Here is a 68,540-nt window from a genome sequence, read left to right as displayed (position 1 = left end):
CAAATTTCGCTGGTAGTTTATTGCATGCTTGTTCAGTGTTTTAATTTATACAAGTGTTTTAAGAAGATTTAACAGCGAGTTTTCTGCAGTTTACTCATATTTTATTATCTTTTACATTATTAACTTTTAGAGAGTGAGTCAAGTCCTTGAAGAGGCCATTAGAGAGACAACTTTGAGGACAAGTCAAGGCAAACTAACTTTAGTAGTATGGGCAACTAAGTTGTTTTCTGCTTCATGACAATGATCTTGGACCTGTGTACGCACTTTACTTGGCTATAGCTTGGGAATAAAACTGCCCCTTAACCCATAAACGCATACCTCTGTTCTTTAGTGACCCAGGACATAATTCCACCCCCTGTACCTAAATAACCAATGGACCATTTTCACATTTCCCTGTTTGGAATGCAGAAGTCAGGGGCATAGATTCTAGGGGATGGAGGGAAGAAATCTGTGAAGTAATCTGATTATATTTTAAGAGAAGTAGTTAGTTATTTGTAGTGAATTAAAACATTTTTGCGATACCCCCATCAGGGCCATTTCCAGTAACCCTGTTTAATGGTGGGCTCTGTCATTTTGACCTTTGCCCATGATGAGCACATACTGTGCCCAGTGAACATAAAACAGTAACAGAGGAAACATTTATGGAGGTGAACGTAGATGCCCGAGACACCCAGGGAATCAAGGTGGCTTCCACTATGACAGTGTTGGTTGGATTATTTCAAGTAAACCTGCAAATATTTAATTATAGCAATATTCCATCCTTAAACTTCCAGCATATTGGAAGAAATAAAGTTTTATGTTGAAACTACTTCTTACACATCTTGAAATATTGGATTAATTTTTTAAGGCAGCCAGTTTGTTGTAAATCAAATGTTTTTGCTCCATCCCAGGTGGCCATGGGGCTGATGCAGGTGGGCTTTCTAGTCTGATATCTGTCAGATCCCCTAGTAGGGGGCTTCACAACTGCTGCTGCCTCCCATGATTTCATCTCCCAGATTAAAACCATCCTATCCGTTCCAACCCGCAACTTCAATCGATACTTCTCTTTTGCTCATCACTATCTTTACATCTAAGTGATATGATTATTCCCTGATAAATAAATCAAATACAATAAATGGTAACACTTTAGAATAATGGTCCGTAGTTAACAAGTAGCTATGCAGGAAGTAATAGGTTAGTACTGCATTAACACCGAACTTAATACTATTAACTAATATGGAAGCAATATTAACTAAGCAGTAAGTAATAGGTAATTTAGTACAAAGGTAGTTCCTTGGTAGGTATTTGATTATTACTAAATAAATATATCCTCATTGAGAACTACTTGTGAATAATGCAGTACTACCTATTACTTCCTGCATAGCTACTTGTTAACTACGGACCATTATTCTAAAGTGTTACCCAAGTTATTTAATTTTATATTTGACTCATACTGTACAGGTTCTGTGAGGCACTATAACAAACACTGTAATCTGGAAGATGTGGTTTTACGCTTATCGCAACATAAATGCAGCCAATTTCTTCATTAAAGATGCAAATTGTTTTTGACAAGAGAACATCAATGTTTATATTCATATCCTAAAGAGAAGTCCTCCTCAGGCAGCTACTGTAACATAAAGGTAGGTCTTTGGAGTCTGAGATATATTGAACTGACACTCAATAGAGCTCATGATAGTGAACTAATCCAATCATGAGAGTGTCAACATCACTTCCTAATTATTTAAGATTTAAAAAAAATATATCATTATTAGTATTATTCTATGTTTAAGTTTGAAATAAACAGAGAACATACGTCCATCCTTTGGCAAGAGTAGTAGTCACAATCTCAACCTGTAGCTAATGTATTTGGGGTGAGATAATATTCATAAACTGGTTCCCACAAAGAACCCAATTGAGGCACATGCTTCTGAAATGTTATGACCATGATGACCATACCCCCACAATTGTTCACTTTTAGACATGTTACTTTTGTGATTAGTAATTAATTGGTTATTATTTCTTAGTTCACAAGTAGTTCTCAATGAGGATATATTTCTTTAGTAATAATCAAATACCTACCAAGGAACTACCTTTGTACTAAATTACCTATTACTTACTGCTTAGTTAATATTGCTTCCATATTAGTTAATAGTATTAAGTTCGGTGTTAATGCAGTACTACCTATTACTTCCTGCATAGCTACTTGTTAACTACGGACCATTATTCTAAAGTGTTACCCAATAAACTGTGGCATTATGTTTGGGAAATTGATACAAGTCACCTACAGTTTATACTGTACATATATTTTCTTTTTCATTTCAAATGTAGACTCTCAGTGATACAGGGAGGAACATCAACCAAACGAATATTGCAGATTTGGTTGGTTACTAACAATCTTCATAGTTATGGCTGTGAAAGAAATGAACAAAAGTGCCATTCCCATAGAAGTGATTGTGGTATGTACTTAAGTTTTCCCAGAATTCTCCTATATACACAGCAAATATACATATAAATATTATCTATATATACAGCAAACTGTTTTGACATTCTCTTTAAAGTTAGGTTTTGATTAATTAAAAACATTCAATGATTGTTCAAAAAGTAATTGTACTTACCTTTCCCTCTTCTGTTCTGATAGACAGTGATAGCTTCTGCAATCTTTCATGTGATGGACCTGAACTCCCAGTACAGTACTAGCATTGTGCACAGCCTCCCAAGGGGGTAAGAGCACTTCCTGTGGCCTTTTTTGCTTCCAGACGAGGGCTGAGTGGACATGCAATACCTTTACATTGACTTAGTATCGTTATTGTCCCTGTAAAGTTATTCAACAGATGCCACTAAAGCTTGTTTAGAGTTAGAAAAGTAATCTGGGGGCATTATATAAAACAAAGGCCCACAATAAAACAAAGGACAACTCACAGAACCTGTGAATCTACAATTATTATGTTTCTGTGTTTGTGTCCCACAGGTTTGCTCAAGCCCAGTCACCAGATTTAGCACTTACTGGCAACATTCTGGGTTCCAGTTTTTCCACAGCTGTGATCGGTTATGCCGTAGCAGTCTCAGTAGCCAAAGTCTATGCAGCAAAACATGACTACACAGTAGATGGCAACCAGGTATATGTGAATGAATGTTTGACTGGGAGAGTGCATGTATGCTTTAGTCAGTACCTATAAAGAAATATGAGTGCAATTTTACGGGGAGGTAAATTAAAGGTGCTTGTGTGTGCGTGAAGTACTTTCTATAATAACGGCCATAATAAGGACCTCTCCTCCCACAGACAGATTGCTGTAATGTTAAGGAGAGACAGAAAGCACTAACTGACCTTCTAAGATCACTATCATTTTTATTATATATTATATTTGGGCTATGATTGCATACCATTAAAATGTTTTGCACTGTAACATTATTTTCATGACAATTAAGCACCCATAAAATTTTAATTTACATAACGTAAGTGCAACTTTTACTTTTCAGTTTTTTATTCTCATAATTCTTAATGTTGATATTCAATTGTCATTGCAGCACCACAATACAGTAATACAATAATATTTTTTTATTAATGGAAACGAATGGCACAACAACAAATTCCATCTATTTAAATAATACATTTCAGCATTACAGTAATGAGAATGAGGCTTTTTTTTTTTTTTTGCATTTTAGGGACGCAAAACATATAGCAAAGGAGCACAAAAGATTCACTTCTGAAAACAAATCTCCTTCCTGTATTTTAGGGGCTACGTAGGTGCTTAAAGTGACAGTTCAGGGAAAAAAAAAAAACATTCTCTCACCATTTACCCATCCTCATGCCATGCCAGATGTGTTTGACTTTCTTCTGCTGAACACAAACAAAGATTTATGGGAGAATATATCAGCTCTGCATACCCATACAATGCAAGTGAATGGTGGCCAGAACTTCTCCAGAGGTTAATCTAAATCTTCAGAAACAGATCTATATTTAAGTCCTTTTTCCACATTCACTTTCACAGTCTTCTTTTGTTTTTGGCAATTCACATTCTTTGTGCATAGAGGAGGAGAATTTAGAGTAAAAAGGACTTAAATCTTGCTTGTTTCTCACCCACACCTATCATATAACTTCTGAATATATGTATTAATCCACTGGAGTCATGTGGATGCATTTATGTGATTTTTGGACCTTCAATGGTCTGGCCATAACTTAGACGTTCAGCTTCTGTCACTCACTTGATGTTGTGTCGATTGTAGTGACACAAAGGGTCCCTATTCAATAGCGCCACCTACACTGAACCGTGTTACGTGATCTGCTGATGCTGGTGCAGCAAGCTGTAGTGTGCCAAAGGAGCATGGGCATCAGACTGCACGTAGCCTTCCCCAACGCCCCACTAAGACTTTGTATTGTTTTTATTAGGTTCCCGGCATCCGACCAAAGATTTCCCTTGAGGGGCAGGAACAAGCGACGTGACAAGCATGGGAGCAGGCCACACCAGGCGTTGTTAGATGCGGCTGTGGCCATCTAGCTATAACACACATCGGGAAGGCTTCTTTTCCAGTCCTCTTCTTTCAGGGGGAAAAGAAACTGTGGAGACCACATCCTGCCCAGGCTGGGGAGGTGAAAATGCAGCTAATACGTCACGTGGGCCTGTTACGCCACACATGGAAGTGGCACGGTGGTAGGTCCTGCCTAATGAGGGAGGAGCTCTACAAACACGGCGACCAGGGCAGAGGGACTTGACAGGAGGACTGTACCACTGAAAATGCAAGTGTCGCTGACAGAGAACGCTTGCAGGTCAGCAACCCTCTTGATGGAAGCAAGCGCAATCAGGAGAGCCGTCTTCTGGGAGAGGTCACTTAGCTCGACTGATTTTAGTGGCTCGAATGGGGTTAGGACCATGGAGAGATCTCACGAGGGAAACAGGCATGGCCTGGGAGGGTTCAACCTCCGGGCGCCTCTTAGACACCTGATGATCAAGTCGTGCTTCCCTATGGACTTAGACCCGACTGTGCAACATTGTGGGTCTTCAGATCGGGAAGAACACCAATTTGCGAACAGATGCCACTTTAGGATGTAAAGCTGCCTGGTAGAGGGAGCTCTGGCTTGGTTGATCTGTGCTTTGCCATAATGGTCCCAGATCAGCTGAACCACCTGGAGGTGGAGCCTCCACTCTCCGTTGAGTCCGCTGTTGTGTTGAGGCTGCCTGGGATATAAGTGGCATGCAGCGACCTCAGTCGTTGCTGACTCCAAAGGAGGAGATGGTGGGTGAGTTGTGACATATGCCAAGAGCACACGCCGCCTTGGCGATTTATGTGCGCTGCTGTCGCAGTGCTGTCTGAACGGATCAAGACGTGCTTGCCTCAGATCAGTGGGAGAAACCTCTGCAGGGCAAGAAATACAGCCAGCAACTCTAGGCAGTTGATGTGCCAACGTAAACCACGGGCCTGACCAGGAACCAGCAGCTGCGTGTCCATTGCACACAGCGCCCCAACCCTGTTTGGAAACATCTGTGGTGACCACGATGCATCTGGCAATCTAGAAACCCTTCTCCATCTCGGCTGGGGGGACAGGCTCTATCGCATCCTTTTGCAAAAGGGTAGCAATTTCTGCATGCAAGGTGCTGGCCCTTTCTCCGTGCACCAAAGTGGGGCAGATGCAGCTGATACGGGGTGGATGTCTGGCGAACTGATTTGCATAGCCAGAAAGTGTTGCGATGAGTAGGAAATTGTAAGCCACGTGTCCAAGCTCTGCGTGAGTGGCACTAAGGGGACGATCATTTTTGACATACCAGTTGGGGCTTCACAGTGGCAGGGAGCAGGTGGTGTTGCATCGGGAGGCAAAGTTGCATCCTGAGGCATGTGTGCTGAGAAAAAACTCAAGGCACTTACCTTGCTCCACGTACCTGGTAGGGGGCGGGTTAGTGACTGAGGAGGAGGTCCTAGTGAGGCGTCCTCTGGACTCGTCAGAACCAGCTGGCCGGGGTTGTGAACGCTGTACAGACGTGTCCCCCAACCACAGAGATCATTCCAGAGTCTCTGACTATGCCAGAGTCCGCTCCAGGCAATGTCACAGCCACGCCAGAGCCCGCTCCTGGCCATGTCACACCTCAGCCTGCTCCATGCCATGTTACAGCCACACCTCAGAAAGTTTACATGTCCAAGTGCCACTTTGCCTGTAAGGGTTTGATATCAGGGCACTGTGAGAACGGTGTTTGCGGGTATCGCAGGGGATGAGGAAATCACTCTTTTATTGAAAAAGCAAATGGAAATACAGAAACCAAGGATTCTCCTCCCATCCCTTTCACTGGGGGAAGGAGTGGTCTGGCTACCAGCTCCTGTGCTGAACATTTCGTCCCTTGGGTGGTCCATCTCAGGAATGCTTGTGAGTCTTCTGGGTCCTTAAGGAGGTTCGTGAGACGGGGGGCGTCCGCTTCCTGCAGGTTGCTCTACGATGGGACTGAGATCTGGGCCCTGGTTGAGGCGAAGCTACCTACTGGTTTCTTGCTGTCGCAGAGGGACGCCCTCGGTGAACAGATGGGGCTCGGCTGGATGTAGACCGGTGCCGAGGTAGGATGTGTTGGATGGCCTCCGTCTGCTTTTTCACCGCTGAAAACTGCTGTGCGAAGTCTTCAATGGTGTCGCCGAATAGACTGAGCTGGGAGATGGGGGCGTTGAGAAAGCGGGCTTTGTCAGTGTCCCGCATCTCGACCAAGTTCAGCCATAGATGACGTTCCTGGACCACAAGGTTGGCCATCGCCTGTCCGAGTGCCCGTGCTGTGACCTTCATGGCCCGGAGGGTGAGGTCGGTAGCTGAGCGCAATTCCTGCAGCACATCAGGATCAGGACTACCCATATGCAGATCTTTTAGTGCCTTGGTCTGGTGAGCTTGCAGGAGGGCCATGGAATGCAGGGCGGAGGCGGCCTGTCCAGAGGCCCTGTAGGTTGTCATAGGTCATCTTACAGGCCTTGGAGGGGAGTGCGGGGTGATCCCGCCAAGTTGGTGCACTTTGCAGTCACAGGTGCACTGCTACCGCTTTGTCCACCTGGTGGACCTCCATGTACTGTGGACCGTCCCGCCGTCGAGGGTAGTGAGAGTGCACGAGTAAGGAGGTCGGTTCCGGGCAGTAAAAGGTGCCCTCCATGACCTCGTTAACTCATCGTGGACCTCCGGGAAGGAAGGAAATGGGGGAGGGGGGGCATGGCTTCGAGCAGCGAACCAATCATCTAGCCGGGTAAACCCGAAGGTGGCAGCTCAGTTGAGTCCTCTGCGTCAGATGGCACGACACTCTCCGATGCAGCGGCGACGTCGTCATCCTGCTCCATGGTGCCAACAGAGACATCAGACTGGCCATGAGGCTAGCTGCTCTCCCATCCAGCCCGGATGGAAGCAATGGAGCGTGCTGGGGGGCGGGTGGTTCGTGGGGATTTACCAGGCGAAACCGCGCAAACTGAACCCGCCAAATCACCTCCATCGCCAGCTGGGTCATCCTCAATCCCGTGGGAAGAAGGAGCAATGTGGGGGGCGGCTGGAGTGGTGTTCCCCTTGAGAATGGAAAGCCGCGACCTCATAGATGCTATGGTCAAGTTCTCACAATGAGTACATGAGCCATCCACAAACGCTACCCAGACACCCAGACACACAAGGCAGTGCCTATGTGTTATGTTCCCGTGTTGTCTGCCCCGTGTTTTCTGTTTCACTCGTCACTGATCACATTACATGTCACGTTTTCCTTGTTGTCTGCCCCGTGTTTCACTTGTCTGTCTAAAAACTACAATTCCCTGATCTCATCACTGTCATCATTGCATCATTGTTCTCACCTGTGTCTCGTTTAGTCTTCATTGTGTCTGTGTATTTAAACCCTGTTGTTTTCCTTTTCCCTTGTCGTTCGTTGTATGGTTTTCATGTCGTGTTTATGCCCCTGTTTCCTGCCCTTCGTTTATGTTCTTCCAGCTGTTTGTTCTTATGTGTTAGAGTTAGTTATTTTTTCCCATCGTGGACTTTTCTTTGTGTTTATTTATTTGTTATTTATAATAAAAGCCGCATTTGGATCCAAACCACCCGTCTGCCTTCTCCTGCTTCCCACATACATTACAGAACGAACAACCAAACATGGATCCAGCGGTTCAGCGAGCTAACTTCCGGCTGCTCTGCTTGAAACAAGGGGAAGACCACAGACCGGTAGAAGACCACATCCGCGACTTCCTCGTTCTGGCGAGCGTCTCGGACTTCCCTGACTCTTCCCTTGTGGTCTTCTTCAGGGACAACCTGAACGACTGGCTAAAGGAGCAGTTGCCACCGGCAATGCACTACTGGAAGCTCAGCGACTTCATGGAGGCAACTCTATTGGTCTGTGGCTCACCGTTCACCGTGGGCATCGTTGAGGAGGACCCTACCTCTCCACCCACGGCGGTGACTCTCCAGTCGTCCCTAGCGCTCCCTGTCACGCCAGCCCCTCCGGTCAGTGAGCAAACCCCCACGCCTGTCGCTGTCAACGAGCCAGTACGGCCAACTTCGTCCGCTCGGAGGAGGAAGAGAAGGAGGGCTTCCGCCTCCCAGCCAACGTCTGCCACGGTCTGCGAGCCAGAGCCCACGCCTGCCCCGGTCTGCGAGCCAGAGCCCACGCCTGCCCCGGTCAGCGAGCCAGAGCCCACGCCTGCCCCGGTCAGCAAGCCTGGGCCCACGTCAGCCATGGTCAGCGAGCCTGAGCCCACGTCAGCCACGGTCAGCGAGCCTGACGCCACGCCAACCACGCACAGCATTCCAGCATCGCCAGTCTCATCCGTCCGGAGGAAGAGGAGAAGGGGAAAGTCCTCTGCTCTCCAGCCTCCGCCTCCCACAGCTCCGTCCCCAGAACCCCCCGTGGCTCTGCCCTCAGTGTCCAGCAGACCCAAGCTCACGCATACCACGGTTAACCAGCCAGAGCCTGAAGCCTCAAACGTCAGTGAGCCAGTGCCAGAAGCCTCAAACGTCAGTGAGCCAGCGCCTGTAGCCTTGACCGTCCCTGAGCCAGCGCCTGTAGCCTCGACCGTCCCTGAGCCAGCGCCTGTAGCCTCGACTGTCCCTAAGCCAGCGCCAGTAGCCATGACCGTCCAAGAGCCAGCGCCAGTAGCCATGACGTCCAAGAGCCAGCACAAGTAGCCATGACCGTCCAAGAGCCAGCGCCCCTCGAGCCTTCCAGGGCTCTGCCTCTCAAGTCTCTCGAGTCTTCCAGGGCTCCTCCTCCCAAGCCTCCCAGGGCTCCGTCTCTCAAGTCTCTCGAGCCTCCCAGGGCTCCTCCTCTCGAGCCTCCCGAGCCTCCCAGGGCTCCGCCTCTCAAGTCTCTCGAGCCACCCAGGGCTCTGCCTCTCAAGTCTCTCGAGCCACCCAGAGCTCCACCTCTCAAGTCTCTCGAGCCTTCCAGGGCTCCGCCCCTCAAGCTTTCCAGGGCTCCACCTCTCAGGTCTCTCGAGCCACCCAGGGCTCCGCCTCCTGAGATTTCCAGCTCCGCCCCCCCAAGCCTCCTAAGGCTCCACCTCCCGAGCCTCCTACGGCTCTGCCTCCGGAGCCTCCTACGGCTCCGCCACCCAAGTCTCCTAGGGCTCCACCTCCCAAGCATCCTGAGCCTCCCGAGCCTCCTACGGCTCCGCCTCCCGAGCCTCCCTCTGCTCTGCCTCCCGAGCCTCCCTCTGCTCTGCCTCCCGAGCCTCCCTCTTCTCTGCCTCCTGAGCCTCCCACGGCTCCGCCCCCTGAGCCTCCAGAGCTTTTTATGGTTCCGCCTCCCTCGGCTCCTCCTCCTGAGTCTCCCTCGGCTCAGCCTCCTGAGCCTCCCGAGCCTCCCACGGCTCCGTCAACCACGGCTCCGCCCCAGAGCCTCCCTTGGCCCTGCCTACAGAACCTTCTATGGTTCCGCCAACCACAACTCCGCCTACGAAGCCTCCCTCGGCACCGCCTTCAGAGCCTTCTTCGCCCTCGCCTCCTTCGGTTCCACCTCCCGAGCCTCCCTCGGCTCCGCCTCCAGTGGCTCCCTCGGCTTCTCTTACGCCTTCCACGGCGCCGCCTCCCAAGCCTTCTACGGCTCTGCCCACAGTGTACCCCACGGCTCTGCCTGCCTCTGCTCAGCCCCCAGGGTCTCCTGCGGCCCTACCTGCACCTCCTTCGGCGCCGCCACCCAAGTCTTCGACTTCTCCGCCTCAGAAGTCTTCCTTGGCTCCGCCTCACGTGGCTCCGCCTCACGCGGCTCCGCCAGCTCCCCCAGTGGCCACTCCTCCTCCCAGGCCCCCTGAACTGGGCCTTGCCTTGAGGCCACCTCCCTGGCCTCCTAAACCTGTCCCTACCCAGTGGACGCCCCCCAGGCCACCTGACCCTGGCCCCGTCTCACACCCCCATAGACTGCCTGCCTGCACCCTCGGCCTCCCTGGTCTACCTGTCTGCCCCTTGCGCCTCCGTGGACTGCCTGTCTGCCCTCTCGGCCTCCCTGGTCTGCCTGTCCACCACTTGTGCCTCCGTGGACTGCCAAATTTTCCCTTGTGCCCCCTTGGACTGTCTCAGTGTCCCTTGTGCCTCCATGGACTGCCTGATTGCCCCTTGTGCCTCCTTGTTCTGTCTCTGTGTCCCTTGTGCCCCCTTTGGTCTGTCTGTTTTCCCCCTTTTCTAGCCCCTCTCTCCTTGAAAATTTGTTTATTTTTGCTATTTTTTTGTTTCTTAGGACCGTCTGGAATCCGGTCCTTTTGAGGGGGGATTATGTTACGTTCCCGTGTTGTCTGCCCCGTGTTTTCTGTTTCACTCCTCACTGATCACATTACATGTCACGTTTTCCTTGTTGTCTGCCCCGTGTTTCACTTGTCTGTCTAAAAACTACAATTCCCTGATCTCATCACTGCCATCATTGCATCATTGTTCTCACCTGTGTCTCGTTTAGTCTTCATTGTGTCTGTGTATTTAAACCCTGTTGTTTTCCTTTTCCCTTGTCGTTCGTTGTATGGTATTCATGTCGTGCGTATGCCCCTGTTTCCTGCCCTTCGTTTATGTTCTTCCAGCTGTTTGTTCTTATGTGTTAGAGTTAGTTATTTTTTCCCATCGTGGACTTTTCTTTGTGTTTATTTATTTGTTATTTATAATAAAAGCCGCATTTGGATCCAAACCACCCGTCTGCCTTCTCCTGCTTCCCACATACATTACACTATGACTGTCAGAAGTGGAGAGATATCTGCCGCATCCAGGAACAATGCAAAGGCAGAAGGGCATCTTGACAAAGACGCATCTTTAAAAAGACATTCAAAACCAATGCGTTAACTCTTTTAGAGAAAATAACTCTTTTAGAGGAGTTGTTGCTCTTTTAGGAAGCTGGTGTGCAGAGGAGGGAGAAAGCAGCTGGCAATGCGCTGTAGTTCCAACAGCAAAGCTCTCTTAGAGGTGAGTGGAACAGTAGTGAGTTTTTCAGCTAACTGAACACACAACCGCTCGGCTCCAAAGAAAGAATCTGACTAAATAAGATGCACAATCCCCGCCTTTTATACACGTATGTCCGGGGGCGGGACATGCAAATTCTGTTCGCAATTTGGAATTGGAAGAAGCCCCTTGTGTCACTACAATCGACACAACTTCGAGTGAGTGACAGAAGGGGAACTACATATAAGCTTTTACCTTAGGTTGTCTTCTTTAAATTGAGCCATTTTCAACTTTTTTAAATATGTTTTCAAGTACTGATAACAAAATGTTATACTGTATATCTCAGTTTTACAATGACCCTTAGACTGAGCTTATAGTCCATTCAGCGGCCGAGATATATGACGAAACTGTGGGAATCATGCATTCGATTCAAAATTTTATGGATGTTTGTGGTGTGAGTGCTCAGCTGTGTTAGATCGCCTCCGACATTTCAGGTCTGTTTATTGTGAAGGAAGGTAATAGATGAAAAATTATTTATTTTTTTAAATACTTTTTGCAGGGAGAGTTCCAGAATTCCTTTAAGATTCAACTTTATTGTCATTGTGCAGGTACAGAGCCAATGAAATGCAGTTGTTTTCTCATATCCCAACTAAGCTGGGGTCAGAGCGCAGGGTCAGCCATGATACAGCGTCCCTGGAGCAGATAGGGTCAAGGGCCTTGCTCAAGGGCCAAACAGTGGTATCTTGAGAGTGCTGGGGCTTGAACCCCTGACCTTTCGGTCAGTAACCCAGAGCCTCAACTGCTGAGCCACCACTGGCCCAAATGCATGCTTATGAAACTAGGGAAAACTTGTTTTTGTTTGTCATAAGATTGTAAACATATACAATATTATTTATGAATGACTGAAATCTTTTCTCAAAATGTGGGGGGTTGTCTGTAAAAAGAGACTACTGTATGTGCGTATGGTGAGCTTGTAAATTTGGGAATGAATAACTGCTGGCGGCAGCCAAACAATGCATCCGATTTGAAGAGGTTAAGAACACAGTGATAAAGATTACAACTATAATTTCTAATGGTCCTGGCCTAATTGAATGATAACATGGTTTTATGCCACAGGGAGGTGATTAGAAAATGACTCATCAATTTATTGAGATGACCTGATAATCTGGGGGACTGGTCTAAATAATAATTTCTAAGAAATAATAAAGCTATAACAAAGGGAATTTTCAGCACGTATTGGCATTGTTTAATGGCAATGTTATAATGACAACAAAATCCCTCTATAAACACAAAAGCTATGGTACTCGTTAATGTTGCCAGTCATAACATGATGTAAGTTGCATACTACTTACTGTGCAGTATACAGGGTGAATTCTGGTTAATTTGCCACATTTAATTGTCAAAAAGTCAAAAAGTACAAAAATAAAATACAATTCTTAATTAACTGTATTGTGTATTGCCTACTCTTTCTAAAATAAAATGTGAATCCGAAAACATATACTGCTACTTTTCATATATTTATTAGTTCATCCGAGTATTCCATCCATACTGAAATGTTAAATGCTGTGAAGAATGTACATACTGAATATTTAGCAAAGTATGAAAGAAAATTTAGGTGGGGTTTACTTAAAAAACCTAGAAAGTGCATGCGGTAATTGCTAGTAGTCTGTTTCAAGTAAATTTTACTCTTTGTTTGTACATTTTACTTAAACAACGTTACACTGAATTAAGCCATGCGTTTAAAAGTGTACTAATATTTCAGTGCTTTTTTAACATACTTAATCATATAGCCAGGGACGGATTGGCCGATTTGGCCATTGCCCAGGTTCCTCTAAACCCAAAGGGCCCTGAGATCTTGTCATGTTTAGATGTGTGTTTATGTTTATTCTGTTGGTTCATGTTTTCATGTCTTTTATTTTGAAATGTCTAGTTCCTGGTTCTTGTCATGTGAGGACGTTTCCGACTTTCACGACCACGGAGGTCTTTTCCGAGTCTCAGTCCTTGCCCCCGACCACAGAGGTCATTCCAGAGTCTCTGTCTACGCCAGAGTCCACTCCAGGCCATGTCACATCCACACCAGAGTCCGCTCCAGGCCATGTCACAGCCACACCAGAGTCCGCTCCAGGCTATGTCACAGCCACACCAGAGTCTGCTCCAGGCCATGACACAGCCACACCAGAGTCCGCTCCAGGCTATGTCACAGCCACACCAGAGTCCGCTCCAGGCTATGTCACAGCCACACCAGAGTCCGCTCCAGGCCATGTCACAGCCACACCAGAGTCCGCTCCAGGCTATGTCACAGCCACACCAGAGTCAGCTCCAGGCTATGTCACAGCCACACCAGAGTCTGCTCCAGGCTATGTCACAGCCACACCAGAGTCCGCTCCAGGCTATGTCACAGCCACACCAGAGTCCGCTCCAGGCCATGTCACAGCCACACCAGAGTCCGCTCCAGGCTATGTCACAGCCACACCAGAGTCCGCTCCAGGCTATGTCACAGCCACACCAGAGTCTGCTCCAGGCCATGACACAGCCACACCAGAGTTCATGTTTATGTTTAGTTCATGTTTATAGTTAGGGTTTTGGATTTCACATTTTGTTTAAATAAACTGCACTTGAGTTCATCTTCACATCTTCGTCATCGTCTACATCATTGTCCAAGCCAGCATCGTTACAGCTCTAATCAATTATTTATTTATTTTGAGATACCTATTATAAATCCTCGTAAACGTCAGCCTTATGTGAAATACCATTTGTTCAGCCGAATGCGTGCTGGAGGATAGCAGTGCGAGCAAAGGCACTTGAAATTGTGTTCAGGGAATCTGTGTCTCACAGGTGCAGTGTGTTTATTTGAAGGACTGCACAGAACAGCATCTGATTTACAAAATACTTCCAAACACAAAGATAAGGTGCAGTTTACCCTGGCTGTGTACAAAGCTAATGGTTTCAATACATATAAGCAACTGAATTTGTGCAACAGTTTGGAGGACTTTAAAATAGTTAAGTCCTGCATGCATTTCATGTTAAATGATAAAGAGAAAGGTGCCTTAATACCCTAAATATGTACACAGTAACCTTTGGTAATATGTGGTTAACCGTGAGAGTTCACAAATGGCTATTGTGTTATATAAATAATGTGTGTATATTTGTCAGGACTCGGGAATAAAGAATGTTTAATGCCATGATGCATCAATCACAATATCAGATTAGCAGGGAATAAAGTGCACAGTGAGCTATGAGCTTAAATAGCACAATACATAGATCTTCAAATGATAAAATCTCATTAAAGTCAAACAGAAATTATCTCTGTCACTGCCTGCAACATAGTAGCCTAATCTTAAAAATGTGTAATTCTGCCAGGGCAGGTTCACTTTCCATGAGGCAGATAACGCTACAGATTATAGGACTTCTTCGGGATGCTTTGATTTTTAAATGACTCTGCATTTAATGACTCTGATTGTCTGCACATAAGAGCAAAAGGGGGAAAAACATTGACTCACAGTTTATTAAGCACTGAAACTTGGCTAGGTGAAAAACAATCTGGAATCATGTGTAACAGTCACATTAAGTCCTCTTTGCAACCTGAATTGGATCAGAATGTTGATTTGTGACACCGGAGCTGAAAAAGCTTGATACAGCGCAACAAATGGTGAAGCAGAATACAGGTGTCTCGAGATGCATTAATAAATCTTGAAATCATTCAAGTTAACAGTGTCTAAAAAAATTTAACAGTCCTTCCTGCACAACGAATTGAAAAACAGAACACAAGTGTCTTGAGAGGCGTTTATATATTTTTAAGTTATTTTAAACTTTACAGTGAGTTGTGGTACAATGATCAAAGATGTCCATACAGTACATGTTTAAATGGCCTCGATCCACGTGTGAACAGCCCATAGCTCACTCTCTAGCCTATTTGAAAAACAGACCCGAACCTGGCCCAAAACCTGTAGGTTTGTTGGGTACCATCAGGCTCAGATCAGGTTGAAGACCTTACATGTGCAGAATAACCTAATAGTCATGTACATCCTTATTAATAATGCATGAACTTGGAACGGTTCATGATTAAAATGTGAATATAATTGGCCGTGTAAGACATTTCACCAAACTTTTCAATTTGAAAAATCCAAATTTGGCAAGCATCCTGTAATGCATAAAAGTGAACGTAGTCACGTGACATGCCATGGGGGGCCTCCATGGTGTACCAGCCCATGGGGCTCTCAGTTCTTATTCCATCCTTGCATGTAGCACATGGCACAAAAACACACGCCTTCCACAGGGAAGCTTAATGCAATCTATGTAGTCTATTACGCAACATCACCTAGCATTAATGGCAATAAAAACAAGACCCAGAGCTGTGCACACAGACCAGAACACTTAGTGCACAAAGCATGATGCCATGATAATTTTGAGTAGAAAATGAACTTCAGATTTCTCAGAATAAAACGTTCCTAAACGTAACAACAAAATGATCAATAAAAACAGTGTAAATAAACTTGAAACCATTAGCTCATTAATTATTCACCGGGGTGCATTCTGGGAACACAGCTTTGAAAAGTTAAGTAAAATTTACTTGTATGACATTTACCTGTGAGATTAACTCAAATTAGCAAATAAATATAACAAGGCTTTCTACTTTTCTACTATAGGTATATCTTTACATTGTAAAGATAAAAAAGAGCTAGAGCATTCCTTTGTATATGTTTGAATCGAGCACAAATGTTCACACTTATACTAACTTATTTAATGTAGAAATTACTAAATGTTTTCTGCTAGATTTACTTAATCACAAAATATATTTTTTTTCAGTGTACTGTAGTAATGTGTCTCTAGTTGATTTTTTGTTGTGTCAGGATCAAACACTTGAACAGGTCAATGTGATCAGATTTCTTGGGATATTGTTAGATGACAAGCTGACCTGGAAGCACGACATAGATAAAGTAAATTACAAGTGTTAAAAGGTCAACAATCTATTAAGGTCCCTGTCAGGACAAGACTGGGAAGCAACCAGAGCATCATTGTTGAATATGTACCAGGCTCTTATGAGAGCTATGGATTATGGGCGTATAGCTTATATGTCAGCAGCAGAAAGTCACCTTAATAGGCTAGATGTGGAGCAGGCACAATGACTAAGAATATGCAGTGGAGTATTTAAAACATCTCCAGAATCTGATATGTAAGTTGAAACAGGGAAAATGCCATTAAGGATAAGAAGAGTGAAACTTATGCTGGCGTACTGGATTAATCTGAAGGGGCATAATAGCTCACAACCTACAAAGAACATACTGGAGGACTGTTGGGAGCACAATAAAACCAATTTTAGAAGTTTGTGTTTGTGAAACATATAATACAGTCCGACAGTTTCATCTTCAGTTTTTCCTCCATGGTTATTAGTGATGCCATCAATACATTTAAATATACAGCAACAACTGCAGTTTTCATCCCACAGCACGAGGTAGCGATTAAGGAAAGAACTACAGATCATCTATCAGTATATATGCTGTTGAGCTTATAGCTATTTTAATAGCTTTGCATTGGTTAGAAGAAAACAACATTAATAATGTTCTAATTGCATCTGATAGTTGGGCAGCACTCACAAGCATTGGGTCCGTGAAATCATGCGGACAAGATCTTCTAATTGAAATTCATCATTTAATATCCAAACTTCACAATTGGGGTCTGACAGTTTGCTTTGCTTGGGTTCCTGCTCATGTAGAAGTAGAAGGAAATAAGGTTGTTGACAAGCCAAGCAATCACTCAAACCGTAAACATGAAAATTCTGCTGAGTAAAGCTGACGGCAAAACAATTATAAATAGTCAAGTGGGGAAAATATGGCAAAAGTACTGGGATATAAACGATACAGGCAGACATCTCTATAATATCCAGAATCGTGTTGTTTGGGAAGGAGGCTAGGCAGGAACCAAAAGGAAGAAGGCAGTCATTGCCCGTCTCAGGATTGGATCAGACACTTCATAAAATAGGTAAACACCCAACTGGTAGATGTGCACACTGTGGTCACCCTGAATGTAGGGATATGAGGAGGAAAGAACTAATATCAGTATTAAAGAAAGCTAAGCTAAATGTCACTATAGGAAACCTCCTGGGAGAGGCATCATAGGGAATATACAGTCACCTAATTGAGTATCTGAAGGAAACAGGGCTAATAGAAAGAATTTAGGCTTGCTTTCTCTCTCTCTCTCTCTCTCTCTCTCTCTTTTCCTGCTAATCTACTGTTCCATACTCCAGTCCGGTAGGTAGGTGGAGGTAATGCACCTGCAAGTTGGTTTGTCAACTGCCAATCAAACCAAAAAAAGAAGAAGAAGTAGGCTTTGTCAGTTCATTGTCATTTCTCCTGTGTCTTGTCAGTCAGCTTAGCACTGTTATCTGGTTTTTGCCCCAGATTGGGTTCTAGTGCTTTCTGTTTGATTTTTTTCCCTTTAGTTAGTTCATTAAGTTGTTTATGTTAGTGTTTTCCCTCTCATGGGTTTTTGTTTACCCAGCCCGGTTGGCATTAGTCTGGGTTTCTGTTGTTTTTGTACCCAGCTTTTGTGTTTTTGTTCAATTTCTGGTCTGCTACTGGGTTAATCTGTCCATGAACATGACAGAATGCCATTCTAAGATACCCCATCTGTTCTTGGTGTTTAGATTTCACAGTTTTAGGATGACAAAGAGCCTCTTCCTTTTACTGACAATGATGACCTGATTGTGACCTATGACAACCAGCACCTGGTGAGCTCACTGCATGTTTTGGATTATGGTTTTAATGTAATCTGGTTTATCGATAGATAACTCGATTTAACAACCCATTAAACAAGCATTTCTCTTTCATGTCTAGGCTATTCACAGACTTTCTAACTGAGAATAAACCTGAATTCCTCCCTTCGGTTGGCTGGACTTACTGGGACATACAGAGTCTTCCTCTTCATGTGTTGATGGTGAATCAGGAGACATCACTGGAAGGACTTGAACTGTGACCTAGAAAGATGCTCTAAAGTGGAGCTAAGAGAGACTGATGTATTTATATCTTTCCATATCTGAATGAATAATGTAACGTATATACAGCTTCACACAATAACTGCAAGTAAATAACACTAAGCCAGATTTAGTGTTTCCATTTTTACGGCCTAATTTGAGGCAAACATAAGACAGCAAAATGCCAATCAGAACAACACAAGATATTCATCTCCAAGGGGTCTGATCATAAGAACGGTCACCAGAGGAACAATGGATAAACACAAAGTTTACATCCTTACTGTACACTTTCAATTATGGGAGAGGAATGAGGTTTGAAGGCCAAAGGTGAACCTAGAGGTGTAAACAACTACCAAAGCACTTCCTGTGTGTGATGATGACAGCATGACTGATACTGCAGGAGGAGGCCCTTTTTGATAGAGACACCGGCAACATGTGATATTTGGAAATAAATGACCTGTGAAATAGGAATTATACGTTTTGAACTGTCTGATGACTCTGAAGTGATCTTTGGTGAGAGGTCACTGCGGTCACAAAGTAAAAAAAAGGTTGTTCTTTTTATGAAAGTCAAATACAATCAACACTGTAGGATTCCATTTAATAAACAAACACTAAAAAGTGTAATTACAATTAATAAACAGTGTATAACACAAATTATTTTTTAAAACAATATGCATGAAGAAATTAGACTTACATAGAACAGCATCTAATTAAATGTCTACATTATTGGGGCAAATATTTCCCACGCACAAACACTTGCACTTGTTTTAGAAGAGGAGAGAGAGATCTTGCTCAAGCTCGACAATAAAACTCATGTTTAATTTCTGTTGACATTCCTGTGTTGCTCTGTCTGGAGGTCTTGTGTGTACTTAAAACATTTAGTAACAGTAACCGAGTGCATTAAAACACAAGAAAATGATGGCCTGTTAGACACACTAACCTCTAAACACTCACTGACTAACTCTGGCTTTCTAAGGTAAGTTGCATTGAGTCTTTCCCTACAGTTGCTTCTATGTCACTGACACGTCTTTTCAATGGAAAGTATGACAAATTGCTAATGCAAGATTTATGTTGTGATATATTGTGTGACATAGGCTGGGGTGAACATTTGGAAATAGGTATGTGTCCTGAGGAGATCTGAGATTGCCACCCCTACATAGTTATTTATGGCTTTACACATTGATGATATCAGTGAAAGTTAATTTTGAGATGGACAGATTAATTACTGCAGCTTATCTGCAATGGTCACACCATGGTCTCCTTGATCATTATGGCTCTGAGTGTAAAGTCTATGTTGTAAAAACAAACTTGCATAATGATGATCAGGATGAGGGGAACATTTCTATATCAAACTTGTATATGCTTCCATGCTTTTAATTTCCATGTGCTGAATAGATTTTTCCTGTTCAACGAACTATACAGCCTGTAGTATAAAGTATAGTCTACACACTGTAGTATAGTATGTTTTTTTAACTTAATGTTACAGGCCAAATTTATTTGGACAAGATAATGACAAGGCTTTACATAGGAAAACAAATAACATAGTATCAAATAATTTCAAATATTTCAAACAAATGTTTTATTAAATATTTTATTTAAAAAAAACAGGTCAAAATTCAAGCATAGGAACACTGTTTCTGTAACGCTTGAGCAACGAGGCAGACGAGGAGATGCGGATCCAAACGCAGTTTAAACTTTATTTAATTAACAAAACAGGTAAACACAAAGGAACAACCCACAATGGGGAAATCAAACATAAAAAACTGCTAACTAAACACGATGTAAACAAACAGAGGACTCGGGAAGGAAACACACACCAGGCTGACATCAAACAACGATAGACAAGGACTGAACAAAGAAACAGGGTATAAATACATAAACATTGGAAAAAGGGCCAATGAACGAACAGAACTCAAACAAGATAACAAGGTGATTAACAGAAGCAAAAGGCAAACTAATGAGGACAGGTGAAAACAATGACAGAAAACACGAATGCTAACAAAGAGACTATGGAGTTACATAAGGGACTAAAGTGAAAACTAAGAAATGCAAAAGTGACAAAAATGGCAAACAAAAGGGCAACAGTGAAACAAGACAGGGTATACATAACAGAGCCCCCTCAAAGGATCGGCTTCCAGATGATCCTAGAAGACAAAGACAAAAGACAAAAAACCCACAGAGAACAAATGATGGCACCGGGGCAGACAGGCAGACCAGGGGGGGGCACAAGAACAAGGAGGCAGTCCAAGGGGCACAGAGGGCAGGCAGGAAGTCCAAGGGGGGCCACGAGGGGAAATGAGACAGTCCACGAGGGCACAAAGGGAGATGAGACAGTCCACGGGGGCACAAGGGACAATTAGGCAGTCCATGGGGGCACAAAGGGACAGGTTTAGGAGGCCGGGGTGGTATCGACCGGGCAGGGACAGGTTTCGATGGTCTGGGAGCTGGCCACCGGGCAAGGGTAGGTGCAGGAGGCCTGGGAGCTGGCCACAGGGCAAGGACAGGTTTGGGGGACCTGGGAGGAGGCCACTGGACAGGGACTGGGTCAGGAGGCCTGGGGGGAGGCCTCAGGACGGGAACTGGGTCAGGAGGCCTGGGTGGAGGCCACAGGACAGGGACTGGGTCAGGGGGCCTGGGAAGAGGCCACGGGACTGGGACTGGGTCAGGAGGTCTGGGAAGAGGCCACAGGACAGGGACTGGGTCAGGGGGCCTGGGAAGAGGCCACAGGACGGGAACAGGGTCAGAAGCCCTGGGAGGAGGCCACAGGACAGGGACCGGGTCAGGAGGCCTGGGAGGAGGCCACAGGATAGAGGCCGGCTTTGGTGGCCTGGGAGGTGGTCGTGGGCCAAGGGCCGGTTCAGGGGACCTGGGAGGTGACCACAGGACAGAGGCCGGTTTTGGTGGCCTAGGAGATGGAGTGGCCACAGGGGAGGCCGGCGGAGCCGCGTGAGGCGGAGCTGAGGGGGGCTCAGGAGGCGGAGCCGAGGTAGGCGGCGCCGTGGGAGGCTTTAGGAACGGAGACCAGGAAGGCTCTGGAGTCTCTGGGGGCAGAGACGTAGGAGGCTCTGAGGGTGGAGCCGTCGAAGGCTTGAGTGGCTCGAGAGGCGGAGCCGTAGGAGGCTCGGGAGGCGGAGCCATAGGAGGCTTGGGAGGCTCTGAGGGCGGAGCCGTCGAAGGCTTGAGTGGCTCGAGAGGCGGAGCCGTAGGAGGCTCGGGAGGCTCTGAGGGCGGTGCCGTCGAAGGCATGAGTGGCTCGAGAGGCGGAGCCGTAGGAGGCTCGGGAGGCTCTGAGGGCGGAGCCGTCGAAGGCTTGAGTGGCTCGAGAGGCGGAGCCATAGGAGGCTCTGGAAGCGGAGCCTCAGGAGGCTCTGGGGGCGGAGCCGCAGGAGGCTCGAGAGGCGGAGCCGCAGGAGGCTCAAGAGGCTCTGGGGCGGAGCCGTAGGAGGCTCAAGAGGCTCTGGGGGCGGAGCTGTAGGAGACTCGGGGGGGCGGAGCCCTGGAAGGCTCGAGAGGCGGAGCCCTGGGTGGCTCGGGAGGCCTGGAAGGCGGAGCCCTGGAAGGCTCGAGAGGTTCGAGAGGCGGAGCCCTGGGAGGCTCGAGAGGCGGAGCCCCAGGAGGCTCGGGAGGAGGAGCTCTGGAAAGCTCGGGAGGCTTGAGAGACGGAGCCCTGGTAGGCTCGAGAGGCTTGAGAGGTGGAGCCCTGGGAAGCTCAGGGGGCGGAGCTCTGGAAAGCTCAGGAAGCTTGGAAGGCGGGGCTCTGGAAAGCCCAGGAGGCAGAGCTCTGGAAAGCTCAGAAGGTGGAGCTCTGGAAAGCTCAGAAGGCGGAGCTCTGGAAAGCTTGGGAAACTCGGAAGGCGGAGCTCTGGAAAGCTCGAAACTCGAAGGCGGAGCTCTGGAAAGCTCGGAAACTCGGAAGGCGGAGCTCTGGAAAGCTCGAAACTCGAAGGCGGAGCTCTGGAAAGCTCGGAAACTCGGAAGGCGGAGCTCTGGAAAGCTCGAAACTCGAAGGCGGAGCTCTGGAAAGCTCAGAAGGTGGAGCTCTGGAAAGCTCAGAAGGTGGAGCTCTGGAAAGCTCAGAAGGCGGAGCTCTGGAAAGCTCGGGAAACTCGGAAGGCGGAGCTCTGGAAAGCTCGGGAAACTCGGAAGGCGGAGCTCTGGAAAGCTCGGGAAACTCGGAAGGCGGAGCTCTGGAAAGCTCAGAAGGTGGAGCTCTGGAAAGCTCAGAAGGCGGAGCTCTGGAAAGCTCAGAAGGCGGAGCTCTGGAAAGCTCGGGAAACTCGGAAGGCGGAGCTCTGGAAAGCTCGGAAACTCGGAAGGCGGAGCTCTGGAAAGCTCGGAAACTTCGGAAGGCGTAGCTCTGGAAAGCTCGGAAACTCGGAAGGCGGAGCTCTGGAAAGCTCGGAAACTCGGAAGGCGGAGCTCTGGAAAGCTCGGAAGCTCGGAAGGGGAGCTCTGGAAAGCTCGGAAACTCGGAAGGCGGAGCTCTGGAAAGCTCGGGAAACTCGGAAGGCGGAGCTCTGGAAAGCTCGGGAGGAGGAGCCCTGGAAGACTCGAGAGACTTGAGAGACTTGGGAGGCGGAGCCCTGGTAGGCTCGAGAGGCGGAGCCCTGGAAGGCTCGGGAGGCAGAGCCCTGGAAGGCTCGGGAGGCGGAGCCCTGGAAGGCTCGGGAGGCGCTGGCTCTAGGACGGGCATGACCACTGGCGCTGGCTCTTGGATGGTCCTGGCTACAGGCGCTGGCTCAGGGACGGTCGAGGCTACAGGCGCTGGCTCAGGGACGGTCGAGGCTACAGGCGCTGGCTCAGGGACGGTCGAGGCTACAGGCGCTGGCTCAGGGACATCTGAGGCTACAGGCACTGGAACACTGACGTTTGAGGCTATCGGCACTGGCTCACTGACGTCTGAGGCTACAGGCTCTGGCTGGGTTACCGTGGTATGTGCCGGCTTGGGTTTGCCGGGCGCTGAGGGCAGAGCCAAGGGGGGTTTAGGGCATGGGGCTGCGGCAGGCGGAGGCTGGAGTGCAGAGACCACTCTCTCTCCTCTTCGTCCGGGCTGATGCGACTGGCGAAGCTGGGATGCTGTTCCTGGTCAGCGTGGCTTCAGGCTCGCTGGCCGTGGTTGACGAGGGCTCAGGCTCGCTGACGGTAGAGGCCGTAGGCGCTGGTTCGCTCACTGTGACATGCATGGCCGCTGGCTTGCTCACTGTGACATGCGTGGCCGCTGGCTCGCTCACTGTGACATGCGTGGCCGCTGGCTCGCAGACCGGGGCAGGCGTGGCCGCTGGCTCGCAGACCGGGGCAGGCGTGGGCTCTGGCTCGCAGACCGGGGCAGGCGTGGGCTCTGGCTCGCAGACCGGGGCAGGCGTGGGCCGGGAGGTGGAAGCCTGTCTTTTCCTCCTCCTCCGGGCGGACGAAGTGGACTGTGCAGGTTCAAGAGAAGCCACTGGCGTGGGGGGTTGCTCGCTGACAGGTGAGGCTGGTGTGACAGGGAGCAGTGAGCTGCACGCTAGTAGGGTCGTCTCCAGGTAGTCGCGGAGAGTGCAGCCGGGCGTTGCCTGTGGCACCCGCTCCCTCAGCGAGGGATTTAAGCTGTCCTTAAAAAAACCCACCAATGCGGAGTCCGGGAAGTCCGTAAAGGTCGCCAGGAGGAGAAAGTAGAGAGCGTGGTCTACCAAAGGCTGGTCTTCTTGCCGCAAGTTGAGCAGCCGGCATTTGGCCCGTATAGCTGCTGGATCCACGTGTGGTCTATCGTTCTGTAACGCTTGAGCAACGAGGCAGACGAGGAGATGCGGATCCAAATGCAGTTTAAACTTTATTTAACTAACAAAACAGGTAAACACAAAGGAACAACCCACAATGGGGAAATCAAACATAAAAAACTGCTAACTAAACACAATGTAAACAAACAGAGGACTCGGGAAGGAAACACACACTAGTCTGACATCAAACAACGATAGACAAGGACTGAACAAAGAAACAGGGTATAAATACAAAAACATGGGAAAAAGGGCCAATGAACGAACAGAACTCAAACAAGATAACAAGGTGATTAACAGAAGCAAAAGGCAAGCTAATGAGGACAGGTGAAAACAATGACAGAAAACACGAACGCTAACAAAGAGACTATGGAGTTACATAAGGGAGTAAAGTGAAAACTAAGAAATGCAAAAGTGACAAAAATGGCAAACAAAAGGGCAACAGTGAAACAAGACAGGGTATACATAACAGTTTCTGTGTCCCATTTATGATTATTTTGTTAGTAGTGAATTTTATGTAAATGTATTTGCATTAAAGGGATATTTCTCTCAGTTCTCTCATCATTTACTCACCCTCATGCCATCCCAGATGTGTATGACTTTCTTTCATCTGCAGAACATAAACAAAGATTTTTAGAAGAATATTTCAGCTCTGTAGGTCCATACAATGCAAGTGAATGATGGCCAGATCTTTGAAGGTCCATAAAGCACATAAAGTCAGCATAAAAGTAATCCATATGACTTCAGTAGTTGAATCCATGTCTTCAGAAGCTATATGATAGGCGTGTGAGAGAAATAGATCAATTTTTAAGTCCTTTTTACTATACATCTCTACTTTCACTTTCAATTTGTCATTCGTCTTCTTTTGTTTTTGACAATTCACATTCTTTATCAATATCGCCACCTACTGGGCAGGAAGGAGTATTTATAGTAAAAAAGGACTTAAATATTAATCTGTTTCTCACCCACACTTCGCCTCTGAACATATGGATTTAACCACTTGAATCTTTTAGCTCATCACAGCCCATTCGGCCCATTTCACGGCCGACCCACCAGCCCGCTCGGTTCTCCTGATGGCCAGTCCGCCCCTGATCAGCCCCAAAGTACGTTGGCCGAGATTACCAGTCCAGCTGTGTGCATATTCACTATGTAAAACAACCTTGCAAGTGTTGCATCAGTTTAATAAAATGGTTACTACATAATAAATATATTAAGGACACAAACTTTAATTAAAAAGTTGTTACTTATTCAGCATCCTTCTGGTAGAAGATATAGGCAATATCCACAATTATAAGTTTCACGTCATAATTTTCTAAAGTATGCAGTTTTAGAGATAAAGTTTATGTTTCCAGTGTGAATGTGAGGTGAAAAGTTCAAAACCAATGCATTGTTAAATAAAACATTTTTTTTTTTTTTTTTTTTTGCTTTGTTTAAAAAAAAATGGATACATAACTCATACATAAAATCTGCAATGTCCAAATAATTTTCCATCTGAAGTATGAGAGGTGACTGGCAATTGGAGGCGGGAAGCCAATAATAAGTGTGGGGCATTTGCCAGGTTATTATCAGTCAGAACAATGGTCATGGATAATGAGAAATATGGCATCTTCATAACTGTTAATAATTAAAGACATGATAAGTCTTAGAATCGGGTTTATAGATCAACACACTTTGAAAGTTCTTAGATTATCACCTCCACTTGGGCAACTTGATGCAAAACAGGGGCAGCAAACTGGGAATAATTTGATAATAAGCCTTCCAACACTTAAGGTAGGATTTTCACATTGATGTAACATTCATTTTTTTTTTTACTTTTTATTTTATTTTAAATTAAGCAAAAAAAACAAACGAAAAAAATGCTAAAAAAAAAAAGAAAGAAAGAATTTTATCTTGATAATTATTCAAAAGCTAAGTGCATTCTTTTCATCTCGTGTTTGGGCAGCTTACTTTCAAGGCAGACCTACTGTTCCTTAATGGACTGAACCTGTCTTAAAACAGGGCTTTGTTCTATAAGGTTATTGACCAGACCTGTTCATCCTTCAAAGGATGCTGGGATTAAAGACTAAAAACAGCTGGAGCTGCTGACCTACTGCTGTACATTATGAGAACAGAAGACAAAAAGCTTAAAAGGACAGTCACCAAAAAATGAAAATTCTGTCATCTGTTATAAAACCTCATGTTGTTTCAAACCGCCTCAGTTACGATTCACTTTCATTCCATGAAAAAAAAAGATGCAAAGAAAGTTAATGGTGACTGAGATTAACATATTGAGTGCTTTACATCTCTTCTTGTGTTCCACAGAAAAACAAAGTCTTTGGGAAGAACTAACCTTTAAAATCATGTGCACTTTTATATTGATTTAGGGAGGATTCAGTTGTAGAAAATCAAATCAGATATTAGAGATATGAGCAAGGCATGCACACATGTAAGCTTTGATACACTCATAGACAGACATATGAACTCACACATGGTCTAGATGCATGATGTTTACTCACAGTTTATTTGAGCAAACACCTAAACTTCCACATCATTTCCTTGAAAGTCAGTACAAATACAAATGGGGCCAATTCAACTTGACATTTGCCCAGTTGTGGTGCAGATATTCATGGCTGAATGTTATTTGGAGACTGTGTTCCCTCAGTACACACAGATCAGAGGGATTTTTAACCCCTACAACTCTACTGGCTCACAATGCTCCGATCCTCATCTCAGAAGTATGTGGTGACCAGACCACTCTATTCAGAGGACGCCTTTGAAGATGAACATACAAAAGTTTATCGGAAACACAAGACTCTGCTGGACCACGTTAAGCAGTACTTCACGTAAGCCAGAACTTTTTCCATTATGAAGCAGTGCAGAGAAATATCATCACACTGATCATTTCTGATAATAAGAGGCAAAATACAGTATATTTTATTTCATTCTTTGCTTTTGATTATTTAATATTTACACAATATTCTTTAATTCATTATATTATTTATGTTATTCTTTATACTACATTGCTCTTAGTTCATTAATGCATTTAGGCATGTTCAAAATGTAATGTCACAGCAGATATACTTTTTTACATTTCAAATTATTTGCTATATGAATAATTATCTCTAAAATGTTTTTTTTTTTTTCATTTCCTTACATTCTTGCCCAGTATCTTATTTTTGTCAAATAATTAATTTTTTTATAGTATATAACGGTGTTATATATATTCACTTTATACTTTGTCTCAAAGAACTTCCAAGAATCATAATTTAAACAAAGTATTTAAATATGTTTAAATGTTCAGAGTTAAATTAGACACATTTTTACAAGTATAAATCCTTGATACAAGTATATGTACTGTATGCATGCCATAAAATCAGTTGGCATGATGTAATTAAAAGTTGGGCAAAATCTTTTATAGTTTTCCAGTGGACTTTAATAATAGGAGTAAATGGCAGATTTAATTCATATCAAGCGTTATAAGCAAGATAAACTTAAGAATGAATTGCCAATGCATTATAAGACACTTTACAAAATGGATAAAGTGAATACTGAAGTTTAATTTGCTGAAGTTTAAAGTCTCAACACTATTATTTTCTGTGGCTGCCGTTCAGTCTTGCACACACACACTGTGAAAAACAAAACAAAATTGATACTGAATTAAATGCGGTAATTTGTTCTTCATGCATTAAATGGTTAACTATTAATTACAGAAATGAACGTGTTAAATTTCCCAGAACCTAATGTATTCTTTTTACTGTATATATATTTTTTATTTATTTATTTATTTATATATTATATTAAAATATATTAGATAAGATTTTTATATTTATAAAGCCAAATAATGTATTTTTGTTAAATACATATTATATAAAAAATCCTATTTATATTTTATACAGAATTATTAATATAATAATAGCTTGTTTGCATGTTTGTTTGTTAGTTGTAATTCCAAACGTGCAAAAGATGCTGCCCTTTCTTTGCTGCCTATCATCGGATGGATGAAGATCTACTCAATCAAAGAATGGCTGTTAAATGACATTGTGTCTGGCATCAGCACTGGACTGGTAGCTGTCTTACAAGGTAAATCGCAACACAAGGGATCAATCAAAAAGAAACATCATGATTTAATGTAAACAAAACAGCTATTATTATTATTAGCTCTTTTTGTGAATCACATTCACAACATAAATTAATCTCTTAAAATAAATGCATGATATTAGGTCAAATATGATATCAGGCCCTGAGAATGTAAAACAGATTATAGGAAGGATTGTTTATCTTTATGAACTGGGCTCTGTGTCTCAATTGTGGTTAGTCATATTACCGAGTATCTGCTGCGCACTATATCTATTATTAGGTAACTCTGTTATGACGAAATGTGACAAAATAAGTGAAAAGTGCATTTATCAGAGACCTGTGAGTCAAGTGATAAACATGTCATCAGGAGAGATAGTCCTAAAATGCAGTACAAATTGAGCAGTGGAGGAATTTTTAAGATTAAAAAGTTCTCCAACCTTTTCTATGTCAAAAACATTTGTGATGACCTTTGAGAGAAACTGAACATGTTGAACATGGTGTTGATAAGGGGAATACTCAAAGAATAAGCGCATCCACAGATCAAATCACTTTGATCATATCTGTAGTGAATATGAATCTGTGGTAGCAGGGCTTGGTTAATTATTATCTTTTTTTCCCTTCTTCTTAGGACTAGCCTACAGTTTGCTGGCATCTATCTCTCCATGGTATGGATTATATGCTGCTTTCTTCCCAGTCCTCACTTATTTTCTTCTGGGCACTTCTCGACACATTTCTGTTGGTGAGTTCCAGTTCTGGTCATTCATAACACCAGGTTATGGGGATGAGATGTATAAAATGTCATAACTGACATACAAGATCCTGTTTAAGACAAAACATGGCACAAATGACTTCAACTGTCCAGCGGATGCAAAACCCTTCTAGCAGTTGTGGAGCTAGGGGGTGGCCAGGGGTGGCTGTGGCCACTATAGACTGAAGCATGGCCAGCCCATTGGCCACCCCACACGCAATTGCCGTTTTTGAGCTCAAGACTTAACTTAATTTCTGTGCCACCACAGACTGATCGCTGGCCTTCTAGCTCTGGTTAGCTGATCCTAAAAGTATCACATTGAAACTTTCATTCTTGTTAAGTGCTGCATTGATACACCATTTTTTTTTTTTCAAATTTGGCACCAGTAAGCAAAACCATATGAGATGCAGCATTAATAAGGTAGTATTATACCAGTGGCAACCCAACACATTTACAAAACTGTTAATTGTACAAAATTGAATTTAGGTGCTTTCATGCTCTTACAGCCAATAATTGCATGTTAAACCATTTTTAATGTAGTCTGTTTTTTGAGGATGAGATCATGTCACACTACCTGTACAAGTTGGCATCTGCCTAACTTTGCTAGCTTATATCAAGTGACAGATGGATTTGCGGCAAAATAACGTATAGTTTGATTGGACAGTCATGACAGTCAGACATGTTTTCCTTTTAAAAGTTGATGAGCATGTTTATTCACAGTAGCTATCTTAACTATGCACAACATAACATATTAGATTAGATTCAACTTTATTGTCATTACACAAGTACGGGTACAAGGCAACGAAATGCAGTTTGGGTCTAACCAGAAGTGCAATAAATACTATTAGTACAAATTAAATTGGACAAAAACTATCGGAGTAAAAGTGCAGTGGAAAGTAATTGCATATTACAGTTAAAGTACGGTTTTGCAAATGTATATGTAAACAATTGGTACTGTAAATAAACAGTCGGCAGTGCAAATGATATTCCAGTCAGATAAGTAGTGCAAGATGCATATGTAAACAGTTGTTACTATAATATAGTCAGCAGTGCAAATGAACATTATAGCAGTGCAAATAACAAAGTGTATGAGGTATGAGGAGGGAGAGGAGAGTTTATCAGTATATGAGGGAGTGGGATCAGTGAGGGTTAGAGTTCAGTAAAGAGACAGCTCTGGGGAAAAAGCTGTTCTTTAGTCTGCTGGTCCTGGTCTGGAGGCACCTGAAACGCCTGCCAGAGGGCAGGAGAGAAAACAGTCTGTGGGCTGGGTGAGAGGAGTCCTTAAGGATGCTGCGAGCTCGGTGCAGACAGCGTTTCCTCTGGATGTGCTCGATGGCAGGTAGTTGAGTCCCAGTGATGCGCTGGGCGGTTTTCACCACCCGCTGCAGTGCCTTGCGTTCTGCAACAGAACAGCTCCCATACCACACTGTAGCACAGTTGGTCAGGATGCTTTCTATTGCACAGCGATAGAAGTTCACCAGGATAGTCGAGGATACGACTATCGTATCCATACTATCCATATAGTAAGTATGGTACTGTTTTTCTGGTTGCAACCCATTTTTGTGTGTGATCCACCAGAACCATTGCATTAAGACCCCAATATACTTCCGGAGAAGTTCTTCATTGTTTGTTCAGGGGTAAAAAGAAGTTCAAAACAGCCAAGCAATGGTATATTGATTTTGAACATTAAGACGGCATTTAGAAGTACATTTAGATATGAGGATGCTCAGTAAACCTTAACTAATGTGACATTACAATGTGTTATCAATGACATCATGCCTTATTCTATGAGTAGAATTCACATGAGGTCAATAAAAGAAGTTGCTTTAACCACTCAATGATGATTTAAAGTCATTAATATGCAGTAGATAATTTTTAATTTGTCTTGTTGACATTCTGAATTCATGACGCTAATGTGCTAACATGATATGTGCTAATTACCCTCTGTTATTTAAATTTATGATGACACTGATACTACTGCAAAGATGGGTGTATAAAAGAGTGTTAATGGGCAGATGTAGGTAAATCTTCTCAAGCGTACTAATAACTGTCTGCTGGTGTGTTTATGTTGATTGATCTTGACTGACTGAACAATGTAAACAAAGTAGGTGGAGCTCCAGGTCACACCTACCAATGATGTGGACCAATAGCAGTAAAGAAGGTGTTTAGCAGCTGGTTAGAACCACCAAAACGAATGCAAAAACACCTTTTTGGCCAGATTTTGTTTTAAATGACATCACACCCATTTCTTCTTCAATTTTGTATGAAGCATATAAGGGGCTTAATACAATCGTTAGCATCCTAAAATAGATTTTTCTAGAATGGAATGTAATGCTAATTTACTTAAGTTCTGTGCTGATTTTTTGCACCAGGAGCTTTCCCTGTGTTGAGTCTCATGGTAGGGGCAGTAGTGACCAGACTGGTGCCCGATGAGGGTCCACCTGCCAACATCACTGGCTTTGAAGGCCTGACAAAAGATGAACAGAGAGCCCTAGTGTCCGCCTCACTCACTTTCCTTATAGGGTTATTCCAGGTACATCAACCATTCACTCAGAATCAAACAATTGTTTAATGGTTTTAAATGGCTATTTTAGAGGAGTATTATTAGCTTACTTTACTCTTTAAAAGCACCACAATCAACAAGTATATTTATATAAAGAATTTGAGTCCAATGTTTTTCACTGTACTTTTCTTTTTCCAGCTTGGTATGGGTCTACTACAGGTGGGCTTCATTGTCATGTATCTGTCAGATACTCTGATATCAGGATTCACAACTGCAGCTGCAGTTCACATTTTGGTTTCACAGCTAAAATTTATATTTGGGCTGAATGTGCCAGGCTTCAGTGGACCACTCTCAATTATACACGTAGGTCATAACATGTATGTCTTGCTCCTCAATGTCAATTCCTTTTGCCTAATACAAACAACAAAAGGGTGCTTCTGCAAAATCATCTTAAACATAATTACAAAACGTGTACCTTTATCTATTCATGAAAGAACACACACACACACCAATACTTCTCCTACACCGTAACTCACTGTCTTAAAACTATCGCTTTTGTTTTAACTGCAGACTCTTGAGAGCGTATTTGGACAGATCACCTCCACTAACATCCATGATCTGGTCACTTCAATTGTTGTGATGGTGGTGGTGTTGTTTGTGAAAGAGCTCAATGACAGATTCAGATCAAAGTTACCAGTGCCCATCCCTATTGAAGTGATTATGGTGAGTGGCGTGAACATTTTTACGTATATACCTGACAGTGATGTGGCATTATAAATGTTAATCATTTTTATGACATGATAAAGTTTCTTATCAGATATTGATTTATGCCTATTGAACAATTATTCCACACTTCAAAATCTTTTGTTAATATTTTCTGTGATTGATACAAGTACAGAGAGTCATTGTCTTATTTATTCTCATATCAAATATAAAATGTCACAGTGCCTTATTTAACACAAGCAGAACCAATTTCACTGTAAATTTAATAAAAGTAATTTCACCCACAGACCATCATAGCATGTGGCGTCTCCTATGCATTCAACTTCAGGGACAATCATGCAGTGGAAGTAGTGGGGAAAATTCCAAACTCGTAAGCAGCACAATTTACCTAACATTTTAAAACAATACTATTTATAAAATTATGGTATAACTTTGAAACTGCAACAAAAACAAGGTTCTGGTGACTTTGTAATTATGATTTTGTAACTGGTCCTGCTCGACCCACTCCGAGCGGGATTCGAAGTGGCATCTCAGGCAGGCAGCCATGCTAACAAGGAGGCTAAAGGCTACAGTATCTAGCGTGCTTCTTGAGGCCAGGGGAGTGAGGTTTACACACTGCACAGCTACCTACCAGCTGGCTACCATTACACTCACCCCCCAAAACCTCACTCCTATCAGGGTCACGGCACGACTGTAACCGGTCCTGCTCAACCCGCTCCAAGCAGTATTCAAACCAGCATCTCTGGCATGGGAGGTGGGCGCGCTAACAAGGAGGCTAAATGCCACAGCCTCTAGCATCAGTCGCTAGTGCACCTCTTGAGGGAGTGAGGTTTACACACTGCACAGCTACTTACAAGTTGGCTACCATTACACTTTGAATCACAAAGCTAACAGAACACTGAAGGTGGCATTTAAAAATAAATGCATGTTTCCATCTGTCCAGGTTTGAGCCCCCAATGGCACCGGACCTGCAGGTTTTCCAGATGACAGTAGTGGACGCGTTCCCGATGGCTATTGTGGGATTTGCCATTGCTTTTGCAGTGGCTAAAGTCTATTCTGTAAAACATGACTACCTCATAGATGGAAATCAAGTAAGCTCTAAATCCAGACAGCAATATTCCACATAGTGTAACTAAATTAAGAAAAGACAACCAGTCTATGCAAGTAAAGCCATAATAAGTGGCAGACAGCTGTAATGATACATACGCATACATCCCTTTAGGAGCTCATTGCCTTTGGGACAAGCAACATCTTTGGAGGAGCATGCAAATCTCTGGTAGCTAGCACAGCTCTGTCCAGAAGTGCAGTTCAAGAGAGCACTGGAGGAAAAACACAGGTTAACTGCTTAAAAGATCTGGCACTCTGTCTCTGTAAAAGTGTTTGCAAGTTTTTGTCACACTATAATACAAAAGGTGATTTTGTCTGTGGAGTCTCAATTAGGGACTAATACATTTATTTTCTAGCCATTGACAAATACTGGCCTCTAGTGCTCAGAAGGAGTAAAGATTTCTCATGTTGTGAATGATGGTATAGAATCAAAAAGGTGGCATTAGTGCAATGTCCTACTCCTAACTGCAGTAGAGCTGTTCAGCTGTGACACCAATTTGTAGGCGAACCTGGGAGGACTAATTCGACTAGGCAAGTTCATATTGGTTTTTATAATGGGATTTTTCGGGGTATTTATCGGTCTGTGGTAAACATTAATTGAAGAGACTTGGACGTTTTGTTTCCAAAACATAAATTACACACCTCAAACGTAAATTTTGAAGCTGACATGTTTAAAAAAAAAAAAAAAAAAAGGATGATCCAAGAGAGTTTCTAGATAAGGACTACAAATACCACAAGCATGTGAGTGAACATGCCTGATTAAATGGAAAGCCATAGTGGTTCTTAACTAGCAACTTGTTAGCAACATACTTTTTTTTTTTAAACACGGAGGCATCAAAATTCACATTTAGGGGTATGACTGGGTGTAATTGATCTTGTACATTGTAAAAAGAATATCATTAAAAAGTCTTAAAAGTTTGTGCTGTCTTAAAATTTTAAGTTGTGTCAACTAAAAGTGGAAAGTTGCTTCAACAGAATATAAAGATAACTTCAATATCAATATAACTTCTTAAATGAGTTAAACTAAACTTTACTTTCTAAGATCAATCAACTTAATTCTAATTAAATTAAAACTGTATATAGGAGTTCAGTTACTCATACTCATATTATCATGTAACATAATTGATAACTACAGAAGTAGTTAAGTCAATCCTATACTCAGATATTGAATAAAATGCCATTTTGCATGGAAAGTTAATGATTAGAGATAAAGCATTTGTTCTATCTTACATAAGCAGAGTTCAGTTAAGGAGACACATATGCATCTCAACACTTTACATGCAAATCACAATGATGGTGACAATCATCAAACACTTGATGAAACACTTGGAAAAAGATGAGTTTTGAAATACTGATACATGTCAAATAACTGAAAGTGAAAATAAACACAGCAACCAACAGCATAAATAAAAGCAGCAAAAAGACACTAACACTGCAATTTGCATAGTTTATTAATGCCGCAGTGCATGCTGAGAATCTGACATCAGCATTATGTACATACATGATTCTCTTGGCTTGTATTTTTTCTTATCATTTCGGCTGAATAGATTTTCTAAGTTCAGTAACTTATCACAGGTTCGGCCAACAACAACTTTGATAATTTTGTTATCCAACAAATCATTCAAGGGCAGTTATTCTGACATTACATTTTAAGTTATGATAACTAAAAGGCAAAATAATTTTGTTCAACATAGAAAAAAATTATCTTAAAGTATCTTAAAGTAACATTTACCACAGACCTTATATTACTCATAAATTAAAAACTGCCATTATAAAAACCCATAGGAAAATACAGAGGAAACTCATGGTCCGAAAATGCTAATACCATTCCAGCTTTTAGACTACAACCTGAACAGCTCTATTATAGGGTTACATTTCAATTTATTAACTTAAAGATAAAAGTGAAGCTGACAGCATCTTTGGCAAGCAGTCAATTTGATTTATTGCCATTTTAAGGGCATTTCTGTAAACTGAAGTCTAAATTATTTTCTCTGGTAATCAAAACATGATCATTCTAAATGGATAGAGCTTAACTTTAAAGTTATTTCAAAACTCTTGTTACTATATGTCGCAAATCTTATGTTTCACAAAATGTGGTGTTTAAATGAATAGCAAGTAGCAAAACAAATTTTTTTTTATTTCGCAGATAGCTGGTTTCCTCTCTGCAATTATCGTGTTGGTAATAACCTTGGGGATAGGGTTCTTGTTGGAACCACTACCAAAGGTTGGATTCACATTCATAGCATTTCCTTCACTCACATAAAACACAGGTGTTTGTGATTCACTGTAAACCCTAATGCTCAAAATAATAAATTGTTTTGAGTATGGAAAAATGTAATCATACAAATTAGTTAAAAATGTACCTTGAAGAGTATTTAACTTTTTCTTTCGAGTTCACGAAACTGACACCTTTTAAGTAACTTGAATTGTTTTATTGTTTTGAGTTTGTATGAACGCGTTTCTTTAAACTTACAGGAACTTAAATGGGTAGACTTTTTAGTGTTTAATATTCATTTGTGTTATTTAGAAGAATTTATTTTATGTTTGAGTTTTGGGGTTACCATTATGGTGAATAGTGGAGCTTAGGTTGAGGACAGGTACAAGATAAAAAAACATTCTACATGGTTATATTTAGTGAGTGATTTTTATGTTAATAAAAACATAGTGTTAATTAATAGCACACACTCAGCATCCTTCACTTTACTAGTTAAATCGAGATAGTACTAGCTAGGTTTTCTCTACTTGGAGTATTAAATTGAGATTACATATTAACTTTAAGTTCAGCCAAAGTCTTAAAATTAAAGTTAGGTACCATCAAAATGTATGAGTAAAATTTTGACTAACTTAAACTTGGGAGTTTATGAATGTAAAAAATTTGGTGTAACTGATTACCTACAATTTTTGGAGTTCTGATAATTTATTAGGGTTTACAGCATTGAGATAAATGTAATCTGAGTAGTTGTGGTGTGTATTGTGTGACTGCAGTCAGTGCTGGGCGCTGTGGTAATAGTGAACCTGAAGGGGATGTTGATACAGGTGGTTGAGGTCCCTTACCTATGGAAGAAAGACCGTCCTGACTGTGTAAGACCCTTTGACCTCTTTCTATAATTAAAAGATAATTAATTTTAGAGTGCAATCCATGTAGACAAAAAAACATTTTCTTCTTAATTCTACTCAATTTAATGTACTAGGCCCAAATTATTCTTACATTTTACAGTATTTTGTCTGAGATAACAATAAACCAAATATAATGCTTTAAAATGTTTTTATCTCCTTTTCTCCCAATTTGGAATGCCCAATTCCCACTACTTAGTAAGTCCTCGTGGTGGCGCGGTTACTCACCTCAATCCGGGTGGTGGAGGACATGTCTCAGTTGCCTCCGCTTCTGAGACGGTTAATCCACGAATCTTATCACGTGGCTCGCTGTGCATGACACCGCAGAGACTCACAGCATGTGGAGGCTCATGCTACTCTCCGCGTTACATGCACAACTTACCACGTGCCCCATTAAGAGCGAGGACCCCTTATCGCGACTGCAAGGATGTTACCCCATGTGACTCTACCCTCCCTAGCAACCGGGCCAATTTGGTTGCTTAGGAGACCTGGCTGGAGTCACTCAGCACACCCTGAATACCAACTCGCAACCCCAGGAGTGGTAGTCAGCGTTAATACGGGTTGAAGCTACCCAGGCCCCCCCAAATATAACGCTTAACTTAATTATCAAGTGGCCTGGCCAGTTTCATACTACAGATGCTGTATTCTGTTTAATGTTCTCCTTCTATCATTGTCTTCCAGATTGTTTGGGTGGGCACCTGCGTGGCTTCCATAATACTGGGGTTGGATTTAGGACTTGCAGTTGGTCTTGGACTGGAGCTGCTTACTGTGGTTTTCAGGGCTCAGTTGTGAGTGTTAATACATCCAATAAATTGGATTCCCATAACAGAACAAACACAGAATCTGCTTTTAGCAAGAGAAGACACAACATTCACAACATTCATCTTTGTTGAGAAGTTCCCCCCAAAATGAAATTTGAAAGTTGTACGTATAACTTGTTTAAATATATGGAGCACTCATGAAACATGAGAAAAATACATTTCTGTGTACATCGTTCATGAATCCATTCTCACACAAACTTTTGCATTGAATTGAATGCAGAATTTTTATGAAATAATAGTTTTACTATTGATTCATTCTGTTCATGTTTCATGAACAAGGCACATGGTCGGTTAATTCCTTCAAATTCAAGTCTATTTTTCTTCTATTCTGTTTTTTGTTGATAATATCACTCTTTTTCTAATCTTCAGTCCACGCTGCTGTGTCCTTGCTAATGTCATAGGGACAGATATCTATAGAGATCGCAAGGACTATATCAGTGTAAGTCTAGCAAACACAAGGCCTCTCTTTCCATACCATAATCACTGAGTGATTCATTACCTACATACATGATGGGGCAAGATATGGACAATTTTAAATGAATTTTAAAAATCAAAGAAAGATTTCACATTTCTTTTCTGAATCTTCTACAGATCTTCGAGTCAGAAGGAGTGAAGATTTTCAGAATTCCATCTCCCATTTTCTTCGCCAATATTGACTTTTTCAGAGGCAAACTGATCAATGCTGTGAGTGCAGTAGTTTCATTGTCATTAGCTGTGTGCCACAGATCATCATATTATGCGTTTAATGCAATTGAAGTTTACTACTAAGGCTGAGATTAAATAATCAGTGTTATCACTCCGTAAAGACAAACAAAGATAGCTTTGTGAACTGATAGACATTCACACCCAGGGACGGACTGACAATCTGTGCGTTCGGGAAAAGTCCAGAACGGCCGTCCAACCGAGGGCCGTCCGTCGGCACAAAAAAAAGTATAATGAAGCAATATGAACAGCCAACAGTAGGGACACTAATACGATCACTTATATGCAACGTGTAAAAAAAAAAAAAACTGAGGAAGAAGAGTCGGCCTACTAGCCAGTTTGTGATTCGTCCCCGGCCGCAGTCAGATTTGTAATGGAAGCAGGTCAGTTTAGAAAAATGTACAGTTTTGTACATGAGCTGCAGCCAGGACGAAATTAACCCTTTCGCACGTACGATCACACACACACACACACACACACACACACACACACACACACACACCAGTGTGATTAGAACGGTCAGTGCACCGTGATTAGCTGCTAATATTAAATGTGCTTTCGCGCGTTGGCTGGCGCTGAGCCAGAGACGGACGCGCTCAGCGCTGTCATATCACAACTTAGTTTTCAGTGTTTTCAACCACATAATGTTTCTTTTAGGTTTTAGGTTTCAGACATATAATTTCATTTCACATACGTAGGTACTAAACAAACAATACAATACATTTAGAGAGACATAGAGTTTGTAAAATACACACTGATGTCTATGGAAACGGCAATAATATTCCTTTCCATAATAATTAGACACGTTTTATTCATATCAATCAGATACACATTGTGAAAGTAACTTTAAAGTTTACTCTATTCTTCTCCCAGTTCACCGGTCACTTACTTTCATGTATTTTGGGAGAAGTGGATGAATTAACGTGTTGTAGCCTAAATCCAACAGATCCGATTCTCTGAACTGTGGCACTATGACGGCGCCCATCGCTCACAGCTCAACTAACGCGATCGTTATAAAGGTGTTTAGACAACAAAACTCACCCACTTGCATTTATTTGACAATCTGAATATCAGATATTTCATGCTAACATGCTAACAAATGTGTGAATATTTTTAATAAAAAAGGAAAAACGGCATAAAGCATATCATCATTCATTCAGTGCTGTTGTGGCTGCGGTGTGTCACGTGACAAGCAATGACGCGTCACCATGGAAACCATAAAGTAAATAACGGTCTAAATAACAGTCAGCCAGAATATTTTACATTTATGTGAAAGGGTTAAATCGCCGGCAGAATGGCTAGCAGAAAACGTAAGGAGAAAGGTGGATGGGAAAAAGTAAAAGAAAAGAGGGCCAAGTTTCTCGAGACTGATGCAGCAAAATGTAAAAAGCTCACAGAGCTTTTTGGTTGCTGTGCAACTGCCAGCAGCACTGCATTGCTTAGCCAGAGTGTAACATTAGAGGACCAGCAAGTGGAAGCTGAGCCTGAGCATCCACAGCCTGGTCATGATGAGGGACAGACAGCAGAGTTAACTTCACATCAGCAAGAGGTCCTGGTAAGTGCCAGTAGCAGGACACATTAAAATAGCTTGTCTTTATCCCTATCTTAGCGAATCAGTAGGGGTTCAATCTTCAGCTGGCTAATAAGCTATCTTAAAATTCATTTGTTTATTCAGGTTGAAGATAGTTGCAGTACAAAAGATGACAGGGAGAGTGCAGGGAAGTGCCAGAATGTCCCAGGATGCTCTACAGCACAACATTTCAAACGGCCCAAGTCAGATAGTCACAGCCTGGAACAATTTTTTGCTAACCACCCTCAGCAAAAGCCTAAAAACCTGTCTCTACAGAGAGTGTTCGGTTGTAAAGATGGTACCAAACACAAATGGCTCACATACTGTGAGGAGAATCACACGTTGTATTGTACAGTTTGTTTAGCATTTGCCAAGCCAGGTGAAACAAATCCCTTCATAAGTGGAACGCAGGACTGGAAGCATGTCAGTCAACGAGTAGAGGAGCATGAAAGGAGCAACATGCACAGGCTATGTGCTGAAGCTTATTTTTTACGGGCATCAAAAGCTGATATAGCCAGTCTGCTTCATGGTCCCCAAGTAGTGGCCCACAGAGATCAAGTGCGGAAGAGACGGCAGGTGTTGGAACGTGTTGTAGACATAGTTAAGGTCATTGGCAAGAGAGGACTTAGCTACAGAGGGACACAGTCTGAAGCAGCTTACACTCTGGATGACATGAGCATTGATCATGGGAATTTTTTAGAGCTTATCATTCTTCTTGGGAAATATGATGTATGCATGAAGGAACATCTTACAGAGTGCATAGAAAAAAGCAAGAAGATGCATCAAACCCAGGCTACAAGTCGAGGTTCTGTTGTGACATTTCTGTCAAAAACAACTGTTATCAAAGTAATATCTACAGTGCAGCAGTTAATTCAGGAGACTATTGCAAAAGAGGTTACTGAAGCTGGGATGTTTTCAGTGCAGATTGACACAACACAAGACATCACATCCCAAGAGCAGTGCTCTATAGTTCTGAGGTATGTCAAAGACACAGTACAGGAAAGGCTTTTTGCAGTGGTGAAATGTGAAGCATCTACTGGAAAATATTTTGTTCAGATGCTTGCAGATGTGATTGAAAAATGTAACTTGGAAATTAGCAACTGCGTCAGTAATGCCACTGATGGTGCATCAAATATGCAAGGAAAATACAGAGGTTTTTCCACACTGTTGTCCTCTAAAGCGCCAAACCAAGTGCATGTATGGTGTTATGCACATGTGCTGAACTTGGTTCTGGCTGACACAGCTGAAGTGTCCCTCTCCAGTGGATCCTTGTTCTCACTATTGAATGATATTGCAGTCTTTTTTCGTGAGTCATACCAACGGATTAATTTGTGGGAGCAAGGAAGCCATGACAGTTGACACAAGCGCCTTTCCATTATCGGAGAAACAAGGTGGTGGGCCAAGGATGTTGCTTTGAAGAGGATTTTTGGGTCCTTTGGAAAGCCAGACCAGTGTGTCTACATTGACGTCCTCAGGACACTGGACAGGTGTCAGGGCCAGGAAAACCTGAAAACAACAGCGCGTGTCAAAGCAAAAGGGTACTTGGAGGGTTTAAGGAGATATGAAACAGTTCTAACTGCTCAGCTTTTTCTTAGGATTTTTGAGGTCACAACACCACTCTCAAAATACCTGCAGACACATGGTGTAGACATCTTGTCTTCTCACCGAATGGTTCTGACCACTGAAGATGCTTTGAAGAGCATGTCAAGAGATTTTGAGTCAGTGAAGAAAGCTGCTGATGTTTTTGTACAGTGGGCAAATACAATACTGTCTGAAGATGATTGTGACCTTGAACTGGAGGAAATGCTTCCCGAGAAAAGGAGGAGAAAAACGAAGATGATGGCTGGTGAGAAGGCAAGTGATGAGAGCTTCACAAATGCCAACAGTGAATATGAAGCACAAGTTCATAACCAGGTGATGGACACAGTCACAGAGAGCATCCATAGGCGCTTTTTAACCCATGGTTCAGCTCTATCGCGGACTTGGCTCTCCTTGATCCAAGAAACTTTACAGAAGTTTCTTCAACAGGCTTGCCTGATACTGCATTTCAGGAGATGAGCAAATGCTTGCTCAGGTTTGATAGCAGGGCAACTCCTGCTAATTTGCAAAGTGAGCTAAAGTGTCTGGCAGCCCAATGGCCACGTCTTAAACAATCTGTTCTTGAGGAGTACCAAGTCAGGATAGCAGAGGATGACCCAGATGTTTGGGAAGAGGCAGAAATAAAAAACAGCACCTGCAAATCTTGCAAAGAATGCCCAATGTGTTGCTATCAACTTCTTACACGGTACAACCTCCTGACAGATGCCTATCACATCCTTGGCTTAGGTTACAAATTTCTTCTCACTCTGCCTGTGACACAGGTAGCTTGTGAGAGAAGTTTCTCTGTACTGAAGTACATTAAGAATCGCTTAAGGAGCAGAACTTCTCAGGAACACCTGGAAACATTCATGTTAATGGCCACAGAGAAGGACATCCTCATGTCCCTTGACAATGACCTCATAATAGACAGAGTTGCTCAGAATAGTGCCCTTCTCAAGAAACTTTTACTTCCCCAACATTAAAGGTGCTGTATTGTGAAGATCCAGGACTTAGCCAAAAAACTTGAACACCGACAACTTCTCAGTCCCTCACCCCTTTCCACTAAAGCCCAAAACGGTCTCCTAAGGCCCTCCCCACAGGGAGAATGAATGCATGTGCATGAGCAGTGATTGACACGCAGTTAGACACCCCTTATGGCCCTGATGGGTGCATCTGAACAGGGAGCTGTGGATTTCTGCAAATCACACTAGGCTGCAGGTAGTACCAGAGGAGACAGATTTTTTTTTTTTAATTACCTGCTTCATGTAGTTCTACTTGAACACAGGGTCAGTTTCAGCAAATATGACAGAAAGTTAGTTTTATAAGGCCTACTACACTTTTAAATTTGCTTACATTATATTTGAATAGTTATAAGTTATAGTATATAGTAACTATATGTTTTATAATTACAAGTTTGTGTAATTTGAGGTTTCTGTAGCCAGTGACATTTAATTACTTGTATTTTATTTTCAATGCAGATGTGATGGTATTGTACATTTTTTGTTTTTATTTGAAGGCTGAGGCTTCATTAATAAACAACCCCAATTATTATCATCATTGGTTTTGAGATGTTACTTGCTGTGAATACCTTGTCTGATACAGTATTGTGGCATATTATCAGGACATCCTGACTAGTGTCTGTTGCGCGGCTAGTGGCGAATGGCCGGATGATGGGCCTATTTGGGAGAAAGTCCAGGGATGTTTTTTAGCCCCAGTCCGTCCCTGTTCACACCTGATGCTGAACTCGCAGTACTTATATCTCAGAGTTTCCGCTAGAAAAAAATGGTGCCGGTCACGAGGTTTCGTTTTACGGACATTTTGATGATATGCCGGTCAAATATATCGCCTCTTAATTAGTCAAGTTGAGGAAAACTGGAGGCAGTCTAATGTAACTTAAAAAATGACATAGGCCTAATCAGGCCGTATAGAATGCAACATATTATTTATTAGCTTAACTTTCAAATAGACGAAAACAAAAACATGAACGTCCGATTGGCGTCAATCAACGCCAATTGTTTTTTACTGTGGTTTCACACACATTCACTTTTTGAAACTTTGAGGCACGGATGTACCTAATACAAATAAATAAAACATCTCCAGTTAACTAGCAGATCATTCATTTAGTCCGTTATTAAATAAGAGATCTAGCGCTGAAATCTGTTGTTTTTGAAATCAAGCTGAGCGCTCGTGTCCGCTGCTATCAGTTGCATGGACGACGCGCTGCGCGAGTTGCGCAATCTTCACTAGGACGCGCGTTTCAATCTATCGCCGTTGCGGAGACTCTCTATTAATTCCGGTGAAATCACAAAATAAAATGCACACAAACGTGTCCCTGCTTGATATAGACTGTAACCATGCACTGATGAACATAGGCTATTCAGTTTTGATGATAGAGAAAAAAACTGCACGAATGCGCGGATTAGAAGCACTGATCTATCTATAATGAGATGTTCCTGATTCACCATCGTCTGGCCTCTGAAAAAAGCTTTTAAAGCTAGTCTGCCTGGGCCTGGCCATATTTGAAACGTCTCACTCAATCGTTCGTTGTTTAGGTCTATATTGCAGCCGTTTTAGGCGCGTGCGCTTTATTTGAAATGCAGCATGCGATGTTGTTTCAGCCTGTTCCTTTATAACATAGCAAGAGATCGGTGTATTTTTGCTTTATACATTTTAGGCTTATTCTCAAATCCAGATTGTGTTAGGGGGACGGGATTATTAGGCAATTTTAATCGGACAATTTGACCGGAGAGATTTAATTTTGTCGGACATTTAATTTTTTTACCGGCCAATGTCCGGTAATTACCGGACAACGGAAACCCTGTTATATCTGCTTTATTATGGAAAAATAACCTTTTGTTAGTCATAAGATTGTTGAACTCATTAATGCCTTAATCTTGCTTGTTGCTGAGATAGCTGGTGAAGTCATTGGCTTTATCATACAGATACATATCTCTCTATAGCACAATGTACAATCAGCAATAAGTAACAGTAATTTTAACTGTATTGCAGGTTGGCTTTAATCCTCTGAGAATACTGAGGAAGAGAAACAAGGCAGTGAGGAAGATTAAGAAACTGATCAAGAAAGGGGAGCTGACCTTAACATCTGTAAGTTCTGTGCATTTTAAACACAATAACAATGAACTGAATGACTACACAATACACTGTGTGCACAATTATTAGGCAAATTGTATTCCTCATGATTAATCTTATTGTCGAACAAACACAATGCTCTCAGTCAATCCAAAATGTTATTGAACCTCAAACCTGAATGTTTAACAAAGGAAAAGTAAGTTTTGTCTATCTCAGGGAATATATAAGTGTGACACAGCATAAACACAGCGCGCAAGTGAATTACAACAGTGTGAGCACCATGACACAGCTCGCGGGTAAAATGTAAACCTGCAGAACAAAAAATATATAAGCTGGGAAATATCTGACATCTAGCTATCTACACTTACCATTTTGTGAACCACTAACGTTCCCTTCAACATTAACGTTAGATGGACCTGCGTTCAGGGTACCTCTCAACAGGTTCACTAAACGCCTTGCTGCGTTCTGTATTTCCACCTATTTTCAGTTAGGTCCTATTATAAAAGACAGAAAACGCACACATATATATAAATGCACAAAACATCTTACAGCTACAAGAAATTAAGGAGAAATTTAGAAATCAACGCCTTGGACTTTGATTCAATGTTTGGGAATTTAAGAGTAAATGGTTGAAATCATACTTATCACAAAATTACTATGTGGTTTCACATACCTAGATCTCTATTTAATAAAATAGGTGGGAATTCATTTCTTTTAAAATGTGATTTTGATGTAACTAAGATTCCCATTAAATTACCAAATTTCCACAAACAACTCCAATCCTGTAAAATGATATTTACCCACAACGCTTCTCCCCATGGATCGACCCTATGGAATAACAGGGTCATTACATTAGGTAATCATTGTTTTAAAGTGATTGGTATGAGATGGGTATTGTGTTTGTGAATGATATAGCCTATTAGTGTCACGATTCATGAATTCGCTGTTTCCTTCATGTCCCGTGTTATTGTTGTTCTGTGTGTTTGAGCGTGTGTTAGTGGGCGTTACCGCTTGTTCCATTGATCAGCGTGCCAGCTGATCTCATTCACTGCACCAGCTGCTGCTTATTACCACCATGTATTTATACTCATCTCTATTTCCTCTCTTTGTCAGATCGTTGGTTTGATGTCCTCAGTGTTTGTTCGGTTGTTTTCCTGTCCGCTATCCTTCTGGTTCGTGTCCCTGTTCGGTGTCTTCATAGTTCATCTCATCCGGATTCCACCTGCACTGGATTCACTCCTTCACTCTCTCCAGCCCCTCCCGTTATTCTGTACTGTTTCGTGTGTTCTGACCTCTCACATTAAAAGAGTGACTTGCATCTTTGCTTCCGTTGTTTTACTGTGACAATTAGATGATAATGGTAATTTCTTGGAACATATTGCATTTTTGCTCAAGTATAATCTTAACCGCACTTATAGAGAATATAATGTGTAAATTAGTTAATCCAAAACACATTGATGTATGTAGGGTGACCAGACGTCCCGAAAAATTAGGGACAGTCCCGAAATCCAAGCAGTTGTCCCGAATCCCGAATCCTGCCCTGATTGTCCCGAAAATTAGAACAAAGTCTCAAGAGCAGACTCTCGAGTAGTTATAGTGTGATAGAATATTAAAAATTGCTCATTGCCGTCCTGCAGCCGGCTCCTGTCGGCTGCTCATTGCAACCATAGACAGTAAAAGAACGTAGAGAGCTGCAGTAGGCTACGTAGACTACGTAGGCAGTGTTGCCAGATTGGGTGGTTTTGCATTTGATTGTGCGGGTAAAAATTGGTTTGGGCGGGTGGACAAAATTTGGGCGGGTTTGGGATCAGTTTGGCGGTTTTCAAAAAAATGATAGGCTAATTATTTAACACAACTAACACAACCCAAGTGTGCATGTACTCCATCCAATCAGTCATTGTAATGTAACTAAACACACCCACTGCATACTCGGCTGTGTTGGTGATGTTGACAGTTGACGGGCGGCTTGACGCCAACGTTACGAGTCACAACTCAAGAGCCAATCGAATGATAGCAGAAGCTGCGTCAGGACTCAGTCAGCACTGATGTGACATCCTCACATTTTCACCCCTCACACTGACTCAGCAGCACTCAGCGGGAAATACAAATATAAAAAAACGTACCGAAAGGAGTGGGAGAGTGATTCGGACCTAAAGCCATGGATAACGCAGTCTAAATCGGATGATAGCAAAGCTCACTGCAAATTCTGCAACACCGACATAAGGGCTCACTTTAAGGATTTGAAGGACCATGCCGAAACCAAGAAGCACAAGATGCGGTGCCTGCCCACAATTAAGGCTTTCACAGTGAGTAAAGCTAGTTTAAGTAACTCGGCGGCCATCTGTGATGACCAGAAGCGCCGTGAACTGCGGATAGCAACATACGTTGCTTGCCACACGTCAGTTAATGCCGTGGACGACTTATCGGACATACTGAAGGATGAGATCGGAGTTTTCCAGATGCACAGAACCAAATGTACGGCTGTCATTAAGTCAGTTCTTGCGCCATATTTTAGACAACAACTTCGACAGGACATTGGTGACTCGCCTTACTCTCATTACTTGGACGAAACAACCGACATTACCGTAAACAAGTTACTTTGCATATGTGTAAAATATCGTTCTAAGACACTCAATCGGTTTGTGAGCACTTACCTGGGACTTGTCGAACTTTTGGACACTGATGCTAATGGGATTGTGGATGCTATCATCTGCTTTCGCAAGCTAACGCGCTGGATGTAGCAAACATGGTTGGCATAGCAACAGATGGAGCAAGCGTAATGGTGGGGAGCCATTTAAAGAAAACTGTTCTGCATTTAAAGGTAAGATATCTCGCTCTCTCTTTCACACACACATACACCCGTTTATCAGGAGTAAAATGTAGTAGTACTACTACTAATAATAATTTAAATATATAATATAATTTAAATACATAGGCCTAGCCTATATAATTTATTAAATATAACAAAATAAACATTGGGTATTTAAATTATCGCAAAACATTTTAAATCTACACTGTGAAAGTGCATTTTGTGTGTGTGGTCGCATTTTAGTCATATTTGCTAATTCTCCTTAATTATTGCCCTGTTTTGATCCGTTTAACCTGGGAAATGTATTTATTTTATATATTATTTTGTTTTAAGGAGATCTAAATGGTGCTTATCAACCTTGAATGACATGACAATACAATTATATCACATTACTTTGGCAGTAAAATTTTGGGCGGTTTTTCTTGGAGTGGGCGGGTTTTCTTGGAGTGGGCGGGTTTTGGTGAGCTTTTGGGCTGGAAATCACCATCCCAATCTGGCAACACTGTACGTAGGCGGCAAGGCGCGAATTTCATGCTCAAAAAAGTCACAAGGAGTGATTTGATTGGATGTTGCTGATGTTAAAGCGCAGTGTTTGTTTTATTTGTTTCATGATGACACTTGAGTTCAGTGGTTTTTTTTATTTGTACTTCCGTGTTTACATGACAGACTCTACATTCAGAATTCCTCAATAAATAATTTTGCCCAGATTTTTGAAATTCATTAATCATTTCACAAATATATGTCACCTGAAAATTATTGAATCCAATAAGCATTTAAGTTTATATGGTTTGGAGTTGGAACATGTGAATACTGATAAGATCAGAATACTCACTTGCCTAATAATTGTGCACGCAGTGTAAATACTGTAATGTAATAGCTGTAGCCGCTATTATATATCTACATTTATTACAGAGCTCTGGAATACTTGATTCTGATTGGTCAATTTTAGCATTGAGTGCCAAATATTTTTGTATATTTGATGGTTGATTCTAGCGACCAATCTCCTACACTATATAGTTTATATAACTAGATAGTTTCTGTGATATTCTCTTTCATCTTAAAATCACATATGAAATCAACATTTCATGTCCATTTATTAATTAATTTAATTTGTAATCGTGTAGAACATCTTCTGATACTTGTAGTATCTTTTGGCTATAGAAAGGACTGCAGGCCACATGCTCAATGCCCATTGAAGAGTCAGAGGACGATAGCAACATGGAAGATCTGGACCAGCCCACTGACTACTCAGATCTTCCCATACAGGTGAACTGGAACGCAGAGCTCCCTGCCAACATCTGTGTTCCTCCTGTGAACATCCACAGTTTGGTCCTGGACTTCACCGCAGTCTCATTTCTTGATATATCTGCACTCAATGGTCTAAAAACGGTATTACAGTTGTCTTAACTAACATCTAACAGTCCTATTTTATTTTGAAAGCAAATAGGCTGATTTTACACTTTAATTATAAATGGCTAATGCATTACAAATGGCTTTGCAGTCAGTTGTGTAAATATATAAAATGAACTATTGTCTAACCAAAATGTCGAACCATAAACTCTTGTTTTTCAGGCCTTAAAGGAATTTATACGCATTGATGTTGAAGTTTACATTGTAGGCTGTGATCGTAAGTGACATTTTCTGCATGTTTTTCTGTTACACGGTTATTTCCAGCATATTTTACAATATTTTCCCCCTTATCTACAGCTACATAGTTATTGTTATGCAGCAATGTGCAGAATCTCTAACCTTTGACATGTTGTTTCCAGCATATATCATAGAGAAGCTGAGGAAGTGTCAGTTCTTTGATGATGAAATCAAGACATCGATCTTCTTTTTAACCATCCATGATGCAATGCTTTATATTTATGAGTCCCATCCACTAAGAACTGTGAGTGAGAAGAAATTTCTGTGTGTGTGTTTGCACAAATTGAATTTGTTCATTCAAAGATTTATTCAATGCATTTATCAAACACATCATGCAAAAATAAATAAATTGTAAAAGTGTGTTTTATTTATGCAAACAGGTCTCCGGGAGCATCCCTTACCAACATATTAATTTGTCGAATGGGTTGAGAATCCAAGAAAAGGCTGTAAGTTACCCAACAAACATGTGGGATTAAACACTGATTCTTGACATGGGACAAAACATGTCCAACAACTTTTCCTGCCATCAGTTTTCCAGTATTAAATGGATAAGAGATGATATCTAGAATATTTTTTAACACAAACATACCATTTCAATAGATGTTCATGACTGTTATGAAAGCATCCGATAAGGTTTGGTGAGAATCAAACTAATCTAATTTAGTGAAACTGTTGACCGACCGGTGATCTCCTGTGTGCATTCATGATAGGGCACGAGAACAACAGTTCACACAGCACCCTAGCGACATTGGGGCATTAAAGCGAAAACTTGTATTGTTTTTCTAAAAACAGGTCCACCACAGTAATAGCAACAACAGATCACATCACATCTGCACATGAAACAGAGAACAGAACTTACTAAACATTTCTGAAGAGTTTGTAGTGGCATTTATGGCATCTCTATGCCCAGCCTTATGCCCAGAAAGTTTTTGGACCGGTGCCAGTTCACAGTGGATGGAGTTACCCGTGTGATGCCAAAAATAGAAAACACGCAATCGATAGAATGTACCGTCACTCATCAATGCTGGTTAGGACAAAAACTCTGATTAACATAGAAAATATACCTTTTATCGCATATCGTTTGCTGTCAGGTTACGACATGGTGGGACCGTGGCTGCCTGTAGCCTCCAGTTTCTTATTGGTTTCGGAGTACTCCGGTCAAAAAAATAAGGCTGGGTATAGAAATGCATAAATTCTTTGACTACAAACTCTGTAGACATGTTTAATAAGTTCTGTTCTCTGTTTTGTATGTAGCTTTGTTGTGTTCTGTCATCGTTATCGCTGTGGAGGACCTGTGTTAAGAACTAATCCTTTAAACTTAAAACCGTATAAATAAATATTAAAAATATAAATATGTTTCTTTGAAAACAAAAAGCAACAACATTATTTTGTGAAGGAAAAGAACTACACTGAGCCGTACAGAAGAATCAGTGTTAACCTAACAAAATTAAATAATTTTAGTAAATGATTAAACTTTATTATTTCATACCTACCATAAAACTGACATATAATTTTCTGCAGGAAAAGAACCTGGATGTCGAACAAGACACCAAACCAGAGACAAGACTGTAAAGCAGACTGTAAAAAAACCCTATGTAGAACAGATCTTTTCACAAATCAATGTAAATAAGCATTAAATTACCTTGCAGTTTTGTATTTTGTGTACTGTACACTATGCAAAAGTAATTAGCCTTGGATTATTAAATGTTAATGTGTTGTGTCACTATATTTCTTTTATTTCAAGGATGTTGTATAGAAAAAAAATGTATTAGTTCACTATCAGTGCCTTTTGAAAATATAAATGTTTTTTCTGTTTAGGATACGAGTTATGTTCACCATTTATTTTTTTTTTTAATAAAAATGTTTCAAACTTTTGCAAAACATGCTTGAAACAAACCTTTCAAAGAAATTAAGAGTACTTTTCCTGTACCAGAGTAAGGTACCATGTGATGAATTAATTTTTACTGGAGTAATGCATGTTATTAAATCAATTTCCTGGCTGTAAACAAATCAGTGTGTACGGGAAAAGAAGCTGAGCTTGAGGAAGTGAAGGGAGAGTGATAAGAAGAGAACGGTTGATAAAAAAAACATTTGTTGTTCATGGACAAACAACTTGAACATACTTGGTTAAATCACGTTGGACAATAACGGATGTTCCAGAGTAGGAATAACCCTCCATATATACTGTAAACACAAATGATCTACAATCAATTGTGCTTGTTAGCTCAGTAAATAGCCAACCCTTATCTTAACTATACAGGCAAATACCAAGTCATTATGAGTCTGCATAATAACAAATTCTGGCAAAAAGAAATATTTAAACATTTCCTTTTGCACAAAGAATGCAAATAAGGAAGAATGACTGAGAAATTCATATCGTGATGAAATTCCATCAATGATTAAAATCTCACAAAAGATACTCTATATTATATGTGATAAGACTAATTACATGAAAAAACTCAAGACTATATAAAACATTCTATTCTGGGTTGGACACAATTCATACCTGCATGAGACCAATAAGGATGCAGGCATTTGGAAGGCACTATGTGGTGGTAAGGCCTCTGTATTCCGAGGATTCCTTTGCAGAGCAGCATGAGAGGATCAACAGGAGTCACAAAACTCTACAGGACCATCTGAAAAACTATTTCATGTAAGAATTATTGACTAAAATCAAATAGCATGGCTCAGTAAGAATCTTCATTGTTATAGTCATTACTCAATGTAAGTCAATCTTTCATTCTATTAGAGGATATATTTCCTTCTACAGTGTCAAGAAATATAAATTTATTATTGTAGATCTTATTAAGCTTATGTCTTATGCATTAATTCAGAGTGCACTAAAATTGCATTCATTGGATGCATTAAAATGAGAAAATGCCTAATTATCCATGGAAAGAAATTCAACCAATGCATCAAGAAGCTAGTGAATTCTGTTTATATTTCTTACATTGTAGTTGTGATTCAAACCGTGCAAAGAATGTGGCCCTTTCCCTTCTGCCCATCATTGGATGGATGAAGAACTACAAGATCAAAGAATGGCTGTTTGGTGACATAGTTTCTGGCATAAGTACAGGATTAGTGGCAGTGCTACAAGGTAACGCATATTTAGCAATTTAAATTACGGTAAAATAATTCTGGAAAATTTGAATAATTAGGTTTGCTTGTGATGGAAAGATGTCGCTAAATTATTAAATGATTATTTCTTTGTTAATTTCTTTTTATTGGCATATAAAATGAATACAGAAATTTCTAACATGTATACATACAAATATACAATCCAGGTTAATACATAAGAGTTTGATAAGCAGGAGCCAGAAAACACCCATTACATGTTTCATCTGTGCCTGGGAAAAGCTTACTCAATTTAACCTTTGTGAAATAGATTTTATGCAAACCTTTAAATTGAATCAGACATAGTCGGGCACAGGATGATGTAGAATTAACCTTGCCATCAGCATCCTCCCCATCAATCTTGGTCCAGACTACATCCTAGTTCCATCTCCCATTGATTTTTGGACTGAGAGGAAGGTGGCAGTGCATGTGAAAGAATAAAATTGTATAAAATGGACACAGAACCACGTTTCTTTATTAGACACTTTTCATATAAAGAAGATTCAGACAATTCAGCAAAAGAAGGACAATAGGAACGAGCAAAATTACGGACTTGGAAATAACTAAATAAATTAGACTGAGGAATCTGAAACTTTCCAACAAGGTCAGAAAAAGATGCAAAAACTCCAATATATAGATCTGAAAAATGAGCAAGGCATGTTTTTCCACAGAACAAAGCGGAATCAAGTATTGAGGGCACAAAAACATGATTATTACATACAGGGCCATAGAAGATAGAGGGAAGAGGAAATAAGTTTCAAACGTTGTCTGAATTGATTCCATATATTGAGAGAAGAAAGTACAACCAATGCGAGTAGACAGAGGGGCACAATCCAAGGCAAAAAGTGAAGATGAAGAACAATACTGTGCCTCTACCCTACACCAGTCTGTATCAGGAAAATTATACCAACTATGAATTTTGCTAATGTTAGCTGCCCAGTAATAAACCACAAAATTAGGTAGAGCTAGACCCCTTTTTTTTTCACAACTGGAGTCGAAAGTACAAATCCAGAGCATGCAGAGTGACTTGTCAGGCTTCCATAGCAACCAATTGGCCCGGTTGCTAGGGTGAGTAGTGTGTAAGTTGTTCATGGATGCTATGAACTTTGAAAATTTGTCCTCACATTTGCAACAAGAGTAAAGGTGGTGTATCCATGAAGTAAAATTTGGGGCAAAACCGAATCCTTCCAATATAGTAAATAAATAATTCCATTCCACCCAGTGGAGAAAGAATAATATTTAAAATGCACCGAATATTGGATGATAATTGCCGTCCCCTAATAAAAAACATTCTGGTCTTCAGAGACTATTTCGTGTAGACAAGGATCCAGAGAGCACGCCACAACCTTAGTTAGCAATTTAACATCTGAATTTAACAATCTTACCGGCCTCCAACTGCCACATTCCTCTGGATTCTTGTCCTGCTTAAGTATACGCAAAATAGAAGCCCGTGTAAGAGTTTGGGGGAAGAGAACCATTTTTTAAGGAATCGTTATACATATCTAACAATAAGGTTACCAGTTGTTCAGCAAACCTTTAGTGGAATTCAGTTGGATAGCCATCTGGACCTATTGCCTTACCACTTTGCATCTGCTGAAGACCATTTGATATCTCATCTAAACTCAGAGGTTTATTTAGGTCATCTACTGCATCTGTGTCAATATGTGGTAGGTCTAAACTATTAAGAAAATTATCCATAACAGAATCATCTTTAGGTGAGTCTGATATATGAAGTTCAGAGTAAAAAATTAAAACAAAACATAATTTATGTCAGAAGGATTTGTGATTAAGGTACACTGTAAAATTCTTAAAATTCATGGTGTAAAAAACTTAAATAAAGATGCAACTGCATGAATTTTGGACATGCCGTCATAGCTCAGCAAGCATATAGACAACTGTCTAAATATCACTCATTTTTAACCTTCATTCAAACTTAAACTAAATGAAAAGCAAACTTCTAAGACTAAAAAATAGATAATTAGAGAGACCTTTTGTGGTTTTGAAACATTAACACATATTCTTTTTTGTGATTATTTTGTATCAGGACTTGCTTTTGCCTTGTTGGCCTCCTTACCACCTGGATATGGACTGTATACTGCATTTTTTCCTGCGATAGTCTACTTCTTTTTGGGCACCTCCCGACACATCTCAGTAGGTGTGTGCAATTTCATGCAATACATTTACAGTGTATACACTCACTGAGCACTTCATTGGGAACACTATATGGTCCTAATAATGTGCCCAATGTGGTCTTCTGCTGTTGCCGCCCATCCACCTCAAGATTTGACGTGGTTTGCATTCTGAGATGCTATTCTGCTCACTTCAATTGTACAGAGTGGTTATCTGAGTTACTGTAGCCTTTCTGTCAGCTAGAACCAGTCTGGCCATTTTCCATTGACCTCTCATCAACAAGGCATTTTCATCTGCAGAACTGCTGCTCACTGAATATTTTTTGTTTTTGTCACCATTCTGAGTAAACTCTAGACTGTTGTGTGAAAATCCCAGGAGATCAACAGTTACAGAAATACTCAAACCAGCCCATCTGGCACCAACAATCATGCCAGTCTAAATCTAAACAGTCTAAATTACTGAGATCACATTTTCCCCATTCTGATTGTTGATGTGAACTGAAGCTCCTGACCTGTATCTGCGTGATTTTATGCATTGAACTGCTGCCACATGATTGGTGCATTAATAAGTAAGTGTACATGTGTTCCTAAGAAAGTGCTCTGTGACTGCACGTGTAGACATCCAAACAGATGGCTTATTAATTAGACATTCTAATTACGTGAAGGACATGAGTAAAATGGCTGTTCATTCTTATTGGATGGTGGGCTTTTTTAGGGGCTTTTCCAATTCTCAGTCTTATGGTGGGTGCTGTTGTCACACGGCTGGTGCCTGATGAAGGACCTGCAGTAAACATTACTGGATTTGAGGGGTTGAGCATTGAAGAGCAAAGAGTTCTAGTTGCTTCCACTGTTACTTTTCTCATGGGGGTGTTTCAGGTACATCACAGATTTTTTCATAAGAGCCAATTCAAATAACAGGTTTTTCATTATTAACTTTAACATGAACATTCTTCCATGGAACACATTTTGTGTTGTTGTCCCATTTAGCATGTGTAATCTCTTCTCTTCATTCAGCTCATAATGGGGCTACTACAGGTGGGCTTCATTGTCATGTACCTGTCTGATACTCTGGTGTCGGGATTCACCACTGCAGCTGCTGTTCAAATCCTGGTTTCCCAGCTAAGATTTGTGTTGGGACTGGACTTTCCTGGTATAAATGGCCCACTTGCCATTATATATGTGAGTAAAAATGAAATCCTGGATGCAACTTAATGCACCAGCAATATAAGAATTAGTATTTTATAGTTCTATATGACTTGTTGGTCGATATATCAAACATTTGGTCTTTGATTTCAGACCTTGGTGGAAGTTTTCACTCGAATCACTAACACAAACGTGGCAGATCTAGTGACATCTATTGTGATTATGGCAGTGGTGCTTATTGTGAAAGAGATCAATGGTAGATTTAAGTCGAAACTACCTGTGCCAATACCTATAGAGGTCATCATGGTGGGTAGAATTATTTAGTAAACACATGAAAACATTAAGACAAAATATATTTTCTAAATCAAACCTCACCACTTACATGTACATCTACCTATCAGACAGTTATTGCTTGCGGAGTCTCTTTTGGATTCAATTTCGAAAAGAGATTTGGAGTGGTAGTTATTGGGGAGATGGTGAACAGGTAAGAAATCTAGAATATTGACGGACGCCTTAAAATGTATTTTTGAGTAGATACAGATATATAGTGCCAGTCGAAAGACTTGACATCTCTTCTTTGATCTTAGGTATGAATCTCCTGTTGCTCCAAATCTGGACGTCATTGAGCACAGTGCAGTGGATGCTTTCTCTTTGGCCATCGTAGGATTTGCTGTGGCTTTCTCAGTAGCTAAAGTCTACTCTGTCAAACATGACTACACAATCGACGGAAACCAGGTCAGTCCAAATCAGGGACTAAAAACCGAAAACAAACAATTTTTTTTGAAGAACATCTCCAAAGTCCCTTTTAATCGTTCAATGTTGGTTAATTTCATTCTGCTATTTTTTTTTTTTCATGAAACCAAAGTCTAAAAATGGTTTATTACAATCATTGTTCAGAATTACACCATTTCCTGTTGCCCAAGAAATTAGGCTTCTCTCTTTATCAGTTGAACATGATAAGCATGTGCTTTGATTCTGAAGGAAACTGCTGCATCACACATTGCTTTGCCTTAATGCGCATTGTGGATGTAGCCTTCTGTGACATACTGAAGACATTTTAGACAATTATATATAATTGCTAAGTATACAGTACATGCCTGATAATCCAGATACAAGGAAAATACTGAGGTAAAAACTAAATTTCAAAGTTGTTTCCAATGCTTCACTGAATTATTGTTAGTTATGATGCACTGATACAGATTTGATAATTCCAGGTTCGGACCGATAAGCAGATCTGTAATTAAAACAATAATTTAATAATTATTACATTTAAAATAAAAGAATTCAACCCACATAAAATAGACGTTTAGTCCGAACACGCCCAATCAGTGTGTGCATGCATGCAGGAGAGAGAGATTTTAGTTATTAATTGATTTTAGATGGCCAGATTTTTGGGGGATATATTTAATATTAAGAATACATTTATTGAAAAGATATTATTTGTTATTGTCTGCTGTATACTTTCTATGCTGATAATTCCCCCACATGGGGAAAAAAATTTAATAGCTTATTATCACTTATTTTGGTTGAGGCAAGTCCCTCTTTTTCTTTTTTGGTCCAAAGCAATGCAAATTCTGGGGTAACACCTCAAGTATAATTTTGGAAAATGGACACACTTTTAATGGACTTATCTGCATGTAATAGGAGCTCATTGCGTTTGGGGTGAGCAACATTTTTGGGGCATCTTTTCGTTCATTTGCTGCCAGCACAGCCCTTTCGAGGACTTCCATACAGGAGAGCACAGGAGGGAAGACGCAGGTAAACTATCATGTCATTCCTTCTGTTCACTCCATTTAACATAATATAGGAATCATGGAATTTTCTAATTTTGCACATAATGCCTGAACAAAACAAAAAAAGGCTTAAATAATACTTTTGTACACTTAATGGATCGGTAGTTGTTAATATTACCATTACATTCTTAAACTTTCTAACCATTTATAAAGACATTACTATATCACTCAGTTCTACATCTTCTTTAGAAACTACTCAATGATGATAAAAATAACTTGTTTATAACATCTGTAGATAGCTGGTATTCTGTCTGCCATGATGGTATTGATTGTCACTGTAGCAGTAGGATTCCTGCTTCAGCCATTGCCCAGGGTGAGAATTTAGCTGTTAATACACATAATACAAACAGCATAAAGTAATGTATGCTGTTTATCTCATTGTAGTGATGCAGGAGTCGATCTACAAAATATGCACAATTAATAACCATTTTTCTTTTCTATTCAGTCTGTTCTGGGTGCTCTGGTGATTGTTAATCTGAAAGGCATGCTGATGCAGGTCAAAGAGCTGCCGTTCTTATGGAAGAATGATCGGCCTGATTTTGTGAGTTTCTGTTTTCAGTAACTCTGACTTCAACATTTGACTTTCAGCACCTGCTTCAACATTTTTTTTTTAAAGCTAGATGTTCCAAACAACCAAATCAGAAGCTAATCTAAATAAAAGCACATCTAGGTCAGTATTTTAAGCCAATATCTTTCCTTTTGCTTTCAGGTTACCTGGGTGGTTACCTTTGTGGCTACTATTATCCTGGGTCTGGATCTGGGGTTGGCTGTGGGCATTGCAGTCGAATTGTTCACTGTGGTCTACAGGGCTCAATTGTGAGTGGATTAATTTATGATACCTTTAAATAAAAACTAAATCTAATTGTTTGTTCAGACCATAGTGGTCTTGCGTTAAAAAATCTAGAAACAGCTCAATGAATGGAACAGAATGCAGATGTCTTTAGACGCGTTTTTAAAAGCTACAATTCTTTTAATGTGACACAATACAAAATTCGGCAATCACATGCAAGAGGCTCAAAAAAACAGCGAGATGGTCAAGACATGCATCTAGCACATGAAAACATGTTCACAGCCCCTGCAAATTGTTTTTCTATATAAACATGTGTAGGGACGGATGTCTTGACTGTTGCGCCGTTTCTTGCTTTTTTCAATGACTCTTGCGGGAGTGCCACGTTTTAAGACACTGTGTAGGACTGACCAACCCGTAGTACGAACCCTAACATGGACAAACTATTGTTTTGTATGTTGTAGCCCACGATGCTTCCTCCTGGCAAACATCACAGGAACTGACATCTACAGGGATCGCAAAGACTACCTCTCTGTAAGTACTCCTCTCTTTTTCCCATTCTCTTGATTCCTCTATCTTTTACACATACTGAAGAATGTTGTTTTTAATGTTAGATATATGAACCTGATGGAGTTAAAATATTCAAAATCCCCTCACCTATCTTCTTTGGTAACATTGACTTCTTCAGAGATAACCTGGTGAAAGCAGTAAGTTTTTCTTCTTTTTATCCACATCAAAAGTGTCTCCTTACAATCAGGATCTGTGTAGACAAAGAAGTGTGTTGTATATATGGAGTAAATCTTTGTTTTTCTTTAGGTGAGTTTTAGTCCCCTAAGAGTTTTGAAGAAAAGGAACAAAGCCCTGCGAAAGATCAGAAAAATGTTGGGTAATGGAGAACTGGTTGTGTCTGATGTACGTCCATTCCATTTAATTCTATTCTATTATAAATTATACTGCAGACAGGGCTAAAGCTTGTCTTAGTCTGTTCAAATCTAAGTTATTTATCTACATATGTTTGAATTCATTGTATCTTTCTAAAAGTATCTTTAAGAAGCACAGTCTAGTTGAAGTTCATTCAAAAGCTACTGCATAATATGGGATTCCTCCGGTCATTATATTTACATCCTTTCCTAATCTAGAGAGGCCTTCAGATAAGACATCAACCATCTGCTGAAAATTCAGAAGATGAAAGCAACTTAGAAGGTCTGGATCAGCCCACAGATTTCTCTGACCTTCCAATCCAGGTGAACTGGAACGCAGAGCTCCCTGCCAACATCTGTGTCCCTCCTGTGAACATTCACAGTTTGGTCCTGGACTTCTCTGCAGTCTCATTCCTTGATATATCTGCACTCAATGGCCTTAAAACGGTAAAATATCTTAATATGAGGTACAGTATATTGTATTGGATCTGGTTTCTAGGTCTAATTATTTTAACCCTTGGTCATGTTTTTTATACAGACCCTGAAAGAGTTTATACGAATTGAGGTGGACGTCTATATCGTTTCCTGCGATGGTAAAACAACCTCCTTTAATTTTCTTAATTACCAACCATTTTATCCCAAATACTCTTCATTAAATGAATATTATGGGTTCATCACAAATTAAGCTCAATCAACAACATTTGTGGCATAATGTTGATTACCACAAAAATTTATTTTGACTCGTCCCTCCTTTTCTTTAAAAAAAGCAAAAATGGAGGTTACAGTGAGGCACTTACAATGGAAGTGAATGTGGCCAATTTTTGGAGGGTTTAAAAAGCAGAAATGTGAAACTGATAATTTTATAAAAGCTCTTATATTAATATGTCATTATGGCAACAATTTTGTAATAATTGGCTATAACTTTACACAGAAAAGGATTTTTCACACCAAAATCGTGTTAACACGCTTATTGTTTACATCGTGTGACTAAACTTTTGAAACAGCGAGTAGTTTAACTTTCACAGATTGGCTCCATTCACTTCCATTGTAAGTGCATCACACTGTAACCAAGATATTTGCTTTTATTTATTTTTTTAAAGCTTAACTTGAACCCGGAATATTCCTTTACGTGAGCTCCACACTCTTTACAGTGTACATCATGGAGAAGCTTCATCGATGTAAATTTTTTGATGAAGAGATTAAGACATCCATCTTTTATCCCTCACTGCATGATGCCATGTTGCACATTCTGCAGATGCATCCAAATTATCAACATGCAGAAAAGGTACATTCGACATTTTACTTTTCTTGATGCATATTTGATGAAAAGCTGAAATTACTTCATAGAGTTTCTAAAGTAAATATTTTTACAACAACCATTAACAAGCTCCTGTCTTCGTTATTTGTAATCCATACTGATTTATTTGTGTTTATCTCTGTGCAGTTTACAAGAAGCATTCCAAGAGTCAGCATAACGCTGTGAAGAAGAGTAAATTATGATTTGAAAACCCAAATGAAATACTTTACAGATACCTCTTTAAATCATGCAGGAAATGTTGACAGCTGTATGGACAAAGATCACAGCACATGATATATCTGAAGCTGACCAATGGGCACAGGCTGTTTAGAATTATATACACTACTGCAGCTTAGAATGGAACACATTCAGTGTGACCATGGTTACTGGTCATTTTGTTGTCTGACAGCAAAGTCTAGCAAGTCAGTCTACTGGCTGCCAAATGTTTTTGAAACATGGTTTGAGACACAATTAATTAATGAACCAGTTTCTACCTACTCAAACAGGTCTTACTGTTTTCTCCAGTCATCCAGTACCTACTGCATGTTTTCCCTTCTTCTCAGAGTGCAAAGTATACAAACGACCAACCGACCTATCAAAAACTTTGTTAACGCGAGCGGCGCGACCAACGCAAATAAACTACAATCTGTGACAGAGACCGTGCGTTCAGACAAAAGGTGGCGAGAACGTCAAAATTCGCTCTGGCTGCCCTGCCAACAACGCTTCGAAGATTCGTGGACGCTCTGACGTAGTTGAAATAGGCGGCAACGTTTGTTCAGAATGCTTGGATTTGTGAACTGTATTTAAAGGGGCACATCCAGACATATCGACCGGTATCTTTTTGCCGACATTTCACAAGTAGCGTATATCCTCATGAAATATTTTAATATATTATTATATAATATTATATAAACCATATTATCCACTTCATCAACTCACCTGGCACACCAACAATTTCAGACACCTTTGTCCACGCATTTTTTATTTTTATTTTAATATATATATATATATTCCTGTAAGCAAACGGGCATATCGTATATTACGGTGAAACACGTCACGGCAATAATTCTCCTCCATTTTGTCTTCGGAACTATTGTTTGGTGGGAACCAAAGTTTACACTGTTGTGTTCTCTAGACTTCGCTAGAGCGGAGCACTTCTATACTCCAATAAATTGCTACCGAACTGCATCAAAGCTCATTAATGTTGCCCACACTTGAACTTTTCCCTGACGCCCACAGCGCGCGCCGCCGAGAGACGCTGGCTGCCATAGAAAACGAATGGCTTCCGGTCGATTTGACGCTCTCAACGCCTCTCGTCTGAACGCACCAAGAGCGTTCTAATTGTATCGCGTCGCGAGGTTCCGATTCCAGTGAAGTCGACACGATCCCAAAGAAGATTAATATAATTTGTGCTGCAAAGCCTGCTGAGGCCATTATGTTGTTTTATATCTTGTCTGTTACGGCTACATTGCCTGTTTTAGGTTTTTTATGTGAGAAATGTAATAATTCATAAATGTCACCTTGTGGAGAGTTGTAGACAAACCTACACAGGAATTATGTATTAGTTAAAGGTATAGTTCACCAAAAAATGAAAATTCTCTAAATTTCACTGACTTCCTTTCTTCTGCTGAACACACAAAGATTTTTAGAAGAATATCTCCGCTCTGTTTGTCACAATGCAAGTAATGGTGATCAAAACTTTGAAGCTCCGAAAAGGACATAAATGCAGCATGAAAGTAATCCATATGACTCCAGTGATTTAATCCATGTCTTCAGAAGCAATCCAAGCGATTTTAGTTGAGAACTGACCAAAATGTAACTCCTTTTAGACTGTATATCTTGCCAATGCAGTCTCTAAGCACTCTCATGATTATAAGCTTGTTTACATTCCCTAGTCATTGATGCATGTGCAGAGCGATAGAAAGTGTAATAGAGGTTAAAATCATGATCGCCAAGGAAACCGCTGATGTCAAAGTTTATAGTGAAAAAGGAGTTATATTTTGTTCTCTTCTTGCCAAAAACCGATTGGATCGCTTCAGAAGACAGGGATTAATCCACAGAAGTCGTATGGATTACTTTTATTCTGACTTAATCTCCTTTTTGGAGCTTAAAATTTTTGGTCACCATTCACTTGCATTGTATAGAGCTGAGATATTCTTCTAAAAATATTTATTTGTATTTTGCAGTTCTTCGTTTTTGGGTGAACTATTCCCTTAATAGTCACAAAATACATTTGCAATACACCTTTAAAACATTGCTTTCATGTAAATAAGATTTTTGTAATAAATGCATGCTTAAAATATGTCTTTTAATAAACTGGAAAAAAAACTTTCATGTAGCCTGTTATTCATTTTGCAACATAAGTTAAGTGAGGTCTGGTGAGAAAAATATGGAGACACTTGAGCTTATTATTGCAACACACATGTGCCTTGTATTACATGTTTTATAAACATCACTAAACACATCAGAAGCTTTTCCATTATGCATGTTTTTCCACTGACTATTATGATAAAAAAAAAATAAAAAGATTTCAACTTGTATAGAATGAGACAGGCCTACAGTACACTATATTAAAAAGATAATAGCCTGTTGTTTATGAGCCGAAGATCGTTATGATTGAGTTTATTTTAATTTTGGTAAAATACATTGATAAAACAGTCCAGTTTAAATGAGATATACAAGATAAATAAAACAATAAAAGCTTCATTTAATTTGTATATTTAATTATGATTACATTCAAGAAACAACACATTCAACAAAAGCCCCTAAAATGCAGCATGTATGGGCTCGATTATTAAAAAAGTAAATGTTTCAATATCTGACACAAACAAGACTTTACAACATCAAGTCTTGATCCTTACTATATAGATAATAGTTTTCAGACTGTAAAATCACAACTCAAATCCCTGCCAGGCTTTCATTTCCTAATAACTAATTATTCACCTTTTACTGGTAATATGGTCTATAGCGGCCCTGATCAGGGTGATGTTGCCCAGGCATCTGGCCCTGTGGTGGGGGACCCTGCATTCGGGGCGGTGGGGGTCCCCGTGGCGCAGGCCACATTCCTGGACTCAAACCCCCAGGCTGGTTGAATGGTGGACTGAGAGTGCTCTTGTCCTCAGGGAACTGTGGGTTGTAATGGTGGGGTGGGGGGCCATTGACAGAAGGACCTCCATGCTGAGGGGGCGGGCCTGGTGGGGGGTGGTTCATAAATGGGGGCATCTGACCAATGAGGTGTCCAGGAGGTGGAGTAATGGGTGGAGGGACAGATGACAGTGGAGGGGGTGCTTGGTTAAAAACCATATGAGGCGTGTTGGAGCCCTGCCCTGGGTGCGGCATGGGGTGACTAATGGGCGGAGGGGGAGGAGGAGGCCCATAGTGCTGCTGAGGTGGCACCATCATGTGATGCATGTGGGTAACAACAGGCTGCCCTGGATAGTCTCCAGGGTGGTGGTGAGGGGGCGGAGCATTGCCAGGCTGGGGGTGTGGCTCACGTGAAGGACCAGAGCTGGAATCGTCCTGGATTGGAACCGTGATGAGGTTGCTGTGTTTCCGTGTAGTAACCGTTGAGATGCGGAAGGTCTCTTGAGTGAGAGAGCGGGATGGCCCCATGTCTCCCGCATTAGGCGGCTGACCTTGTGGAGGTCGAAGGTCATCATGGGAGCCAGAGGGAGGCTGGCTGTAGGGGTCATGACCACCATGAGATAGGGGAGGAGGGATGAGCACGTGGGGCTTGGGCAGGTGAGGAGGGGGCACTCTGAAGCGCTCAGGCACTTCTGATGCAGGAGGGAGGTGGAGAGGGTCAGAGCGGCTGCTAGACGTCTTGCCTGACCTCAGATGTCTGTGATTTATGTGGGCCTGCAGGTCTCTCTGTGAGAGATAGGTGCGTTTGCAACCTTGAACAATACTGCACATGTAGAGAGAGCCACGATGGCACTGTTCAATGCGCTGGACTTGGTCTGTACAGCTGTACATTTTTAGACTGAAGACGGAAAGAACAGACGAAAAAGCAACATCAGTAAAACATCACAGAAAAGACTCATATTAGAGAACACAATACAAACTAAGGCTGGGTGATGTACTGAATATTCCGATACATTTGCAATGTTTCTGCTGACAATATACAATTTATTGCAATGATTTTAATGCGTTTTTCATTTGGCCATGCCTCATTTTCCTGTGTCACTAAACTATTATAAGTGTTAAGACAGATATTTTAAAAATGTCAAGATTTTGTAAGTTCGATTCATTTCTGTAAATCAGTTCAAACTGTTTCAATAAATCAATTCAAAACTCTGATTTGTTTCTGAATTTGGCATTATCACTCCAAAATGTTCATGGATCAGTTCATTATATTTTACATGTTTCAAAATGTAAAGATGAGTGTAAAGGCTTATCATGGCAGGATGCATCATGGTTCAAAAGGTTTGATGTGGAGTGGTGGTGGTGTAGTCTGGTGGTGTAATCTGGTAATCAGAAGTACACTGGTTCAAACCCCACAGCCACCACCATTGTGTCCTTGAGCAAGGCACTTAACTCCAGGTTGCTCCGGGGGGATTGTCCCTGTAATAAGGGTTCTGTAAGTCGCTTTGTATAAAAGAGTCTGCCAAATGCATAAATGTAAATATCTGTTGTATTGTGAACTATGAATACCCCTGGCTTGTTTTAAAAAATATATATATATAATTTTAAATGTCTGACGCAGTTGTACACTGACGGGTCCTTAACATAAGCCTTCATAATAAATCTCCAACTTATACATATATAATAAAAAAATATTCAGATAATTAAAATGCATTACATTCTTGTGGCAGAAGAGTTATTATTTCATCATTATATATTTAATTATTGTTATATGAGGTGCTTTCTCAGCAAATATTTGTATATGCGATTAATCACGATTAATTAATCGGGACACCATGTAATTAATTCGCTAAAAAATTTTAATCGATTGAAATCCCTAATAATAATGCTATGGTGGAATATATTCCTAATATCATGTCTGATTTCATCAGTAAATTAATATTATTTAACAGTATAAGCATGCTTCAATTAAATATGTATTTTTGAAAATAATATTTAAATGTAATCAGAGACAAAACAATTTTAGAAAATACAATTTTTATGTAAAATATTTGAAATGTTTGTAATCAGTGACAGTGTGTAAGTAGTATATGTAGCTAACATAATTCCGTATTTTCAGTAAGCAGAATTATTAGCTAATATTTCCATTTGGTGTCCCCGTTACCCTGTTCTAGGCAGATTTTTAGTCCTAGTACATCACTGATCGATCATTAAGCACTTTTAAGAACAGTACTTTAAGCAGCATTTTTATGGAAACAAACTGTTTTGCATATGACTATAAAGAATAATAATAAAAACTTTCAATCTTAACTTTTGTTGATTCAGGCTTAGTATGAAGAACCGAACTGTGAGTTCAGTATAGTGAATTGAACCGAATCGTGAGACGAGTGAACCATTACACCCCTACTAAAAATATGTTGGTACATATTCATGTTTATTACATACAAATAAAAATGATTATATCATTCTTGTTTGTGTTAATTTTTTTGATAGCCATTTATAGCAGATATAAATAACAATACATTTCACAATAAGAATTTGAACATTATAAATCAAACAGCTCGTGTTCATTAAGAGAGGAAAATATGCCTTGATTTTTACTTCTTCCATTAAACATTTTGAATCTACCTGGCACAATGGCTGTTAGGTTGAAATGTTGGTTCCTTTGAGATATACACACCAATCAGCCACAACATTAAAACCACCTGCCTAATATTGTGTAGGTCCCCCTCGTGCCACCAAAACAGTGCCAACCCGCATCTCAGCATAGCATTCTGATGATATTCTTCTCACTACAATTTTACAGTGCGGTTAAATGAGACTTTGTCCGTTCGAACCAGTCTGGCCATTCCCTGTGGACCTCTCTCATCAACAAGGCATTTCCATCCACAGAACTACTGCTCGCTGGATGTTTTTTGTTTTTGGCACCATTCAGAGTAAATTCTAGAGACTGTTGTCTCTTAAAATCCCAGGAGCTCAGCAGTTACAGAAATACTCAAACCAGCCCGTCTGGCACCAACAATCATGCCACAGTATAAATCACTGAGATCAATTTTTTTTCCCCATTCTGATGGTTGATGTGAACATTACCTGAAGCTCCTTACCCGTATGATTGTATGCACTGCAGCCACATGATTGGCTGATTAGACAATCGCATGGATGATTTTTGGTGCCAGACATGCAGGTTTTAATATTTGTGTAACTGCTGATCTCCTGGGATTTTCACGCACAACAGTCTTTAGAATTTTCTCCGAATGGTGCCAAAAACAAAAAATATCCGGTGAGTGACAGTTCTGTTAACTGGTTCAGACTGAAAGTCTACGGTAACACATATAACAGCTCAATACAGTTGTGGTGAGAAAAATATAATCTCAGAATGCCATTCAGACCTGCATAATATTAGGCCGGTGGTTTTAATGTTGTGGGTGATCAGTGTGTGTGTGTGTGTGTGTGTGTGTGTGTATATATTTATTATATATCATCACAGGCAAAATGTATGTGTGTATGTATATATATTTATTTTTTTACACCCAGCCCTATATCTGCACAAAGCAAATTTAGCACCAGTATTGTGGTGATCGTAAACTGACGATACAGAAAATCAGTTCAAATACATTAATAAACAAACACAGCTCATTCAACTTACCCTGGACACATTTTATCACCCTTCCTTTCATGATTCAATGCACACTCGTAGCAGAAAACATGTTTGCATGGGATCTGCATAGAAACAGTTTTCATGAAATCACATCAATATGAATTCAGGTACTCAAGGTACCACTTTAATAAAAACAAAATATTTAAAAAAAAAAATTGTGCTTGGTTAAAAGTAACCACGCCACCACGAGGACTTACTAAGTAATGGGAATTAGGCATTCCAAATTGGTAGAAATAAATATTTAATATATTTTTATTCAATATAAATGTAAACAAGTCTCACCATGCGACCATATGTTTTAACTGGCAGTCCACATTTGTCACAGAAATGAACTGGGAGGTCATCTTTTTCGCCAATCAAGTTTAGCTGGAAGAAATAAGACACACAGTGACAGCACTTCATATATTGCCATCTGAGAGTCAGATTTATAGAATAAGGCCTTTACCTTGTAATCCCAGTACAGCTGCTGCGGGAACCGTCGCTGGCTTGCAAATGCATCTCCTGCTTTTAAGCAACTATCAAACCTCTCTTCCTGCTTGTAGTTAAAGCCTTCCAGCAGGAACACAGAACAAAAAAACAATGTTTATTAGCATCTTGATTGCTGATCATATGATTGAGGATTAATCAGAAAAGCATGCATTTTTAAATGAATTAACGCGATACCTTCATCAGCAGAATGGGCTTTGGAAGGTAACCGTCCCGTTGTTCTCTGTGGTCGCAGGGGAGGTTTATTCCTGGCCTGTTTGGGAAGGAGTTTAATTGGGATCCTCCTTCGGACATCAGGACCACCTAACGCCCCTTCCGTGCCCTGCATATCATGGTCTGCATTGATGAAACAAACACATCAACCACATATTGACCTTCAATCAAGAAAAGAGTGTTTTGGCATCAACCTAAAACAAACTATAACAAACACTTTATTTGCAACCTCAAACATTCATTAATCCAGCTGACTAACTCCGTACAAGTTACATCAAACTGACCAATTCATTGACCAGCACAAGCAGCAGCAGGATAAGAGCAAACCCACAACTCACACACATGAGCAGGTAACACTACAACAATCTCACAGAATGCGTGTTTTACCATAAATGTGGTTGTATTTACTTTGTTGATTTTTGTATTATTATTATTTACTTAAACTGAATCAAACGCAGATAGCACAATCAACTCCGCACTGTTTAAACGCAACACTGAAATAGGGGCCATAATCGATTATGTAAGGAAATGTCTTTAACGTGCAACATCAATTATTCAGCTCACATCTATAAGTCAATTTATGCATAAACTAGCACAAATTATTCTGTGCTTATTAATAACGCGTACTGTATAAAATAAACCAGAGAATAATAACTATAAATTTCCCTCCTTACCACTGTGGTCCATAACTCTGTGAAGCAAGCGTACATCGGCGCTTCCGGTTTCCTGCCCTTCAAAACAAAAGTCACGCTTCAAGATCATAAAAGGCAACATAAATAAATCTGCCCCTTTATATAATCTCGCCTTTTACATGCTATCTAATATAGAATATACAAACAATAGAGCATCATGATTATTAAAAAAATCACAATTGACAATTATTTCTCCTATAATATTGGAATAGCAAAGCATTTTAATTAATATAATTTACATTCAAATACTTTTGTGTATTGTCTAATTATTTGTAGCAACTTCACACATCCAAAACCCAGATGTCTTGGCGTTCACTCCACATCTGCTAAACAATTTTAAAAGTTCATATTTACAAACATTCTAAATCATAAACGTCTCAAAGACATCTGCTGAATGTCTGACATCTTAGAGGAAACGTCTTATAGACGTATTGCTGATGAGCAAACAACCTAAAAAATGTGTCTTCCAGATGTAAACACACACACACATAAAACAGAAGTAGGTGTGCTTTCAGGGTTTGAGACGTTGTCTTTGAATTAGATTGTGATGCTTAGATTGAGATGATCTGACCAGATAGCCCAGGTGTGCTATCTGAAGTAGTTAATGTATCCCTGATAGCACCACGTCACCCAGATGTCTAATGGATGTGTGTGTTTACATATGGAAAACATATTTTAGGTAGTTTGCTCATCTGCAGTACATCTATAAGACTTTT

General features: G+C 41.0%; 3 protein-coding genes across 3 annotated transcripts; 2 read left to right on the top strand and 1 right to left on the bottom strand.

The window, feature by feature from the left end:
• The first annotated feature begins 26,731 nt into the window (after positions 1-26,731).
• slc26a3.2 (solute carrier family 26 member 3, tandem duplicate 2) lies at positions 26,732-50,321 on the top strand. The gene is made up of 20 exons (XM_052118749.1): positions 26,732-26,862; positions 27,960-28,099; positions 28,725-28,835; positions 31,217-31,377; positions 31,546-31,710; positions 31,918-32,070; positions 32,358-32,440; positions 33,014-33,161; positions 33,293-33,406; positions 35,324-35,401; positions 36,163-36,258; positions 36,973-37,079; positions 37,482-37,551; positions 37,704-37,796; positions 43,972-44,067; positions 48,023-48,250; positions 48,434-48,488; positions 48,631-48,752; positions 48,889-48,954; positions 50,030-50,321. The coding sequence occupies exons 1-20, from the start codon at positions 26,732-26,734 to the stop codon at positions 50,078-50,080; spliced, it is 2,268 nt and encodes a 755-aa protein (XP_051974709.1). The 3' UTR covers positions 50,081-50,321.
• Positions 50,322-51,033: 712 nt separating this feature from the next.
• On the top strand, positions 51,034-59,947 carry LOC127637606 (chloride anion exchanger-like). Its single transcript, XM_052118747.1, has 19 exons — positions 51,034-51,154; positions 51,459-51,605; positions 53,667-53,777; positions 54,467-54,627; positions 54,766-54,930; positions 55,048-55,200; positions 55,296-55,378; positions 55,482-55,629; positions 56,539-56,652; positions 56,923-57,000; positions 57,133-57,228; positions 57,397-57,503; positions 57,939-58,008; positions 58,089-58,181; positions 58,291-58,386; positions 58,614-58,841; positions 58,933-58,987; positions 59,546-59,679; positions 59,839-59,947. Exons 1-19 carry the CDS (start codon positions 51,034-51,036, stop codon positions 59,875-59,877), a joined length of 2,199 nt encoding a protein of 732 aa, XP_051974707.1. The 3' UTR covers positions 59,878-59,947.
• Positions 59,948-62,210: 2,263 nt separating this feature from the next.
• Positions 62,211-67,872, bottom strand: LOC127637611 (E3 ubiquitin-protein ligase Hakai-like). Its single transcript, XM_052118754.1, has 6 exons — positions 67,807-67,872; positions 67,097-67,255; positions 66,879-66,982; positions 66,716-66,799; positions 66,422-66,495; positions 62,211-63,673 (listed from the first exon to the last, which is right to left on the bottom strand). The coding sequence occupies exons 1-6, from the start codon at positions 67,817-67,819 to the stop codon at positions 62,638-62,640; spliced, it is 1,470 nt and encodes a 489-aa protein (XP_051974714.1). The 5' UTR covers positions 67,820-67,872; the 3' UTR covers positions 62,211-62,637.
• Positions 67,873-68,540: the final 668 nt, after the last annotated feature.

Source organism: Xyrauchen texanus, chromosome 45 (genome assembly GCF_025860055.1).
Source record: "Xyrauchen texanus isolate HMW12.3.18 chromosome 45, RBS_HiC_50CHRs, whole genome shotgun sequence".
Taxonomy (NCBI): domain Eukaryota; kingdom Metazoa; phylum Chordata; class Actinopteri; order Cypriniformes; family Catostomidae; genus Xyrauchen; species Xyrauchen texanus.
The sequence above is the reverse complement of the archived record's forward strand: the minus strand, read 5'-3'. Positions and strand labels throughout refer to the sequence as shown.

Excerpts from the sequence above, each read along its gene's own strand:
- slc26a3.2 (XM_052118749.1), top strand. The coding sequence starts at position 26,732 with ATGCTCCGATCCTCATCTCAGAAGTATGTGGTGACCAGACCACTCTAT. Across the intron at positions 31,711-31,917 it reads GACCACTCTCAATTATACAC|ACTCTTGAGAGCGTATTTGG; the intron begins GTAGGTCATAAC and ends TTTTAACTGCAG. Across the intron at positions 48,489-48,630 it reads TTACATTGTAGGCTGTGATC|CATATATCATAGAGAAGCTG; the intron begins GTAAGTGACATT and ends TGTTGTTTCCAG.
- LOC127637606 (XM_052118747.1), top strand. The coding sequence starts at position 51,034 with ATGCAGGCATTTGGAAGGCACTATGTGGTGGTAAGGCCTCTGTATTCC. Across the intron at positions 56,653-56,922 it reads GCACAGGAGGGAAGACGCAG|ATAGCTGGTATTCTGTCTGC; the intron begins GTAAACTATCAT and ends TAACATCTGTAG. Across the intron at positions 58,009-58,088 it reads ATCGCAAAGACTACCTCTCT|ATATATGAACCTGATGGAGT; the intron begins GTAAGTACTCCT and ends TTTTAATGTTAG.
- LOC127637611 (XM_052118754.1), bottom strand. Across the intron at positions 66,983-67,096 it reads AGCCCATTCTGCTGATGAAG|GCTTTAACTACAAGCAGGAA; the intron begins GTATCGCGTTAA and ends TCCTGCTGGAAG. Across the intron at positions 66,800-66,878 it reads AGCTGTACTGGGATTACAAG|CTAAACTTGATTGGCGAAAA; the intron begins GTAAAGGCCTTA and ends TATTTCTTCCAG.